General features: G+C 60.6%; 2 protein-coding genes across 2 annotated transcripts in view; one reads left to right on the top strand and one right to left on the bottom strand.

Annotated features, from left to right (window-relative positions):
- The first annotated feature begins 20,995 nt into the window (after positions 1 to 20,995).
- On the top strand, positions 20,996 to 58,224 carry SRCIN1 (SRC kinase signaling inhibitor 1). The gene is made up of 21 exons (XM_058820634.1): positions 20,996 to 21,200; positions 24,663 to 24,946; positions 33,837 to 33,860; positions 42,288 to 42,480; positions 42,910 to 43,108; positions 43,456 to 43,549; positions 43,903 to 44,711; positions 45,194 to 45,286; positions 45,400 to 45,443; positions 46,117 to 46,295; positions 46,802 to 46,977; positions 47,367 to 47,497; positions 47,915 to 48,062; positions 49,017 to 49,311; positions 49,936 to 50,185; positions 50,308 to 50,462; positions 50,598 to 50,750; positions 51,436 to 51,555; positions 52,484 to 53,587; positions 55,096 to 55,233; positions 57,889 to 58,224. The coding sequence occupies exons 1-21, from the start codon at positions 20,996 to 20,998 to the stop codon at positions 58,222 to 58,224; spliced, it is 5,130 nt and encodes a 1,709-aa protein (XP_058676617.1).
- A 3,790-nt stretch (positions 58,225 to 62,014) lies between these two features.
- The window catches only part of ARHGAP23 (Rho GTPase activating protein 23), a 12,416-nt gene continuing 6,271 nt past the window's right edge, over positions 62,015 to 68,159 (bottom strand). The window contains exons 11-21 of the mRNA XM_058820509.1: positions 67,910 to 68,037; positions 67,659 to 67,777; positions 67,423 to 67,578; positions 66,662 to 66,740; positions 66,309 to 66,382; positions 66,121 to 66,210; positions 65,903 to 66,028; positions 65,771 to 65,812; positions 65,567 to 65,660; positions 64,271 to 64,302; positions 62,015 to 64,156 (exon numbers count right to left, since the gene is read on the bottom strand). Coding sequence (XP_058676492.1) covers positions 63,167 to 64,156; positions 64,271 to 64,302; positions 65,567 to 65,660; positions 65,771 to 65,812; positions 65,903 to 66,028; positions 66,121 to 66,210; positions 66,309 to 66,382; positions 66,662 to 66,740; positions 67,423 to 67,578; positions 67,659 to 67,777; positions 67,910 to 68,037 — 1,930 coding nt within the window. The 3' untranslated portion in view covers positions 62,015 to 63,166. The remainder of the gene's footprint in view (positions 64,157 to 64,270; positions 64,303 to 65,566; positions 65,661 to 65,770; positions 65,813 to 65,902; positions 66,029 to 66,120; positions 66,211 to 66,308; positions 66,383 to 66,661; positions 66,741 to 67,422; positions 67,579 to 67,658; positions 67,778 to 67,909; positions 68,038 to 68,159) is intronic.

Below are 68,159 nucleotides of genomic sequence, written 5' to 3'. Positions count from 1 at the left end.
GGGATGGCCCCTGGCACCAGGAAGCCCCAAATTCCCTGGTGGCACCTCCAGGAGAGTAGGATTTGGGGTTAATGAGGGGTTTTTAAGGCGCGGGGTGGAACTTCATCTCCACACCAAGACAGGGGCACTGGGAGATGGTGGGGAGCACTGGGAGGCTGTGGGGTCACCCAGGATCACAGGAGGAGCCGCCCGTGCCCATCCCAGGGCAGGGACATGGGGACACGTTGTGGCGGGTGCTGTCCCCGTGCCAGATCCACCCCCTCCCCCCATGTCCCCCGTGTCCCCCCCCCGCTGGCTGTGGCTCCACGGGGACGAGCTGGGCCGGAAAAGGCCCCGGTTCCTGCACGATCCCATAATGGAGCCCTGGGGGCGGCTCTGCCGTTAATGCAGCCATGGGGGCGGGGGGGCTCCGAGGGGGACTCCTGACCCTGCCCTGACCCCGCTCCGCCCCCCCGGGCCCCCCCGACTCCTCTCTGAGCCCTTCTGAGCCCCCCTCTACACCCCCTGAGCCCCCTGAGCCCTCTGAGCCCCAGGGTTGGGTCCCCACTAGGTGGGTGGCACTGGGTGTGTCCCCAAGGCACGGCCAGGCACAGGCTGAGCCCCTGTCACTGTGTCCCCACCGCGGTGGCATCAAGGGCCGGGCCCCCCATGGCTGTGTCCTCACCGTGGTGACATCAAGGGCTGAGCTGTGTCCCCACGGTGGTGGGTGACACTGGGTGACACTGGGTGTGTCCCCAAGGTGGTGGGCGCCGCCAGGCAGAGCCCGAGCCTCCCTCAGGTTGTCCCCACGGCTCTCGGTCACCGCTGTCATGGCTGGCACCCGCTGTCCCCGGTGCCACCGTTGCCAGGACCCGCGGGCAGCCGGCCCAGCCCTGTCCCTGTCCCGCGCGCTGCCCCTCCCACTTGCCCAGGTGCGCTCGCACCACAAATCCGCCCTCTTTTCCCCCAAAAATCCACCCCTCAGCCTGTGCCACCTCCGGGGACATGCCCGAGCCCTGTCCCCACCCCACCAACAACATCCCCTTCCCCCCCTCACCCCCCTGACGACCCCAAACCTCCGGGGACGGCTCCTCCCTCCCTCCCTCCCCGTGCGCGCTCCCGCGGGTCCCGCTGTCACCCGGCGACAGCGACAGCGACGCGCGCGTGCCAGTGCTGCCGGCAAATCAGCGGAGAAAGGGAAAAAAAAAACCAAAACAGCAACACCAGGAAAAAAAAACCTTTTAAGAGGGAGAGAGAGGCCTTTAAGAGGCAGCGCGGGGCCGGGGGCAGCCGTGCCCCCCTCCCCGCGCGGATCCATCATGAGCTAATGTGTTTGTGCCGCTCGTTCGTTCGTTTGTTCGCTCCCTTTTGTACCTCGCGGGGCCGCGCGCTCTCCCACGCGCAGCCGGGCGCGCTCCCGGCGCGCTCCCCGCGCCCACTCCCCGCCGCCGCCGCCGCTCCTGCCGAGCCCGGCCTGGCCTGAAGCCCCTTCTCCCCGCAGGAAAGGAGAGGAGGAAAAATAAAAATAGAGGAAAAGCCGCCCCAAAAAACCCAAAAGCGCAGCAGCAGCCTCGGCGAGCAGCAATGGGGAATACACCCTCTCAAGGCATGTCACTCTCACTATGTGCATCCATTCTTAAGTAGCAGGTATTTTTTTTTTATTTGTGTGGTTTTTTTGCCTCCCTTTCCTCCCTCTTCCCCAGCCCTGCTTTTCTCGGTGATGCCCGGGGTGGGGTGAGGGGGGCACAAGATGCTGCCGGAGTTTTGGTGGCCGCCCAGCTGTGGCGGGGCTGTGGCGCTCCGGAGGGGCGTGTGGCAAGCGCCGGGACGCGGTGACCCCCCCGCCCCTCTGGGGACAGCAGGGCCGCGGGTGTGGGGTCGGTGCCGGCGGTGGGGCCGCGTTTTGGGGGCGATGTTGCCCCACCGGAGATGGGGAGGGCTGCGGGCTCTGGGGGTGCTCGGAGGGGGCGGGTTTGCGCCGATGGCCGCTCCAGCCGCCCTGGCCGGGGTTTAACCGGGATGTTTTGGTGGCCGAGCCGCGCTGGGAGAGGCCGGGCTCGGGATTTGTTCCCAGCTGGGCGCGGAGGGAGCCGCGGGCTCTCCCTCACCTGCTGCGTTCGCTTTTCCTCCTCGCTGCCTCTGCTGAGACACAAAGGCCAGCGCGAGCCACCGGGTGGCCCCCGGGGCGACATTTTCAGCATCCTCACAGCACGGGAAAAAAAAAATCATTAAAATATATATATATAAATAAATGAATCTGGCGCATCCCGGGCTGGGCTGGGGCGTGGGGGGAGGAGGCGCGGAGGGAAACTTAAAATAACTCCGGAGGTGGCCAGCCCTGAGCTGGCGGAGCCTCCGCGGGGTCCGGGTGCCGCCCTGCCCCGCGCCAGCCCCGCGAGGTGACAGCGACACAGGCGGGGGTCCCTTTGTCTGCGCTGGCCGCGGGCAGCTCCGCGCTCCCTCCGCTCTCTTTGTTCTCGCCGTGGCACCGGGGCTGGCGATGCCGCCGTGCCCACCCAGCCTGGCACCCCCCCGGCGGGCACCCAACTCCCCGGGAAGTTGGGCTGGGAGCCGGGAGCGCGGCCGGAACGGGCGGCGGGGCCCTCGGGAGCTGCGCCCCTTCCCGGCGCCCCCGGGGGTGACACGGGGGTCACAGCTCAGGGGAGGGGTCCCGCACCGGGAGGAGCGTTCAGCCCTTCCCGGGGACCCCAAAGCCGGACCCTGGGATCCCCAAAGCCCCAAGCCCGCGTTCTGGGGGTGCGGGTACTCCCCAGCCCCCCATCCTGGGGGTGCAGGTGCCCCCACGGCTTCCCCATCTTCGGGGTGCAGGTGCTCCCCAGCCCCTCTGGATGCCCCACGGATTTCCCAGCGCTGGCAAAATGGGAGGGGGGGGCCTTTAAGGCCCCTCCTGTCCCCCCCAAACCCACCCGGCGTTCAGGGCAGCGCAGCCCCGGGGCTGTTCCAGCCCCAGCGACGGCTGCTGCCGGGTTTTAATGAGGAATTAATTTCCAACGCGTTAATTATCTCCCACCAGGCTGCCCCCGGCAACGCTCGGCCGCCCCTGGGAAGGGCTCGGTGCCCCCGGCAGGAGCCCCCTCCCCACTGGGAGCTGCTGGGTGGGACTGGAACCCCCTCGGGAGGGCATTGAGGAGCCCCCGGCCGTGGCAGGGCGGTCACAGCGGGTTTTGGTGGCTTTGTGCAGAAGGAGCTGCGGGCTTTGTCCCCTCCCAGCAGGGTGGGATGGGCAGGGAGGGATGCCCACCCTCTTTTTTTGGAAATGTTGGTTTTTATGGAACGTCCTGGTCACATTCTGGGGGTGCTGGTGTCCCTCCTGTGATAGGGGAGGGTGGCGACAGCCCTGGCTGGGGACTGGCACTTACTGGGAGCTGTGGGCACTGGTGGGGTGTGGGTGTCGGTGACAGGCTCAGCTCTGCTCCCTCATTCAGGAAAACCGCGGATTTCCCCCCAAAATGTGGTTTTGCCTTTAGGAAAAAGGGAATAAAGGCACGTCCTTGCTGGGCTGGGGTTGAACTTGGGGCCCCATCCAATCTGGCTGGACACCCTGGTGAGGGTGACACCTCTGTCCCCTCACATTGTCCCTTCCCTTCCCTTCCCTTCCCTTCCCTTCCCTTCCCTTCCCTTCCCTTCCCTTCCCTTCCCCTCTCCAAAATTCCCCCAAAATTCCCCAAATTTCCCCAAAATCCCCATATTCCCACCCTTCCCATGGCAGCGGGGTGCCCTTGGCTCCGGAGTGTCACCCGCGGTCCCCAGGGGCCACCTCGGCGGGGCAGAGCCATAAGGGCAGGGTTTAATTAGAGCCATCGATTGTGGCCATCGATCCCGTGCGCCCTGGGGACAGCGGCGACACGTGGCAGCAGCACCCCATGGCAGGGGCTGGCGGGGAGGGGACAGGGCCAGGGTGGCGCCGTCCATGTCCCTGTCCCTGTGACAGGATGTGGGAGTGATCCTGGGAAGGGGCAGGAGCTCCTGAGGGAGAGGGAATGTTCATCTTGGAGGAAAGGGGGATCGGGAGGGACCTTCTGAGGTCCCTGACAGAAGGGGACAGGAGGGGATATCAGGCTCTGATCCCAAGGAACAGGGAAAGGTTTCGAGCCACTGAGGGAGCTGGGAATGTTGGTGCTGGAGAAAAGGGGGATCAGGAGGGACCTTCTGGATCTGCACAAGAGTCAGGAAAGAGTTTGGAGCTGCTGAGGGAGTAGGAATGTTGGTGTTGGAGAAAAGAGGGATCAGGAGGGACCTTCTGAGGTCCCTGACAGGAGGGGACAGCCAGAGGGGCTGGGCTGTGATCCCAAGGGACAGGAGGAGAGGGAATGGCCACAGTTGGGATGAGAGGATCCTGAATGGTTGGGATGAGAGGATCCCACAGGGTTGGGATGAGAGGATCCCACAGGGCTGGGATGAGAGGATCCTCCAGGTCCTTGCAGCGTGAATCGTTCCATGACCCCATGAAATTCCATAATCCCATGGTATTCCATGATTACACAAAACTCGAGCTCCCCAGGGTGAAGAGCTGAAGCTGCTTCCCCAGACTCTGTGGGATTGTCCCGTTCCAAACCCCCAAATCGGGGCTCTGACCCCCCGATCCCGCACTCCCATGCCCCCAGGCTTTAGCGACATCCCAAATCCATCCCCGGGAGGATTCTCAGCGTTCTGAGACCCCTCCCTCCCCTCCCTCCCCTCCCTCCCCGTGCCAGCTGCAGGTGCTGCGGGACTCGAGGGCTCTTCAGGCTGAGCCCTCCCCGATCACAGCTCGGGGACAATGAAACTTTGCTGTCAGCTGGTTTTATTTTATTTTTATTTTATCCCTCCCCCCGCTCCCTTTCCACTTTCAGAATCCATGCAAATGATGGGGTTTGGGTTTTTTCTCAATTTTTTAAAGATTTTTTTTTTTTTTGAGATTCATCTCCAGCAGATGATGGAGAGGGTGGGAGGAAAAGGAAGGGAAGGGAAAGGAGGGGGACAAAAAGAGTTTGGGGTTGTTTGTGTTGTTCTCTCACTGCTGAAATGTTCTGATTGCGGAGGCAGAGGAGGAGTTCAGTGATCTGGGAACAGCGAAAAGCTGAGAACTGTGGGAGCTGCATCCCAGCCCCAAACTGGGAAATGTGGGACATGAATTCCTGCTGTAAACTGGGAACTGTGGGAGCTGCAAACTGAAAACTGTGGGAGCTGCATCCCAGCTGTACACTGGGAACTGTGGGAGCTGCATCCCAGCCCCAAACTGGGAACTGTGGGAGCTGAATCCCAGCCCCAAACTGGGAAATGTGGGAGCTGAATCCCAGCCCCAAACTGGGAAATGTGGGAGCTGAATTCCCGCTGCAAACCGGTCCTGTCGGGGTGTGTCGCTGTCCCCAGGTCCTGTCAGGGTGTGGCGCTGTCCCCTCCTTCCTCCGCTCCTGCTCCGTCCCTCCCTCTCCCCGTCCCTCCCCGCGGTCCCTGCCATCAAATCCAGGAGCGCTCGGGGATTTTCAGCCCTTCCCGAGCCGCGAGAGCCTCCAAAGGACTCTCAAGGACAGCGCCATGGAGCCTTCCCTGCCTTCTCCTCCTCTTCCTCCTCCCCCCCTGCCAGGCCCCGCTCCTTCCCCCGGCATCTCCCAAATCCATCCCCGTCCCCGCAGGTGACACAGCTCCGTCCCCACACCCGAGGGTCTCAGGTGGGCTCTGGGCTCCTCCCCCCCCCCCCCCCCCCCCCCCCCCGTCCAAATCCCGTAAAATTCTCTGCAGAATCCCAGGAATTGGCGCTCACGGGGAGCTTGGGGCAGGATGGGTTCTCCATGGGGTCACATTCCTGGAATTTGAGGGAATTTTTGGCTGCCCCATCCCAGGAGAAATAACTCAGGGGAGTGAAAATTGGGAGATTTTCCCAGCTTTTATCTCTCTTCCATCCAAACTTTGGCAAACCTGGGTGTTCCCAGGGCAGGTCCCAGCCCTGAGGTCATGCAGGTGAGGCCAAGATCAAAGCTTGGGAATTCCCAGGCTTTGGAATTCCAGCTGGAAATTAATTATTCCAGTCAGGAATTCATTATTCCTGCTGGGAATTCAGGATCCCAGTTGGGAATTCATGGTTCCAGCTGGGAACCCAAGCTGGGAGCACCCCCGGCCTTCCCCCCAAAATCCCAAGGACAGGATTGGAGAGCTCGGTTCTCCCTGGAAAACCAAAGGAGCCACTTTTGGCCTCCCCCTTTCTCTTTTCCCCCTAAAATTCCCAAATTTTCACCTCTCAGGTGTCATGAGGGAGAGGAAGGAGATTCCCGCAGGTTTTCCTGGCAGGTTGCAAAACGCAGCATAAATAATTAATCCCCTCCTCAATTATCAAAACAAAGGAATGAAGCGAATTTCCGAAGGATTTTCCACTCACATTCCATGGTTTTTATTGGTTTTTTGTTTCCCTGCTTTTCTCACGCCTCGGAGATGATTTACTCACAGAGTGGCTGTGAAATTCCTTCCCAGTTTTCAGATCCATCGCCAGGAGCCTCCAAAATCTCTTTTTGGGGGTGAAACTGCCCCAAAAATCCAGGGGAAATGGGGATAAAAGGGCTTGGCCAGGTTTTTCATCCTCTGGGGGGTTTTGGGGTGTAGGAAAGGTAGTGGATCCCTTTCCCACCCTATTCCTGGCAGAAAAAGGGATTTTTCTGGAGTGTGTGTCCCCTCTCGCCCTGTCCTGGTCACCCCTTTCCCACCACTCTTTTATTTCGGATTTTTTTCTCTGTGTTTCGCTTGCTCTGATTAATTTCTTTCTTTCCCTCCATCTGAATTCCCGGGGGAAAAAAAAAAAAAAAAAAAAAAAACCCAACAATAATAAAAAATTCCCAGCTGGAATTTCCCAAATTCATGAATCTCCTCCTTTCCTGTCCCTACCCAGGGCTCCATGGAATTGCGGGCGGGAAGAAGCCAGGACTGTGTTCCCTTTGTTTAAAGTCTCCAGGTCAGTACCGGGGGCCAACAGCGTCCTCCCCTTTTCCCTGGATTTCCCTCACTTCCATGATTTTCACTCTTTCCCTGCCCCTCTCCCAGGAGCCGGGCCCGTGGTGGGTGAGGGCAGCACCCAGAGCCCCAATTTTGGGATGTTTTAAAGGGTCCCACTCATTTTTGGGATGTTTTAGAATGTCGTGCCCAGATTTTGGGATGTTTTTAGGAGGCTCCTGCCTGGATTTTGGTTGACATCCATGGTCGAGGCGTCGCTTCCCAAACTTTTGGTGGAGGACAGGATGGATTTGTGGAGTTTTATGGTCCTGGAGGATCCTTGGTGCTCCTGGAAGGATCCCTGGTGATCCTGGAGAGATTTTGGGTGTTGCTAAAGGGATTCCTGGTGTTCCTGGAGGGGTCCTGGTGATCCTAAAAGGATCCTTGGTGCTCTGCCTTTTTTTATTATTTTTGGGATTGTTTTTGGGATTCAGTGGCGATGGATTTTTGGAATTCAATGGTGATGACTTTTTGGGATTCAGTGGCTACTTTTTTTTGAGATTCAACAGTGATTTATTTTGGAATTCAGGGGTACTGCTTGTTTGGGATTCAGCTGTAGTGTTTTGGGGGATTCAATCATGATTTTTGGGGGGATTGCGTGATGATGGGTCTTTGGGATTCAGTGGTGACTTTTTGGGGGTTCAACTGCAATTTTCTCTTGGGATTCAATGGTGATGCTTCTTTGGGATTCAGTGGTGACTTTTTTGGGACTCGGTGGTGATTCTTTGGGATTCAGTGGCAATGAGTTTTTGGGATTCAGTGCAATCCTAAGGGATCCAGTGGTTGAATGGCTCAGGCAGCTCCTGGAGGTGCCAAACCCAGCACAAGGAACCACGGCAGAGAATTTGTAGGATCTGTGGGATTTGGGGAATCTTTTCCAACCAGGAAGGCCCCTCCCGACCCATCTTTCCCCACCAGCCCCGAACCAGGGCCCACAAACCTTTGGTGACACCTCCGGAGTCACGAGCGCCAGGGTGACATCCCGAAGGACGTTGATGTGGGATCAGGAGCGAGAATTATGGAAAAAAACACATTTTCCCGACCCTTTGGAACATTTCCCCTGCCTCCCGTCTGCTTTTCCGCCTCTGTCTGGGGGGATGAAAGCGCCGCCGCGTCCTGGCGGAGGTGACAGCGCCAGCGAGGCCACCGCTAATGGGGACATTAATGAGTTTTGTCTCCCGGCCCCAAAGCGCCTCCTGACCCTTCCCGAGGGTTGCGAACACCTGGAGGAAACCGGCGTCGCTTTCATCCAGCCCGGAAAAGCCCTGGAGCGGCCAGGGAGGGGGTGGAGGTGGCTTTTGTCCCCAAAAGTCCCCGGGTTTTGTCACCAAAGTCCTGCTGAAGGTGACAGGAGGCGGCTGGGGTGGGATGAGCTGGGAATCCTGTGTGGGAATGGTGGGAATGCTCATGGGGAGAAGGGGTGGTGGCCACAGGTGTCCCAGAGCAGGGGACAGGGGAAGGGACCCGTGGGACAGGGGAAAGTGTCCCCATCCCATAGAGACAGGCTGTCCCCAACCCTGTGGGACAGGGGAAGGGATTGTCCCCATCCCACTGGGAGAAAGTAAAATATTGTCCCCATCCCCTGGTCCCCACTGCCCTCCCCTGTTCCCGGCCACCGTTTGCCTTTTAATTACAATTATCCAATTATTGCTCCTCCCCCACGGGCTTCTTCCTCCCCTCCTTGTAAAATTGGGGCACAACCAGTGGCATCTTCATCCTCCTCGTCCTCCTCATCCTCATCCACCCTGTCCTCATCCTCCTTCTCCTCATCCTCCTCATTCTCATCCTCCTCATCCTGTGCATTCTCCTCATCCTCCTCCTTATCCTCACCATCCTCATCCTCCTTATCATCATTCTCCTCTTCCTCCTCCTTCTCCCCATCCTCCTCACCCTCCTCCTCCTCCTCCCTGGAGCTGTCTGAGCTCCCCGTTCCCTCGCTGGCTCCTGGCCCCGGTTGCCACCTGGCCACCCTCACTGCAGAAGCTCCAGACGCTTCCCCCTGGGAATTCCGGGGTGCATCCAAGGTGATCCGCCCCAGGAGAAGCTCGGGGTGCAGTAAAATCAATTCCCCGGTAAAAATCCCCCGGTGGAAATAATTCCCGGTGGAAATTCCCTGGGATCCGTGGCCTGGAGCTGCTTTTCCATCAGGGAGAGCGGGCCGGGGCCGGCGCTCGCCCTGGGGGATGAGCAGGTGTCCGGGGGCCGGGGCAGCGCCGAGAGCTCCCCAAAATAGAGCCAGGAGCGGGGGGAGAGGATGCGGCCCCGGCTCCCCGCGGCTGCTCCTGCCAGAGCCGCCTGACGGCTGCAGCGTCGTCAGAGCTGTACCTATAATTACTGCACCTATAATTACCGTCTGATGTGCCGCAATCAGAGCCCCCGCCGGCAGAGGAGTTGGAGCAGACAGGAGCGGCCTTGGCTGCCTGAGAGGGCTTCCAGCCCTTACTGGAGCCTTCCAGCCGTTCCCAGTTCCTTCCATCCTCTCCCGGAGCCTTCCAGCCTTCCCAGAGCCTTCCAGCCCTTCCCGGAGCCTTCCTGGAGCTTTCCAGCCCTTCCCGGAGCCTTCCAGCTGTTCCTGGTTCCATCCAACCCCTCCGGTTCCTTCCAGCCCTTCCCGGTTCCTTCCAGCCCTTCCCTGTCTCTTCTATCCCTTCCCGATGCTCTCCAGCCTCTCCTGGTGCCTCTTTCCAGTTCCTTCCAGCATTTCCCAGTCCCTTCCATCCCCTCCCTGTCCCTTCGATCCCCTCCAGGTGCCTCCACCTCTCCTGCCCTGCCGGGAGATGAATTTTGGGAAAGGTGCAAAACCAAAGGGCTCGGCCCCGTACCCGGGATCTGCGGTGTTGGTGGGGAATGAGATCTTTATGGGCTCTTTCTGGGATCTTTCTGGGGTCTTTGTGGGATCAGGGAATGGTTTAGGATGGGAGGACCTTCAATCCCACCAGGCACGGCCACCTCCCACCATCCCAGGTGCTCCAAGCCGCAGTGTCCAGCCTGGCCTTGGACACTGCCAGGGATCCAGGAGCACCCACAGCTGCTCTGGGAAGGCCATCCCCGCCCCTCGCCACCCAAAATCCCCTCCCGAGGCCATTTGTCCATCTATGACCCCTGGCTCTGTAAAGTTCTGCAGTCCCAGAAGGGTTTGGGCTGGAAGGGACCCCCAAGCCCACCCATTCCCACCCCTGCCATGGACAGGGCCGCCTCCCACCATCCCAGCCGCTCCAAGCCCTGTCCAAACTCCTGTTTCATCCCTCAAACCCCAAATCCCCACTCTCAGCAGGGATCCCTCATCCCAAACCACAGGACTGAGCCTCCCCTCCCTCCAAACACCCCAAATTTTATTTTTATCAGTGCAAAATCCTTACACACAGCCACAGAAATTCCCCAGGAGTGCTGTGAGCATCCCCCAACTCCCTCATTTCCTTCTTCCCTCTCCTATTTTCCCCCCAGTTCTCGTTTCCTCACCCCCATCTGCCCGTGTCCAGTTTAAACCACAACTCCCAGCCCAGTTTAAGCCACAACTCCCAGCCCTAGGCGAGGTTTTAAAGCTTTTATCGGAGCCCAGGGTCTGAAATTCACAATAAAACCCAACAAATAGCAATGATTCAGAACCTCTCCGCTGCAAAGAGCCAGACCAGGACCTCAATTAAGCCATTTGCAAATCGTTAATTTAAGAATTGCTCTCGGATGCCTTTAAACCGCTCCCTCCTGCAGCTTCCAAACGGGTAAAGAGCGCGGGGATATAAACGGAGAGGTCGGGAAATGCTGATTTAACGGCGGATTTTGGCACCGGCAGCAGCTCCGGACGCGACTGAAATCCCGGGGCTGCCTTGGGAGGAAAAGCAGAGGTCCCCAGGTGAGGTGAGAGCTGCTGGGGCGTCCCCAGGGGATGGAGCTGGAGAGCCAAACCTCACCTGCCTTGAAAACTTCAATTTATTTCCTCTGGATTTAACCATTTCCAAACCCCCAGCGATGCCAGGGCTTTTCCAGGTGTGTTGGGGCTTTGGAAATGGTTAAATCCAGAGGGAATAAATTGAATTTTTTAAGGCAGGTGAAGTTTGGCTCTCCAGCAGCATCCCTGGAGCGGGATGGTCCCAGAGTGACCCCCTGGATTTATCCCATCCTGCAGATTGTCCCCTGGGAGCAGGGACAGCCTGGCAGTGCCACAGCCAGGAGCTTTGACACCTCTCCTGTGGCATTTTGGGATCTTCCTGCACGAAAAGGGGAGAAAATCTGCGGCTGCCTCATCCCTGGGAGTGTCCAAGGCCAGGCTGGAGCAGCCTGGGATGGTGGGAGATGTCCCCAACCATGGCAGGAGGAGAACCTTAGGGTTCCCTCCATCCCAAACCCTCCTGGGATCCTTCCAACTACCCCAAAGCTCCGTGAGGAGAGGATTTGTGCCCCCAGACCTGTTGCTGGGGCTTTTCCCTCTGCCCTCTCCCCAAATCTGGGCTCTCCTGGCCCGGACCCTGCTCCCAGCGCTGCCGCAGCCGCTCCTGGCTCTTGTCCCTTCCCCTTCATCCTCCCACGGGTGGATTTTGGGATATTTTAAGGCAGAGCCGGGCACATCTCCCAATCCTGCGGCCGCTCCGAGCGAAGTGAGCAAAGGAAACGGGGAAGAGGTTCTGGAGCAGCGGGGCTTGGGGCCGTGCCAGGGCGCCGGGTGCAGGCGGTGGGCGCCGGGCGCAGGGCGCCAGCCGGGCCCCGGAGGTGTTGCTGCAGCCCCGGGAGGCCGTGCCAGGCTCCGCTCGGCTCCGGGGAACGAATTCTCGCTTCTCCAGGAGGGGCTGGGTTCTGCCACCAGCTGGGGAGCAAAACCCCAAATCCACAAATCCACGGGCTGATCCAGAGGGTGCCGCGGGAACAGCTTGGGATGAGAGGCCCGTGGGAGGCTGGAGGGGACCTGCGGGTGCCAAAATTCCCTCGGCTCCACCTGGCACCGCTTGGCAGCTCCCGCCTGGGAGCGGCGCCGGGCGCTGCCAGCGCCGAGGGCGATGCCAGGCTCGGCAGATGTTGCCCGCGGATCCGAGCAGGCTGAGCCATCCCCGCCACACCTCCGGCTGCTTCTGCTCGGGCTTTGAGGAGTTTTGGTGTGATTTGAGAACTCTGCAGCCGTCACTTGGCTGGGTTTGATCAGGAGCCGCATTTCCGGGCCCTTCAGCTGTGAAAGGCTCGGAGCTGCGCGGTGCCAAGAGGTCTTTAAGGGTTTTTTTCACTGCTTAACTCGGTTTCCTCACGATCCGATACCTCACTGGCACTCGCAGCCTCCTTTCTGAGTGGAAAAGGTTTTTCTGTCGGCCTGGAGAGGGGTTTTTGCTCATTCGAGACCTCCCGAGGGTTGGGCTTGGGTCTGGCATGTCCTGCCTGTGCTGCTGTCGCTGTTCCTGCGGCCTCCAGCGCTGCCACCCCTGCCTGGGGGCACAGCTCAGGGATTGGGGTTGCGGTGCGAGGAGTGGGAATTTGGGGATTTGGGGATTTAGAGATTTGGGGAAGTGCTTCCTGACCAGGCTCTGACATGGCACCGCCCAAAGGAATGGGCAAATCCATCCTCACTTGGAACCGGTACCCATGAAAGGGACACATCCATCCCTACCTGGCACTGCCATCCCAGAGGGAATGGGCACAGCCATCCCTACCTGGCACTGCCCAAGGGAATGGGCACATCCACCCCCACTGGCACTGCCCAAGGGAATGGGCACAGCCATCCCTACCTGGCATTGCCCAAGGGAATGGGCACAGCCATCACAACCTGGCACTGCCCAAGGGAATGGGCACATCCACCCCCACTGGCACTGCCCAAGGGAATGGGCACAGCCATCCCAACCTGGCACTGCCCAAGGGAATGGGCACATCCACCCCCACTGGCACATCCACCCCCACTGGCACTGCCCAAGGGAATGGGCACATCCATCCCTACCTGGCACTGCCCAAGGGAATGGGCACATCCATCCCACCTGACACCCCCAGCCTGCCCTAAGCCATGCTGGGCACAGGCTGATCCAGCCACGGGCCGATCTTTGTTGGCCTCCCAGTGTCCCTCCCTCCTGGGTAACCCCTCAGTCCCTCTGTGCCATCCCCGATCCTCCCCCTCCAGGGCTCCGTTTGTCCCCATCTCTGGTGGCCGTGCTGGTGACACAAAGGCCCCTCTGTGCCACTGTGAGGGCACCGCCTGTGTGAATATTGCTCTATAGACTGGGAGGGCACAAAGCCCCGCTGTCTGTGCCAGCTCTGGGAGGGGGCCTGCATTCCTGATCCGTGACTGTCCCACTGTTCCCACCCCAGCTCTGGTCTGTGACTGTCCCACTGAGTAAAGCAGCACAGAATCTGAAAAATATAAAAGCTAAAACTTAGGGCATGGTGAGGAGCTCCGGGATTCACGGAGGGATGGGCAAGGAGCGGGAACGGAGCGGGAACGGAGCGGGAACGGAGTGGGAATGGAATGAATGGAGCATCCAGCGGCTCTCCAGGAGCTGCTGAGAGCGAAATCGTGTCCTGGAGCGCAGGTGTGAATGCGGATGTCTCACCCCGACGTGTCGGAGCTGCTTTTAGCAGCTTTTTCCTGGGAATTGCCTCCTGGTCACGGTGCTGCTCCAGCGGTGTCACCAGCAGTGGGCGACACCTTTGTCACCACACTGCCAGCTCAGGATTGTGCCGCAGGGAAGTCACCGCCTTGGGAGAGCCCGAAGTGGGGGGAAAATGGGATTTTGGATTTAAATCCAGGCCTTTCCCTCCTTCCCAGGGGGTCTCAAGGTGCAGGGAATGGTGGCACTTCCCCTGGGAACAGCTGGACCCTGCTGGGGACTGTCCCTGTGCTGGCACAGCAGTGCCAGGCACGGGTGATGCTGGCTGGGATCTATCTCGGGATAAACCTGGGTGCTTGAGCTGCCCCTGGCTCCTTCCTCCATCCCGTGGCATTTGTATAATGCAATATTTTACAATTTTTATATTTCTGTCTATGTGTAAGTAAGAGGAAATGAATCGCAGTCTTGTTTTGTAACCTTGTTTTGATTGGAGCGTGGCAGCTCCCATCCCTGTGGAATGGAGGACCGCGGGGACAGTGGGTGACAGCGAGGTGGCAGCTCATTAACCCCTCATCAGCAGCGCCATCACAATTAAAAGGTCACCGCATCCTCCCAGCCGGGTTTTCAGGGATCAGCGGGAAGGACAATTAATCCTCGTCGCGTTTGTCTGCCAGATTTTCCCGGTAAAATCTCCGCTGTTCCGAGTGTTTCCAGGGACAGGGAGCGCCTTCCCTGGAGCTGCGGGTCCTGAGAAACGTCCTGGCCCTGGCCCTGGCCCTGGCCCCGTCTCTGCTACGTGTCCTTGGTCACCTCTCCTCGTCATTTGTGCATCCAACCTTTTTTTTTTTTTTTTTTTTTTTTTTGTGAGCAATTCCAGCCTCTCCTCCAGGCAGGAATCAACCTCACATGGATGATATTGGATATTAACAGGGGAATGATTCCCTCGGCCCTAAAGTGAGGGAGAGAAGGGGGAAAAAATCCCCCGCGGTGCGTGTGGGGTGCGGGAACCGGCCCGGAGCGCTCAGCTGCGAGGAGAAGGAATTTTTTGGGAAGGTTCCTGGCGTCGTGAGTGCCGCCTGTGCCAGCTGTGACTCACGGCTGCGGCTGCTGCGGAGCCTGGAGGGACTCCAGGAGGAGCTCAGGGCTCTGGAGTTTGTCCCTTCTTGCCCTGAGCTGGGAATGGGGAGCGCTCCTGGGCCTGCCCCGTCCGTGCCTTAGTTTCCCCCGTGTCAAAAATCGGGAAAATCCAAGGGGGGGTGTGAGCATTCTTGAATTCCCAGCTCTTCCCACCTGGAGCCACCTGAGCTGCCCAGGGACGCGTGGAGTCACCGTCCCTGCAAGGGGTTAAAGGTCACGTGCAGGTGGCACCTGGGGACACGGAGACACATCAGCCCTGGGGAATGCTTGGAGGGCTTTTCCAGCTATTGATCCCAAATTCCAAGACTTTTAATCCTGTGGCATCAGCATTTGGACTGAAAGAACCCTGGGGGGGGGGTGGTCACAGCCCTATAGGGTGGGCTGAGGTTGGGTTTGGGGTCCCTTTGGCTGGGGCAGCATCTCCCCGGAACCCTGGGGGTGACACAGAGTGAAACCCCCCCAAAATGTGGGGACAGGGATGGTTTTATGGGTTTGGGAGGAGCGGGAGGAGCAGGCTGTGTCCCTGAGGTGTTCACTGCTCCTCCTGCCTTCGGGATCATGCCCTCACCCTGGGAATTTTGCGAATGGTCAGTTCTGTCCGTGGAGGTTGTGGCCTGACCCTGCCCGCAGTGACCAGCGCCGTGTCCTGGGGACAAACCCGGAAAACCACTGGGGACAAACCCAGAAAACCGCTGGGGACAAACCCGTAAAAATGCTGGAATTCCTTCCCCGAGCTCCCCGGGGCATCAGCCACGGGCTGGCAGCGGGGACATTTCAGGGTGTCTGTGCCCAGGGGTGGGCAGCTCGGTGCCGTCAGGGACATCCTGGCTCGCGGGACCCTCGGGGCCGGCTCCTGGCGGTGGTGGCAGCTCGGGCAGAGCCCCGCGAGTGTCACCGGCGGGGACACGGGGAGAGCAGCGCGACAATCCGGGCGCTGATGGCCCTGCCCGGCAGCTAGCACTGCCCGGCCCATGTGATGCGTTTGAGGGGGCACGCTGACATTTCCAGGGGAAGGAGGGGGAGAAAAAAAATCCCGGGGGGACCCGCAGGGAGCTCCGGAGCGGCGGAAAACAGAGCGAGAACCGTCCGCGCCCAGCGGAGCGAGCGGAGGGACAAAAGCAGGGGGAAAGTTGCCAGGGCAGGGCCAGGATGTGAGGGGAAGCGATGGGAGCTGGCGGAGCAGCGGGAGCGGGGAACGCCGGCCGTGGAGGCGGCCCTGGGAGCCCCTCGGTAGCGCGGGGACCGGAGCGGGGAGCGCTCGGCAGCAGCGCGGCCTCGCTGCGGCTCCGCTCCCCGGCGCGGAGGACCCGGCGCTGGGTGTGAGCCGGCGGTGGCGGCGCTGGGTTTGAGGTGACGGTGGCGGCGCTGGATGCGAGGTGACAGCCGCCGCACGCCCGCGAGGTCAGAGCCGCGCGATCAGGTCGGTGCCATCACCCTCCCCTCGCTCGGTAACGAGCCCACCCCGCGTTTAATTCGCACCGGCAAGCCAGCGCCGCCCGATCCGGCTGCTCGGAGCCGACCCTGCCGGGCCCGGAGCGCGGCTTTAAATGCCAAAAATGCTCATGGAGCCCGTGCCCGGCCCGGGTTAAGCAGATGCGATGAGCTGCGTGTGTTTGTCGCGCAGATCGGCGAGCCGCGCTCCGAGCCGAGCCGCCTGCCGCTGCCCCCGCGATGCTGCCCCGCTGGGCAAAGCAGCCCCCTGGAGCCTCACCCCGAGCCGCGGCCAGGCTGCGGGAGCCGGGCAGAGCCAGCGAGCCCGGGGACTACCGGCTGCCAGCGCTGCTCGTGGGTATGGACCGGGGGGACGTGGGCATGGGGGAAGCGCGGGGTCCGCAGGATCCAGGGATGAGCTGTGCCCTGGGAGCGATGGATGGGGTGGGTGGGGTGGTCCCAGACCCTCACAGGGGGCTCTGGAGTGGCCTGGGGGTGGTCCTAGACCCTCACAGTGGCCTGGGGTGGTCCCACACCCTCAGAGGGGGCTCTGGAGTGGCCTGGGCAATGTCCCGGCCCCTCACAGGTGGACACTGCCCGGGGAAGGGATAGATGGTGGCCCCAGCCCCTCGCAGATGGGTCCTGCCCCAGGAAGGGACAGAAGGCCCAGCCTGGGGACAGTGACAGCCCCTCACAGGTGGGCTCTGGGTGGCCTGAGGATCCCAGTCCCACACAGGTGGGCTCTGCCCAGCAGCTGATGGATGGTGTGGGCTGGGGTATGCCCCAGCCCCTCACAGGTGGGCTCTGGGATGCCCTGGGGGTGGTCCCAGCCCCTCACAGGTGGGCACAGATGGCGTGGGCTGTGCCGTGCCCGCTCTGAAGGGAGAAGGAGGAGGAGGAGGCGCAGGGCTGCAGGCAGCTGCTGCTGCCCTCCTTTTGCTTGACTAAACCCCGCTGCCTGGCCAGCTCTGGCTGCCGCTGGTGGGAGGCGGCGGGCGGGGGGGACGCGGCTGCGCCCCCGATGTGCCCGGTGGGGCAGGAGGGGACAGCAGGGGACAGCAGGGTGCGCTCGGCGGGCCGAGGGGTGGCACGGCGCGCCGGCCTTGTCCTCGTGTCACCCGCAGCGTCTCGAGGCGGGCTGTGCCACCACCCTGCGAGGGACCGGCTCGGTGTCGCCGTGCCCTGCGGCCAGGGGGATGTGTCACATGTCCCCGCAGCGTCCCTGTCCCGTGGCCGCTCGGGCTGACAGCGAATCCTTGCAGGATTTCACCCCGTGTTTTCTATTCCTGAGCACGTTTTGCTGCCTCTCAGAGGCCTCAGCCGAGGCTCTGAGATATTTTTTTCCCAGCTTTTCTGATTTTTAACGAGCTGTGACTAACCGGGCTGGCACGGCAGGCGGTGACCAAGCACCAACGTGCTACCTGTGCGCCCAGAAATAGGGGCTGCTCTCCAGACCCCCGCCGGGAGCATTCCCGGCCTCCCCAGCGCCCCCGGGACACCCACCCAGCCTTTCCCACGCCTGGCAGTGCCCAGCTGCCAGCAGGAGTCACCCAAAGGGGCAGTGCCACCCAAATCCTGCCTGGAGGGTGCGGGATCGCGGCTTGGTGCTGTGGATGGAGCTGCTGAGCTCCGGGGTGGGCTCCGAGCCCATCGTGGGGGTGGCAGAGCCAAGATTTGGGCGAGTTGGGTCTCCTGTGCCAAGGATGGAGCTGGCTGTGGGATTGCCGTGGCCCCAAAGCCTCTGAGCCAGGAAAAATCCCCTCCCCGAGTGTTCCCTGGTGGAATTGAGCCCTCTGGAGATCCAGCCTGGTGGGCAAAGAGTGGGAAATGCCCTGGGCTTGGCTTGGGCCCCTCGCCTCCTGGCTTCCCTGCGAGGATTCATCCCTCATGGAGAGAGATTTGGGATGCCAAAGGCCGCGTGCCCGGCTCTGGGCTTTGCCCTGGCAGCTGCTGGTGGCCACAGGCCAGGCTGGAGGGTCACAGTCCCTTCTGCTGCTCCTTCCCATTCCTCCTGATATGGAGGTTTGGATGGGATTTTTGGGAAGGAATTCCTCCCTGGTAGAGCAGGGAGGGGATGGGGTGGAACTCCCAGAGCAGCTGTGGCTGCCTCTGGATCCCTGGGAGGATCCCAGGAGCAGCCTGGGGCAGGGGGAGTTGGCTCTGCTTCCCCAACAGAACTGACACGGCTGAGTCACGGCCCCACATCCTCGCCTGCCCCACATGGAGCCTGTCAGGACCCAAAATCCTGGGAAAATCCTTTCAATTCCGATGGTGTTTCCCCCTGCTCCCACCCCAGGGGGCTTTGACCCCCTCCCCTCTCATCAACCAGACTCGAGTCATTCCCTTCCGTGCCTCAGTTTCCCCGTGCCAAGGGAGGTCCCCGGGCCATTCCCATGGCAGCTGCCAGGCCCCGGCTGTGCCGCGGGGGTGGGGACGAGCCCACAAAGCTCCTTCTGTGGGAGCCGCCAGGAGCTGGCCAGCCTTGCCTCGCCTTTATTTTTATCCCGCGTCCCCAAGCTGCTGGCACGTCCCCAGCCCTGCCAGCCGAGGATGTCACCCTTGCCAGGGCACGCAGGGCTCCGTCCTCTTCCTCCTCGCGGCTCTGCCCCGGGCAGGGATGTTTTCCATCCTCCTGGAATGCCACTGGCTCTGTCTCCAGCCAGCGGCCGGACACGGAGCCGAGGGCAGCAGGAAGATTTTTCCCATCTCTCACAGCTGGATTTTCTCCTTCCCTCTGCCCCTTATCTTTCCTTGGCTTTCCAAGGGAAACAGGAAGATTTTTCCCGGCTTTCCCAGCTGGAATTTGCCCTTCTCTCTGCCCCTCATCTTTCCTTGCCTTTCTGAGGGCACTGGGAAGATTCTCCCAACTCTCCCAGCTGGAATTTGCCCTTCCCACCACCCTCTGCCCCTCATTTTCCCTTGGCTTGCTCCTTGCTGCACAGGTCCAAGGGAGCATCCAGGTGTGCCGGCCCTTCCCTTGGCACTGGATCCCCGGGATTTTGGGAGGTGAACTCGTCTCCCGTCTCCATGTGGGCGCGTGGGCGCGATCACACCCGGCGAGGTGGGAAAAAGTGGCGGCTGCTTTTTCCAGGGACGGCCAGATGGGATTTCTCCCTCCGCTCCGGGTTCTGACAAGTGACATGCAGGATCTATCCGCCTGGCAGGGCAGCGCCACGGGACGATGCCAGCTGAGCTCCGAGGAGCTGCAGCCTCGGGCCGAGCTCCGTGTCCCGCCGCAGCTCCGGGGTGGGAATTTGCGGGATGCAGGCGGCGCCCGGGGCTGGGAACGGGCACGATCCCAGGATTTCACGCGGAGAATCCGGACTGGCACCGTGAGCGGGCACGGTGCCCCTGCCCAAAGCCAAGCGGGATCGGTGGGGTCCCGTCTGGGAAGTTCCCAGTGGAACTCTGTGTTTGTGGAGGGGTTGGGGATGTTTAATTTTCCGCCGTTCCAGTGGAATTTGGGAGTGAAAGGCGCGGCGGGGAGCACGCTGAGCCCCGGCAGGGATCCTTGGGAAGGGGGAATGAGACGGGAGAACAATTCCTGCATCCCGGGAGATCAATTCCCGCATGCCGGGGGATATCACGGGAGGTTTGTCCCCTGCTGGGTGCTCACGCTCCCCTGCGGGTGGCCTTGGCGTCACCTGGCTCTTCCCAGGGGATTTGGTGGCTGCTCCATGACCCTGGCAGCGAGGGGAGGGTGGGGGATTTTCATCCCAGTCGCCGCCAGCTTTGGCTCCTGTGTCGCTGTGAGAGGGACAGGACACCCTGCAGTCCCCTCACTTCCATATTCCCGTCCTGGGATGGACGCTGGGTCCGCCCCGCTCCAAGGCTGGAATTCCCTGGGAATTGCCTTTAAGTGGCCAGACCTGGCCAGGGCTGGCCCTGTCGGGGACATGGCGGTGGCAGGAGAGGGCACACCGGTGTCCCCCAGTGTCACCTGCCGTGTCCCTGCTCCTGGGAATGGGTTTGCTCGGAGAACTTGAGCATCTGGGCAGCTCCCAGCACTTTTTGGGTGTGAGGAGGGGTCCTGGGGAAGACCCTTGACCATCCCAAAATGAGTGGACACCACAGTGGCCGAGCCAGAGACAGGGACAGCAAGGCTTGGACGGTGACTCTGAGCCACCTGGCGTGGTGGAATCTCCCTGGCCATGGCAGGGCTGGGATCTGGCTGGTTTTCCCACCTCAAACCACTCCATAATTCCCTGATCTCCCGAAGGCCCGACTCTGTCGGTGCGCGCATCTCCAGGGCCGGCTCTGCAGCACCGCACGAGTTAAACCGCGCGGCGCAGGAGCTCCCCCCGCTCTCCCCACGCCTCCTCCCACCCCCGGCAGCGCGGCACGGAAGGGGTTAGCACCGGGCAGGGCTCCGGGAGCCGGGCAGGCTCGCTGGGCGCCGGGCAGTGCGGCAGTGCAGCCTCCGGGAGGAAGCGGGAGCATCCCGCTCTTCCGGCCGCGCTAATGGCCGGGCGCGGGGGAGCCGCATCGCTCCGAGGGGCGGCCGCCCTCCCGGCTGCCTCTCTCCCCAAATGCACTCCCCGCGTCCCCTCCCCTCGCCCCTTTTTGTGCGAGCGCTTTCTCGGGCGATTTTGCACGCTCCGCTGATCGCTCGCCGCGACCCGCGCGAGGTTTCGCTGCCTCATGAAGATTTATGGGACTGCAGTAATAAACTGGGTTTGAGACGTTCCTCCGGATGATAAAACCCCGCCGAGCCGCTGCTAAAGGGGGGATCCCAGCCGGATCCCGCAGCCGCTCCGCTTTTTGGGGGCCTTCCCCTGCCCTGTCGCTCAGCACCTCCCGCCAGCGCCGTTCGTGAAGATTTCCACCCAAACCGGTCGCTCCGGTCTCGCTGTTTTCCCGGGAAGGACGCGATGGCCGTGCCCTGCTAGCAGCCCGGGGCTCCGGCCCCGGCACGGGTGACACCTCTGCTGGCAGGTGGGGACGATGGGTGGATGAATCGGCAAAGAGAACCGCGTTCCCTCAACCTCCCTCTGCTCGGAGAGGGGCTGGCCAGGATCTACCGCGGCATCCTGGCCGTGGTGGGAGCCCTGCGCCCGGCCAAGGAGCCGCCCGCAGCCCCAGCCGAGCGGAGCGCTGCCCCCTCCGTGCCCCCGGAGCCGCTGCCCGGCCGCCGTGGGAGCCGCGCTGCGCCCGCGGGTAAGCGAGGGGACGGTGCCGGTGGGGGGACGCGGCCCGCGGGGTGTCCCCATGGGCTGGGCTGGGCTGGGCAGCGCGGGCAGGCTCCGGACAGGCTCTGCCACCCCAGTGACCTACTTGGAAGCAGCCTCGGGAAGCACTTTCCAGGGATCTGCTGCGCCCGTGTGGGGACTGCTGCATTCCTGAACTGCTGCAGGAGGAGGGGAAAAACTTTGTGGGGGATTTGAGGTGGAATTTCCCCCAGGATGGAAGGATTAACAGCTGTTCCTTCAGCCTGGCCCTGAGGGTTTTCAGGTTCATTTCCCCGAACGGGCGCCCCAGGCAGTTTCCTTGCGGGACCATCCCTGCCCGCAGCGGGTGGCATCCCCTCTGGATGGGATCTCTGGTGGCATCTCTGGAGCGCTGACACGAGGCCAGCGCACGTGGCTGTGGCGACTTTTTCTCCCCTCGCCCCGGCTGGGCTCACGGATCAGAACCTTTGCGATGTTGCGGGGTCGGGGCCGCCTCATCCTCGCTGTTCCGCTCCTCCGTGCTCCTGTTCAGATCATCCCTCGGAGCGGGCGAGCGGGGCAGGCGCGTTCTGCTGCCGGAGGGTGTAATTGGGGAGCGGGGAGCTGCATGCTGATTGCGGGGCGGGAGGGGCCGGGAAGGAGCTGCGAACGCGGCCTCAGCCCGGCGCTGCTGCAGCGGGGCTGGAACAGGGACCGGGAGGTGGTGGGGGGAACAAACCCCCTCTGTCACCCCAAAAATCCCCGTCCCTGCTGCTCCCTCCGGCTCCGGGAGGGAGAGGAGCTGCAGCTCCTTCTGCTGCAGCTGCGGCTGGCGGCGTTTGCCTTCATCCCCATCCCCAGGCACAGAATTCCCGTGGGACGGGAGGAATCCGGGAGTTCTGCGGCGCTCGGGACCCGGCGTTCCCCAGGGATGGTTTTGGTGCGCTTGGAGCACAGCGGGGCCGGCCCCGGGTCCGATCCCCCGCCCCGAGCAGGCTCCTGGCTGCTCCCGAGGGTGCTCCAGAGCTTCCCAAGGGCTCCGAGGCTGTGGCTGCGCTGGGTGTCGGGTGCTGGGTGCAGCTCCTGCCCAAATTTCTGCCCTGGGGTCGCGGAGCCGGTGCTGGGGAGAGCGGCGGAGGCAGGGGAGGAGTTTTCCAGCTTGGATTTGCATTTCCTGGTCAGGACCGCGCGTTGTGGGGCTGTGACGGGAGCGGGGAGAGGGGCAGGCGGCTCCTGGGGGTCCCGGGGGGCTCAGGACGAGCTGCTCCAGCGGGATTGCCCAGCAGGGCTGGAACCGGGCAGCCGCTGGGAGCCCGGGGCGATGCCCTGCCCGCGTCCCCTCGGCCAGCACGGTCCCCTCGGGCCGCTCCCTCCGGGAGAGTTTGGGGTGTTTGGCGTGGTGGAGGTGCCGCCGTCACCTCCGTGGTGCCACCGTGACCTCCCCAGTGCCACCATGACCTCCCTGGTGTCGCTGTGACCTCCCCGGTGCCACCATGACCTCCCTGGTGTCACCATGACCTCCTCAGTGCCACTCTCACCTCCCCACTGCCACCGTGACCTCCGCAGTGCCACGGCGACCTCCCTGGTGCCACTTTGTCCTCCCTGGTGCCACCGTGACCTCCCCAGTGCCAGGGCGACCCTGTAGAGCGAGGGAGGGACAGGATCTTAAGCCCTTGCCACATTCCAGCTCCGTTTTCTGGGAAAAGGGGGGGACAGCCCGGCCAAGGTGACATTCGGTGACAGAGCTGGCAGGGATGGAGCTGCACCGGTGGATTTTGGAGTAGGGAAGGCTTTGGGATGTTCCCGCGGCGTTTGTGAGCGCGTGATGTCCCCGCTGGGCTGGTGGCAAAGCCGCTCGTGCGACCTTGAGTGGAGGAATCGCGGCCGTGGCCCCGCTGATAACACTTTCTTATCAGTTTGATATCAAACCGATCTGCCGGGCTGATAGATAATTGAGGGTAAAGGAAACAAAAAAAAAAAAAAAAAAAAAAAAACCAAACAAAAAACACAAAAAAAGGAAAAAGGAAAAAAACCCTCGCTGTGATTTGTTTACCGGGAGCTGGGGGGGAAAAGCAGGAGATGAATTAGATGAATTATGGATCAAGGTTAAAAGGGGAGCAGGAGGGGGAGGCTGAGCCCCGCGGAATGAGCTGCGGAATTCACCAGTGGTGGCAAAGCCAGCCCCGTGGCCTCGGGCCAGGCTGGCACTGCTGCAGACTTGGGGACAGCAGCTCCCAGATGGCGTGAGACCCCCCCCCAAAGTGGCTTTTTGGGGTGCTGGAGCCGCCCCGCAGCGGGCCCGGGGCTGGGCAGGGGCCGGGGGCTGCGGGGTGGCCTCGAGCTGCGGGCACCGAGCGGTGCCAGGCGCTGGCAGCGTGCGGGGACTTCCAGGCATCCATCGGCTCCGCAGCTTCCCTGGAAGGCAGATCCCAGCGTGCTCGGAATGAGTTATTAGCGAAAGGACGAGTCCCTGTCACCTCTCAGCGCCTGGGACCCTCTGTCTGTCCCTCGGTGCCCTCTCCTGCCTGCCCGGGCTGGGCTGAGCCCCGGGAAGGGTTTGGGATAGGGCAGAACATCCCAGGGATGCCGGGATTGGTGTTGCCGGGCACCGGAAAGGGGCTGGGATAAGGGAGAGCATCCCGGGAATCCCGGATTTGGTGCACAGGGCTGGGCTGAGCTCAGGGAAGGGCTGGGATGGGGCAGAACATCCCGGAGAACACAAATTTGGTACCCTCGGGCTCCGGGAAGGGCTGGGATGGGGCAGAGCATCCCAACAATCCCAGGATTGGTGCCCGCGGGCCGGGCTGGCCCCTGTGAGCAGTGGCTGCAGGATGGGCACTGAGCCCCCGCTGGGGTCTTTGGGGGGACATGAGGATCTTGTCCCCCCTCCCCAGTGCCCGCACACACAACCCTTCCCCCACCCTGCCTGATTTCATTTTCTTTTCGCTCTGTCCTGTGTCCGTGTGTCCGTGTGTCCGTGCTCCGGAGCTGTGTCCGTGTCCCCGTGTCCCCCGTGTGTCCGTGTCCCTGTCCCGCGTCCCGTCCGTGCTGTTTTCAGTCACCCAGCGCTGTTTCATTCCTGTTTTGCTCCGACCATCGCGGCTTTGGTGGGATCCCAGCCCCGCACCCCCCGGCCCCTCTGTCCCCGCTGTCCCCTCATCTCCCGCCGCGTGTCCGGGAGCGGGGACAGCGCTGCCACCGCAGGGGGATGGACCCGGCACCCACCCCCTTCCCCGGGCACCCCACTGATGGGTGATCCCACTGTGTGCACCCCATTGATCCCACTCTGGACATCCCACTGAGGGATGATCCCACTCCCAGCGAGGCTCTGCCATCTCTCCTCGCTGAAATCCCCCTCCCCAACTCCAAATCTCAACCTTCAACCTCTGCCCCATGGCCGGGGACTGTCCTCCCGTGTGTCCCACGGCCGGGTCCCTCCCTGACCCCGCTGTGCTCTCCCGGACCCGCACAGATCCCGACAGGACGAGCTCGCACATGATCTCCGCGGACGATGCCGAGTACCCGCGCGAGTACCGCACCCTGGGCAACGGCACCCGGCGCTTCTCCAACGTGGGGCTGGTGCACACCTCGGAGCGCCGGCACACCGTGATCGCCGCCCAGAGCCTGGAGGCGCTCACCGGCCTCCAGAAGACGGAGATGGAGCGCAAGCGGGACGCCTTCATGGACCACCTGAAGAGCAAATACCCGCAGCACGCCCTGGCGCTGCGCGGGCAGCAGGAGCGCCTGCGGGACCAGGTGAGAGCCATGGCCCGGAATTGGGGGTGGGAGCACTGGGAGGGGCTGGATGGAGGGGAAGGGAGCGAGGGGGCGGTGGGTGTGCGTGAAAAGGGGGTGGGTGCGGCAGTGATGGGGGAGAGTCCTCCGGGGGTGAGGAAGGGAATATTCCTGCTGCGAGAGAGGGAATATTGCAGGGGTGAGGGAGAGATTATTCCAGGGGTGAGGAAGGAAATCCTACAGGAATGAGGAAGGGAATCCTACAGGTGTGAGGAAGAGGATTCTCCAGGCGTGAGGGAGACAGTATTCCAGGTGTAAGAAGGAGAATATTCCAGGGGTGAGAAAGAGAATATTTCAGGGGTGTGGAAGAGAATCTTACAGGGGTGAGAAAAAGAAGTCTCCAGGTGTGAAGGAGAGAATTCCTCAACCCTGAGGGAAGAATCCCCCAGGTGTGACAGAGAGCGCTGAGTGTGGGGAGCAGAACCATCCGGGTGTGGGGAACCACCCGGTTTTCTTTTTAGAGCTGCTGCACCCCCCAAATGCCTCCAAACCCCCAAATTTTGGGGAGGGGACAATAATTGATGGTGGCTTTGCTGTCACAATCCATATTTGGGGCATGTCCAGGCACGGAGCGCTACTTCCCAGTAAATAAATGGGATTTTTCCCCTATTATTACAGGGATTTAAAGACTTTCCTTTTTTAAAATAAGCAGCAGCTCTAAAAAGAAAAAAAAAAAAAAGGGAAAAAATCCAGCTGGGGTTGGCTCAGGTCTGATAAGCTGCTAAGGATTTTTATAGGTGAAGGAATGATCTGGATTTGGGAATTATCTCCTTTATTCCCAAACCCAACCTGGATTTTTGGGCTTGGTTGCAGCTCATTCCCCACCCAAACACCCCAAAATCCTACCAAACTCTATTTTTTTTCCTTTTCCTCCCTTCTTTTCCTTCATTTCCCTGGCAGGCAGTAAATAATAATATGGATCCAGAAATCCTGGGAAGTTCAGGTGCCAACCTTTAAATGACATTGAGATCCAGCCCTGCCTGGAATGTTTGAAAATCACTTTGGTATTCCAGAGGAGCCTGGAAGGGATTTCAGAACCCCAGGCATTGCTGTTTTATTGGGATTAAAAAAAAAAAAAAAAAAAAGAGAGAGAGAGAAAAAGGAAAAAAAATTAAAATTAAGAAAAGGAAAAAAAAAAAGACATTTGAGGGAGTTTGGAACACCAGAGGTGAAAAGGGACATTCCATAAATGTCAACATTCCTTCCAGCCTGGCAAAAATCCGTTGCTCCTGGGAATCCTCTGCCTTTCCTGATGGCGCCGTCGGCTCTGGGCTGTGAGGGCTGTGCAGGGGGCACAGGTGGCACCAGGCACAGGTGGCAGCAGGGTCCCGCAGGGGGGTCCTGCAGAGCCCGGGCACAGGAGGAGCCCGCTGGGTCTGTGCTGGGGAGTGATGAAGTGTGGGAATCCAGCTGTGAATCCAGCTGTGTGCGAATCCCCGTGTACATCCATGTGCACATCCAAGTGTGCACATCCCTGCATGTGTCCATGTGTGTTTCCATGAGTGTATCCCTGTGTTATCCCTGTCCATATCCATGTCCACATCCCTCTATTTCCATGCCCATATCCATGGCCATATCCATGTCCATAAACATGGCCATATGCCTGTGTTATCCCTGTCCATATCCCTATCCCCATCCCTGTATTTCCCTGTCCATATCCATGTCCATATCCCTGTCTCCATCCCTGTCCCCATCCTTGTATTTCCCTGTCCCCATCCCAATCCCTGTCCCCATCCCTGTATTTCCCTGTCCATATCCATATCCTTGTCCCTGTCCCCGTCCCTGTCCCTGTCCCTGTCCCTGTCCCCATCTCCGGTATTCTCCCGTTATTCCCCCGTTATTCCCCCGTTATTCCCCCGTTATATTTCCCCGTTATTCCCTCACGTGCCCCCCCCGCAGGCCCCGCCCCCCGCGCTCTCAGCGCCCCCTGCCGGCGGCGCGGAGGGGGCGGGGCGCAGCCGCGGTTGCCATGGTGACGGTACCGCGGGCGGGGCGGGGCGGGCCCGGCGGCGGGAGGGGCGGCGGGAGCCGAGCGGGGCCGAGCGGGGCCGAGCGGGGCCGAGCGGGGCCGAGCGGCGCTGCGGATCCCGACCCGCAGCGCTCACCTGCCGCAGGTACCGGGCGGGAACGCGCGGGATGGCGCGGGATGGAGCGGGCGCATCCCTCCGGGCGGTGACGGAACCGGTGTCCGCCACCCACTGCTGCGGTCCCCCAGCCGATCTCCCCTGCCCCAGCTGTCCTGCTGTCGCTCCTGCCCACCGCAGTGCCCCCCTCCCCAGAATTCCCAGCCCGAGCTCCTGGTTCCCTGCGGCAGCCGGGGGTATCCGTACCCCGGCCCCAGACCGGGGGCAGCCCCTCCAGCGTCCCCTTTCCTTTAGCCCCCCTCTTCCCCAGCCCCCTTTCCCTTCAGCCTCTCCCCCATTCCGGGGGTCCCCCCCGTCCCCGGTGTCGCGGGGGGAGGGGGTGGCACTTTGTGGCTGCCATCGTCCCTGCGCTGCCCTTCGGTGCTGCAGCCGGGGGGGCTCCCTGTGTCCCCTCGGGGTGCACGGGGGGGGTCGTGCAAAGCCCTGGCGGTGCCCGTGCCACCCCCCTGCGCACCCCGCGCTGTCCCACGGCCGCTCCGCGTTGTCACCCGTGCCCCGGGAGGGGACACCGGTTCCCTGTGCCCCCCTCGGGCAGCGGAGCGGGCAGATGGCGGCCGGGGCACGGAGCTCCTGCCGCCCGCAGCTCACCTGGCCCAGCGTCCTTCCCGCGGGCTGCGCCCAAAGCGGAGCCCTGCGGCGGCAGGAATGGTTTGACCTCACCTCCAAACCCCTCCGAGAGGCGGCACACGGCCCTGGCACCTCAGGGTGCCCGCCTGGGCTGGGTTTGGGGACGGGCAGGTTTGGGGGTACCGGGGCGCTCGGTGGGGACGGGGAGCGCCGGCTGAGGTGACGCGGGAGGCGGCAGCGTGGTGGCGGAGGGGACGCGGTGTCCCTCGGGGCTCTCCCCGCGGTGTCATCTTGGTCTCCAGAGGTGGAGAGTGACGGGAGGCGCTGGGAAGCACTGAAATGGAGGAGCGCGGCTGCCGGGAGTAACACGAGCGCTGTGTGCGTGTCCCTGGGACTGCACTGGAGCCGGCCCTATCGATTCCCTCATTCTACCCCCCCGCCAGCGATTCCCGGCTCGTTCCAGCAGGGCTGGCTGGGAATGGGGGCTCTGGAATCAGGCGGAACTCCGCGGGGCACCCCACTTCTCCTTGTTTGGGGTTTTTATGGAAGTGGTCTTTTTATCCGGGAAGTGGGTGAAAACCAGGTTGGGGACAATGATGACAGCTCGGGGGGGCCAGAATGGGTTCGTGGGAGTCGGGCAGGGAGGTGCCCACCAGGAATTGGAGGGGGGATGCTCCCCTTGGCACGGCGGTGCTCCCCCTGGAAGGGCTGTGAGCATTCCTGTTCTCCCCGGCGCACTGGGGCAGTGTGAATGTGCCCATGCCTCCATCCATCCATCCATCCATCCATCCATCCATCCATCCATCCATCCATCCATCCATCCATCCCTCTCTCTCTCCCTCCCTCCCTCCCTCCCTGCCCTGAAGTTTCCCGCCGTTCCCAGCCCGAATTTCTCTCCTTCCCCCGTGATCCCGGGGCCGGTGCCGAGCCGGTGCCGCCGTGTCGGGGGTGGCTTTTCGGGGAGGGGACGCCCGAGCCCTGCAGCAGCCGGAGCGGCGGCTCCGCTGTCCCTGCGGCTCCGCGAGGGGACGGAGGAAGGGCAGGGCGGGCTCCGGCGGCGGCTGCGTGCCGGAGTCTTCCTCACCCCCGTCTCTGCCGGGAACGGGGGTGCTCAGCCCCCTCCGCGCTGCCGCGACCCCCTCGGGGACCCCCCCTCCAGGCTGCTGTGACTCCCCCCCCCCAGGGGACCCCATCCCTTGTCCTTGGCGTTTCTCAAGGATTTATCCGTCTTTGCGGGTTTGGGGGTGCGGGATGGGCCGGGGGGGTCCCCCCGGAGCTGCCGGGGTCGGACGCGGTGCGGAGCGCGGCGGGAGCGGAGCCGCTTTACCTTGCGCGTCCCTATTGTGTTTGGTCCACCTACGCCGTGCCGTTGCCATGGCCACCGTGCCATCTGATCTGCCCAGCTCCTGCCAGCTCCCCCTGCCCTGCCCTGCCCCGAAAGCTCCGCGGTGCCGCCCCAGGGCCGCTCTGACCCCGCCGCGGGGCTCGGGCAGCGATGGATCCGAGCCCCCGTTCCGCTGGTGAGGGTGCGCGGAGAGCGGAATGCGGCCCCGGGGCACCTGCGGCGGGCACGGGGCTGACCTTGGCCGGGGCTGCTGCAGGAGGGAGATTTTGGAGCCCCAGCATGGCTGCTCCTCGGCACAGCACGTCCTGATGCACTGCTCCGAGCCGGCGCTGCGGATTCGCGGCCTCGCACCGGCGGAGGAGGGGGCTGGAGCCGGGGCCGGGGGGGAAAGGCGCCCCTCGGGCTCCGGTGTCACCTGCGCTGTCCCCAGGGGCCGCGGAGGAGGTCAGGGCTGTGATTAACGCTGATGGGCTCGGGCAGGAGGAGGTGCGGGGGCAGGTGGAGGGGCCTGGAGGGGAAAATTGGAGCTGAGGGGTCTGTGGGGGAATTCTGATGTTGAGTCGCCGCGACAGGCGGCGGTGGCATCTCTGATGTCGCCTCGATGGCCGTCAGAGCCCTCTCTGGGTGGAGGGGCAGCAGAGCCCAAGGCTCTGCCTGAAAGGGGAGAGCAGAACCTCGTGGTGGGCTCTGGGTGGTGCCCAGGTGTGACGGGGATGAGCCCCAGCCCTCCCGCATCCCCTCCTGTCCCCGCTGTCCCCTCCCCGGTCACGTTTGAGAGGTCCCTGCAATAATTGTGACACCTCAGGTGACAAAATCTGCAGCCCCCGCTCTGTCTGGTCACTGTTTGCATTCTTCTCCCTGTCTTGTCATGCTGCTATTTCCACTTTAGTTCACTTTCGCTGGCGCTGAAAAGCATTTAAAAAAAAAAACAAAAAAAAAAAAAAAAAAAAAAACAAAACACCAAAACCCAAACAAAACCAAAAAAAACCAACAACCAAAAAACTTTAATAAGCAGAAACAGATTAAATTCACTCGGCTGTTATTTTTCAAGGAGATTTTTGTTTGTCAAGACGCGGTGCCTGAGGGTGGGGGACTCGATCGGAAGCTGGAACTCCTGGAAATGAGTTAATTAAAAAGCCGATGAAGCTGCCTCTGTCCTCCCTGGGAGTGCAGCGTGCCGGGGCGGCGGCTGCCGCTGCTGCCCTTTCGAGAGGGGCACGGTCGTGCCTCGTTAATCACCAGCAGATTTGTGATTTAATTGCCATTCAGGGGAAGTCCCCCTCGGTCAAGGCGCTGATTCACTTGGATTTCATTTCATTTACCTCCCGTCTCCTCCTGGGACAGCCGCAACCATTTAATTTATTTTATTTTTTCAAACTTTAATCCCAAAATATTCCTGATTACATCACTCCAGCCCTGCTTTCCTGCCTGTCTGTGTGTCCATCCCTCCGAGGGCTCGCGGCGGCATCTCCGCCCTCCTCCCGGCGCTTTGGGGACCCTGAGCTCCTCGTTATTCCCTCGTTTGGCAGCACCGCGGACATGACTCTCATTGTAATTATAATTCACAGCCTCTGTAATTCCCCGCACCTTTTGCAGGGTTGCTGCTGCAAGGAGCCGCCTGCTTTATGGCTCGGAACGCCGCTGTCGCTTCCAATCCTCTCCTGGCCCATTATCTCCCTTTGATGCTTTTGAAGAGCCAGCGAAATGTTAATTCCAGCTCGGCCCTCTCCTCTCCTCCCCCCTCTTTGGGCAAATCCAGCCTGGAAGGGGCTGGCAGGTGATGCCTCAGTTTCAGTTTTTGTATTTTTTGGGTTCTGTGCTGCTTTAGTCTGTGGGTCTGGGCCCCATGTTATGGGATGGAGAGCTCTGTGCACAGAGCAGGGAGACAAAACAATTCCTGTTCCAGCTGGGCAGCAAGGACAAATGATCCAAATCTCAGCCCAAGAGCACAAACACCGTGGGCTGGAGAGGAAAACAAGGATGGGACTGCATGGGCTAAAGCAGGAATTGGGCAATGAACTGCAAGATGCCAATGGAGCAGAACTTGTGAGAGACCTGTCATGCATTTTGGGACCATTTTGTTCATTTTCGGTTCATTTTGTGACCATTTTGGTCCATTGTGGTGTAGCCCTGTCTGGGCTCTTGTGCTGCCCAAGGTGGATCCATGGAGGAGATCCTTTTCATAAATCCCTGCTTTATTCTGTAACTCCATCCAGCCTCTGCTCCAGCTCAGCCTTCCCAAGGCATCACAGGGACCTGGACACTGCCCTGGGGTTGTCCCCGCTCTGTCCCCAGGTTTTGGAGGGCTGGGGTGAGGCCTTATCCAGCCTGACCTAGAGCAGAGGCCAGAGTTACAGAATAAAGCAGGGGTTTGTTAAAAGGATCTCCTCAATGGATCCACCTTGGGCAGTGCAAGAGCCCAGCCAGGGCTGCACCAAGGTGAACGAAAACGGTCACAAAATGGTCACAAAATGAACACAAATGGTCACAGGGTCTGTCACTTTGATAAGTTCTGCTCCATTTGCATCTTGCAGTTCATTGTCCAATTCCAGCTTTAACCCATCCAGTCCCATCCTTCTTGTTTTTCTCCCTCCAGCCCATGTTGTTTGTGCTCTTGGGCTCAGATTTGGATCATTCGTCCGTGGTCCCCAGCTAGAGAAGGAATTTTGTGTCCCTGATCTGTGCAGAGCTCACCACCCCATAATATGGGGCTCAAAACTCCGCACTAAAGCGCACAGATTCTAAAAATTATAAAAACTAAAACCTGAGCGATGTGGCTGTGCTGACCCTCCCAGGGCTTCACCCTCTGTGGTTTTGGACATTTGGGGTGGGCAAAGGACGGGCAGGGCGGGCGCTGGGGTGGCAGCAGTGCCAGCGGGGACAGATGGAGCCACAAAGTGCCACGAGGTGCTGGGCACAGCCCGCCTGGCGCTGCCACCAGCGCCAGATTGTCAGCCCTGGATGGCCCTGGAGCCCAGCAGGGGATGGGCAGCGTGTCCCTGTCCCCCTGGGCAGTGCCACATCCCCAGGGCTGCCAGGGAAAGGTATAGATACGCATTATAATATTATACATACTGTGTTATAGTACATGTTATAATATTGGCTTTCCACAAATATTAAATTATTTTAAAATATTAATTTTTTTAAAATACTCTAAAACATTTAAAAATATAAAAATATTTAAACATCTAAATTTTAAAAAATACTTAAAATATTTAAAATATTTAAAAATATAAAATACAATAAATATATAACATATAAACATATATGTTATAAATATATTATTTATTATATATTATTTTATACATAAAATTATATGTAATAAATATGCAACAAGGTAATACAATAGAAATAAATATATTAAAAGTGTTTTAAAATATATATATATAAAATGTTTCCAAAATAGCAAATGTGCTCTTGGCTGAATGCCAATCTTTGCTTTATTGTCTTTATCTCTTATTGTCTTTTATTAAACTTTTAAATTGTTACAAGAGGGTTAAAAAACAGGGTTAAACCCCTGTTTTTCCCAGTTGGATCGTCTGAGCTGGGATAGGGATGGGTGCTGTGCCACCCTGTGCCCACAGGTCACGGTGCCCACTCCAAATGGTGCCAGAACATTCTGGATTTGGCTGTGATTTATGGGCTCGGTGAGGAGCTTGTCCAGTCATCCTGAAATAATAAATAAAATCCACACTGTCATCCCAAAATAATAAATAAAACTCACAGCCGGCGCTGGTAGCAGATAGCATCAGCAATATCAGGAGAGGGAAAATTACTGAGGGTCCTCGAGAGAAAAATGAGGAGAGAGAGGGAGAGAGGGAAAAGTTGGGGAAGGGAAAAAGGGAAAAGCTGGGGAGGGAAAAAGAGAAAAGTTGGGGAAGGGAAGTCAGGAGACCCATCATTTTCACGGTGATTTCTCCTTCCAGACAGGTGGATCCCACCCCTTGTCCCTGGATCCCATTCCTTCTCCCTAAATCCCATTACTTGTCCCTAAATCTAATTCCTTGTCCCTGGATCCCACCCCTTGATCCCATCCCTTGTCCCTAAATCCCATTCCTTGTCCCTTGATCCCATCCCTTGTTCCTGGATCCCACCTTCCCTAAATCCCATTCCTTGTACCTAAATCCCACTCCTCACCCCTGGACCCACCTTCCCTCCTGCAGGGGGTTGGATGGCGCTGGGAACAGCCTGGAATATCGGGATCCCTTTGGAATAAAAACACTTTTCAATCCCTTCCCACCCGAACTCTTCCAGAACTCCGCAGTCCCCCTGCCCCTGGCACCCTCCAGGACCCCAGGCTCCCATCCCACCCCATCCCATGGATCCCACCCCATCCCAGCCCGGGAAGGGGAGCTCGGGAGCGGTGCCAGCTCCTGTCACCGGCGGTGCCACATCGCTGTGACAGCGGCGACACCAGCACAGGGAGGGGGCGGGCACAGCCGGGCAGGGCTGGAAAATCCCGTGGAAAATGAACATTGTTGTGACTTCCAGCACCGCGGCAGTGCCAGGAGGGGCTGGGCGCACCAGTGACACCAGTAGCCATGCTGAGCTACTGTGCCAACCCCTTTTCCCTCCTTTCTCACCCCAATTTGCTTCAATCCTCACCCCCTGCTTGCTCCCTGAAACTCCAGCCACCCTTTGGGAGGGGCAGGAACCAGAGCAGGTTTAAATCCGAGCTCAGAGATTCTCAAAGGGAAAAACCAAAAGTCAAACCAAGAATCTTAATGGTATTTTTTTGTTTGTGTGTGTGTGTGTGTGTGTGTTTTCTTCTGTTTTATCTTCTTTTTGTTGTTAGCAACCCAACTACTGGAGCTTTAAGGTCAGTATTTCGGATTTTTCCTGCTTTCTCTCTGAAATGCATGTGCTTGGCTGTGGGTCTGGAGAGGGGTGGGAGCCTGGGGGGGGGATTTTTTTGGATGAGGATTCCTGAGCTGAAGTTGTTTGGTCTCAGCTGAGCTGAAGCTGAAGGTGGTGAGGGGGAATTTTGGGGTTTGGGGCGAGCAGTGAGTTGTTCTGTGAGGCCTCGTTCTGGGCGCTCACCCCACGGCCAAATCCTGCTGCTCTGGAGTAATTTCTGAGACAGAGTTCTGGGAAAAGGATGGGAAAAGGCCAGTTCTGGATGGGATTGGAAACTCAGAGTGGCTGCTCCCAGCAGGGATACAGGGATTGCTCTGGTTTCCATCCTCCTCTTCCTCCTCCTCTTCCTCATCCTCCTCCTCCTCGCCCAGGGACTCCCTGGCTGCCCTTCAAGGTCGCCGCCTTGGCGGGTGACCTTGGCGCGTTGTCCCCGGTGGATTCGCTCTTCCCGTGGAAAAAAAACCAAAAAACCCAGGGAATGTGGGGCCGGGAAATGCGGGACACGAAAATTTGTCCCGAGTTTTCATTCCCGGAGTGAAACGGGGGTGGAGCCGCGGCTCCGGGAGGTTCAGCCGGCCCCTGCTCCATCCCACGGGGCATTCCCTGCACTGCCAGGGGAGGGAAGGCGCGAAATCCTCATTTTTTAAATATTTTTGCCGGATTTTTTATCTTTTACCACGATTTTTTTGCGACTAAGAAATAAGAATATAAGAAATAAAACAGGGCTGAACTTTAGGACCTTCCTGGCGCTTTGAGGGGAGGGAAGGCAAAAAATCCTCACTTTTAAAATATTTTCCCGATTTTTTGCGCCCTTCTCCCGGGATGTGCCCTCGATCTGCCACCCCCGTGCCACTGTCACCTCTGTGCCACTGTCACGCTGCTGCCAGCCCAGGCTCCAGGCAGATTCCCGATTCTCCAGGACACCCCAGTCTGTCTCCAGGACATCCCCGTCTGTCTCCAATACATCCGAATCCTCCCCGCACTTTTCCATCCCCTCATTCCCGCCCTCCCTGCCCGAAAATCCCGGCCGGGGCCATCCCAAAGGCTCGCGGTGTTTTTGGGACATCCAGGGCCACATCCAAGGGGGAAAATCCCGCTGGGAAGTTCAGTGGAGAGGGCCGGGGGCTCCCGCCGCGCTGATGCGAGGGGTGGGGTGGAATTTGGATTCCCGGAGGAACGGGAAGATCCAAAGGCTTGGTAGAGCTCCTTTGGAGCCGGGACTTTAAAGGAACATCAAAGGCAGCCGAGTAAAAGATGCAGAAGGGCAAAAACCGGCGGGGGACACACAAAGGACGCGTTTGTCTTTAAAACAAGAGTCAGGAGCGGCTTTATGCGCACCGCGCTCCCGCTCCGGCCTCGGGGCCGCGGCCGCGGCTTCCCGGGAGCCCCGCGCCTCCTGCGGGAAGCCATTTCCACCTCGGCGGCGCTCGGCCAGCCGCAGTGAGAGGCAGGAGATGAGTATTTACTCGCAGGAGATGAGCAAATAGCAGGCAGCGAGTCCTGGGCTGCTCTAATCCCGCTGCTCCCTCCGGCCCCGGCTCGGCCGCGTTCCCGGGGGCCGCGGGTGGGTTGTTCCCGGTGGTTGTTCCCGGTGGGTTGTTCCCGGTGGTTGTTCCCGGTGGGTTGTTCCCGGTGGTTGCTCCCGGGGGTTGTTCCCGGTGGTTGTTCCCAGTGGTTGTTCCCGGTGGGTTGTTCCCGGTGGTTGTTCCCGGGGGTTGTTCCCGGGGGTTGTTCCCAATGGTTGTCCCCAGTGGTTGTCCCCAGTGGTTGTTCCCGGGGGTTGTTCCCAATGGTTGTTCCCGGGGCTTGTTCCCGGTGGTTGTTCCCAATGGTTGTCCCCAGTGGTTGTTCCCGGGGGTTGTTCCCGGTGGTTGTTCCCAATGGTTGTTCCCGGGGGTTCTTCCCAATGGTTGTTCCCGGGGGTTGTTCCCGGTGGGAAGGGGTATTTGGGGTGGGTAATCAGTGGATTTGAGGCTGCTCCGACCTCCTCGCTGTGGTTTTTGGGGTCCTCGCTGTGGTTTTTGGGGTCCTCGCTGGTTTTGCGGCATCGCCGGGAGATGCTGCCCGTTGTTGTCCATCGATCCCGGGGCTGTCGATATTTATGGATGGGTTGGGTTGGAAAAGCGATTAAAGCTCTCCTGATCCCACCCTCTGCCACCGGCGGGGGTGGCGCCCACCCCACCAGGGTGCTGGGAATGGGAGAGGCATCCTCAGCGCAGGAACGGGGGAACTGAGGCACGGCGGGAATGGACGGGGTTGGGGAAGGTGTGGGGCGAGCAGCAGCGTCAATATTCATGAGGCTGCAGAGGATCCAGGCTTTTAAATATTCATCAGCACGCGGAGCCTCTGCTGCCAGCAGGAAAATCGGGGAGAGGGGACGAGCAGCCCCCCTTCTTCCTTTCCTTTTTATTTTCCTTTTTCCTTTCATTTTCTTTTCTTTTTTTTCCTTTCCTTTTTCTTTTTCCTCTTTCCCTTTCCCTTTTCCTTTTCCTTTTCCCTTTTCCCTTTTCCCTTTTCCCTTTTCCCTTTTCCTTTTTCCCTTTTCCCTTTTCCCTTTTCCCTTTTCCTTTCCCTTTTCCCTTTTCCCTTTTCCCTCTCCCCGTTCCCCTTTCCCTTTTCCCTTTTCCCTTTTCCCTTTTCCCTTTTCCCTCTCCCGGTTCCCCTTTTCCCTTTCCCCTTTCCCCTTTTCCCTTTCCCCTCTCTCCTTTCCCCTCTCTCCCTCTCCCTCTTGCAGGGACAGAGGGGTGGCTTTACCTCAGGGACATCCAGGTGCTATCACCCGCAGAGTGCCCGGGGTTTCTGGGGTCGGGGTCAGGGATTGGGAATGGCCCATCCCGGAGCCCATCCCAGGGCAGGGAGTCCCGCTCACTCCGGAGGGGGCGTCCCCTTCCTTTAGTCGAGGGGTCCGGTTTAAAAACCCTAATCCGATTTGAACGCTAATCCTGTTAACATTGAGATCGGGATTAATTTTGCCTTAATCGGGATAATCCTGACAAAATGTTCAGCATTAGACGTGGGATGAGTTATTGCTGCCGGCAGCGGCAACGATTTTAATTTGGGGGCGGGGGGAGAGGTCGGGGGCTGGGAGGGCGCCGCTGGAGAGGCCACAACCCCTTGGATGGGGGAGACTCCTGAAAAAACCCTTTGGATGGTGCCCGAAGCACCCTGGGCCTCTCATTCCTTCCACTTCTGCCCAAATTTCCTCCGGTTTTCCCCATTTTTCCTCCCAGCTGGGCATCTCCCGGCTCCTCCGCCTCCAGCGGCAGGAGCTGGGATGTTGGAATTCCTTCCCGAGCGGAATCCATCGCTCCTGGCTGGTGCAGCTGAGCGAAAAGGCGGAGCGGAGGGGTTGGGTTTCACCGGCCGGGATCAGGTGTCCGAGCGGGGCGGCACCACAGTCGGGAATGTCGGGCACTGGGGGAGGATAGCCAGGCTCGGGATGCTGGATTCCCCTTGGGAATGCTGGGTTCTGCTCAAGGATGGCATATTCCAGCTGGGAATGCTGAGTTCTGCTCAGGGATGCTCCATTCCAATTGGGAATTATAGTTTCTCATCAGGGATGCTGGTTTTTGGTCAGGGATCTTCAATTCCACCTGCGAATGCTGATTTTTGTTCAGGGATGCCAGTGTTTGTTTGAGGACACTGCATCCCAGTTGGGAAAGCCGGATTCTGGTCAGGGATGTTCTATTCCAGTTGGGAATGCTGGGTTCTGGTCATGGATGCTCTATTTGAATTGGGAATGATGGTTTTTCATCAGGGATGCTGGTTTGTGGTCAGGGATGTTCTATTCCAATCGGGTATGCCCACCCCATGGATCCCACACCATGGATCCCTTCCCTTCCCATCCCATCCCACGGATCCCACCCCACGGATCCCACCCCACCCCACAGATCCATCCCAGGGCTCAGCACCAGATGGGGTCTGGGCGGGACTCCAGGATTAAGGATGAGAGGGGGATCAGCAGGGATTAATCCCGATCCGTGTCCAGCCAGGGGCTGGAGCCTCGGTAAATAACCGTGCCCAGGGTGGTGCCAGCTGTGCCAGCTGTTTTCCAGGGATTTCAGGGCTCCCTCGCCTTTATCCCCATCCTGCCGAGGAGCTGCAGAGGGCAAGGAGCTGCCAGGACCTGCCAGGACCCGCCAGAACCTGCCAGGACCCGCCAGAACCCGCCAGGGCCATGCCCGGCCGCGCTCCGGAGCACCCTCGGAGCCCATGGGGCGCGATCTGGGGGGCTCTGGGGGCTCCTGGAGGGCGCGGCCCCCACCCCGGAGCTGCCCAGCCCAGCCCGGGAGGCTCCTCCCGGTGACGGGAGGGGAGGCTGAGCCCGGGGACAGGCGCCGCCGGTGGCACTGGGACAGGGAGGGTTTCTCCATCCCAGGTCGGTTTTGGGGCTGGTCTCGGCGGCTTTGGGGTGCGAGGGGGTGCGGAGCTCGGGATGGGGTGGGAATTGCAGCTCTGAGTGTCCCGGGGGCGTCAGACGGGGACGGAGCCGCTTCTCCTCCTGCTGTCCCAGTCATGACCTGGAGGCCCCTCGGGTGTGGGATGGACGGAGGCGTCGGGCAGGACCCGTTTTTCCCTCGGGAGGCGTCGGGCACGGCCCTGGGAGCCTGTGGGGCTGGGACAAACCCGGGGTCCTCTCCCCGAGGCCTCTGGCAGGGCCGCAGGGTGGAAATCTGCAGCTGTGGGGTCGCTCCGGGTGCTGTTGGGAGCAGCTGCTCCATCCCGGGGTAGGATTCCTTCCCCACGCATTTTTCCCTTGGTTTTTCGTTTTTTTTTTTTTTTTTTTTTTTTTTTGTTTTTTTTTTTTTTTTTTTTTTTTTTTTTTTTTTTTTTTTTTCCCTCCTACCTGCTTTGAAGTGACCTGCGGAAGGTCCAGGGCTGCTCCTGTCAGCTCTGTCCCCCTCCTGATCCCTCTCCCCCTCTCCATCCAAGCAGCTCCACCGCTTTTCCCCATCCCAAGGGGTGACCCCGCTCCTTTCACGGATTCCCAAAAATCCGCCGGGTCCTTTGATCCTTCCCTGATCCTCTCCGAGCATTCCGCCCTCCCAGCTGGGCCGGGGAATGTGGAGGAGGAGGATGAGGATGAGGCAGGAATGAGGAGCACCCTTATCTCCAGGCAGAGATAATGGAGCTGCTTCCGCAGGGATGATCGGGGCTTTTTAGGAGTTCAAAGAATCCCTTAATTGTGGCTTTTTTTAGCTCTGGGGAGACAAAAGATAGAAAAAAAAAAAAAATCCGACATTAAAAAACTCCCTCCATTTCCCATCCCACCGTTTTTATATAAAACTCCCGGGGACGGGGGAGGGGATGGGGACATTCCTGGCCCTGCTGGAATTGGGGATTTTTCCCATTTCCTTCTCCAGAGGCTCTGGGGGTGCCCCTGGCCCTGCTGGAATTGGGGATTTTTCCCATTTCCTCCTCCAGAGGGGTTTTTTGGGGTCGGTTTTCCCCGGGACCATCACCACGAGGGCACTGCCAGGGGTCCAAGCTTTGCTCCATCGGGATTCCCTCGGCTCGGGAGGCTCCCGGCGGGTTTCATCCGAGCAGGTTTAACCCCGGGGGGAAGTTCTGGGCATCCCGAGCTCGGTGCCCTTTGGCCAGCCCCCTCTGCCCCGAAATTCCTCATTTTTCCCGGCGCAGCCTCCCCGTGGCCTTGAGCCGCTTTTGTTGCGGCTGCGCTCCCTCGCTGCCGTTCCGAGCGTTCCCCGCGGAATTCCCGCAGGGACCAGCCGGGAATTCCAGGATGCAGCTCCAGGATCGCCGCTCTGGGGCTGGCTCGGCAGGAAATGGGTCATTTCCCAGCTGGGGACAGGAGCAGGGGGCGATGTCCCCTTCCTCCCTCCCTTCCCCGCCACCCGCCGGGTGGGCTCGGATCCCGCAGGGAATTTTCTCAGGGAATTTGGGGCTGCAGAAGCCCCTGGGGAGGGGTTTGGGTGTGGACAAAAGGGTCACATGTGGGGCAAGACAGAGAAATGGGGGGGAGAATAAGGTTTTTATGGCCACTCTGGGTGTTTTAGGGTGGTCTTTGGGGTTTATCCTGAGCCTTTCCCAGCTGGGAGATGCCCCCTGCATGCCCTGGTGGGCCAGGGGTGGCGGGGGACATCCAAACTGGCACACCTGGCACCCTGAGGGAAGGGTCAGGACCTCCCAAAACATCTGGAATTCCATAGGGCTGGGCAAAGCTGCACCGAGGTGCCACCCTTGGGGTGACCATGGGCAGGTACCCCCTGGCCTGGGGGGTTTCTGTTCCCATCTCGGGGGTTTCTGTGCCCATTTGGGACGGTCCCGTGCCTACAGGGGTGCCCTGAGTTTAGGGAAGGGGGGCAGGAGTGGCTCTGCCCTGGTGCTGGTGACAGTTTTGGGGGTTGGGGACAGCACATTGTGCAGAGCATCAGGGCAGAACGGTCCCTTCCGGGCTAAAAACCCATTAACTCCCATCTCGCCTGGCTTGGTTGGGTTTTTTTTGTGGTTTGACTGATTCCATGAATTATCCACAGCGGGGAGGCTTCGGTGCCCGGGGGCAGCTGCAGGGCCGGGAGGGGGCTGGGCTCACCTGGGACAGGGAAATGTCCCTGTCACCCCCGGGGGTGGATGGATGGATGGATGGATGGATGGATGGATGGATGGATCGATGGATGCAGGGATGGATTTAGGTGAGATCCCAGAGAACGGGAAAAGGGCAGGGATGGGGGGTGTTTGGCTCACCTGGGACAGGGAAGGTGTCTCTGACACCCCCGGGGGTGGGGATGGGGGGCATTTGGGGTGGGGAGTGGAAAGGATGGATGCAGGCATGGATTTAGAGCAGGGTGAGATCCCAGAGAACAGGAACAGGACAGGGGAAGGATCCAGGAAGGCAGAGCCAGGCAGAGCTGCAACCCTGGCTCGCATCCCCACCAGGAGCTTCCCTGAGGATCCATCCCGGGCTGGGATCTGTGTCAGCAACACCCCAAACCCCAAGCAGGGTACCCAGAAACCACAACCTTGAGGGCGGGGAGCCCCAAAATCCCCCTTTTCCACCCCAAAACCACCCCCATGAGGGGTCAGAGCTGCGTCCCACGGCCCCGGGGATGGGAGCAAGGAATGTTTCCCTCCATCCCTGCATCCCTTCCTGGCTGTGAGGCTCTGCCAGGGCTCTTTGTGCTCCAACAACAACAACCCAGCCCAGCAGTCAATTTTCCAGCAATTAACTACGGGCTAGAACATTTCAAGTCCTCCCAAACCCCGCCTCGTAGGATTAATTAAATCTTCCAATTAATGTCTCATTTAAATGGCGATGATGGCTGTTATCATTTCATATTGATTTCTTTCTTTTTTTTTTTCTGTTTTTCCCCATCTTAAAATAGAGCTGTTGTCCCTTTCCAGCGCCGCCTTTTCCAAAACCTGGGAGCTGTTTGTTCCCTCTGTTGGCTTTGCCAACCTTCAACAAGTGTCTGGAAAATCCAGGGTTGGGTTTTTGGGGTTGTTAACACACAGCAGTGCTGGGAATGGCCACAGTTTTGGGGCTATTTGTGGACATTTGTGGGTATTTGTGGATATTTGGGATATTTCTGGATATTTGTAGATATTTGTGGATATTTGGAGATATTGGGGATATTTGGGATATTGGAAAATCCACATTTTCCATATCCTTGGTGGGAACGTTCTGGCAGCAGGCTCCTGTGAAATGGGGATCCTGGAAAATGAAATCCTCCCGGCTCCCAGAGCCATAAACCTTCCCCGTGCTTTGCTTCCAGAAGGATCTGGGCATTTAGGATTCCCAGGAGTGGAGTAATGGATGTGTAACCTCCGGGAGCAGCCAAGGTTATTCCAGCGCTCGGCTCTGGCAGCCTCGGCTCCTTCCTGCAGGGTTAAATCCCGGGCTTTAATTCCAGGGTTAAATTCCAGGGGTTTGCCGGTGTGGGAGCCCAGAGGCACCGGGATGGAGCTGGGAAGGTTTATCCTGGAGCGGGGGGGATTGGGAATGGGGTCTGTGCTGGGAGCAGGACGTGGAGCTGGGGTGGGACACGTCAGAGCCTGAGCTGGGGAGGGAATGTGGGACGGAGTATCCCTGGATGAGGATGGATCATGCTTGGATACGGGATGGAACATCTCTGGATGTGGATGGAGGATCCCTGGATTCGGGATGGAGCCCCCTGGGTTTGGGATGGAGCCCCCTGGATGTGGCCCAGCCCCACCCTCAGGCACAGGGAGGGATTTTTGGGGGTGTCCCAGGGGTTGCACTCGCCGACCTTCGTGTCCCCCTCCCATCCCAGGACATTCCATGTTCCCATCACCAGCTTCTCCATCCCGGCACCCCATTCCCGAGGAAAAGCAGGACCAGCCTCACCAGGGCTGCTGGGCCACCCATCCCTGTCCCCCCTGACCTGTCCCTGTCCCTGTCCCGTTGCAGACCAGGAGCTCCCGGCACTCCCAGGGCTCCCAGCCTGGCCTGGCCGACCAAGCCAAGCTCTCCTTCGCCTCGGCCGAGTCCCTGGAGACCATGTCGGAGGCGGAGCTGCCGCTGGCCTTCAACAGGATGAACCGGTTCCGGCAGAGCCTGCCCCTGTCCCGCTCAGCCAGCCAGACCAAGCTGCGCTCCCCAGGTACCCCTGGAGGCCCCAAAACCCCCGTGGTGGAGGGTGGGGCTGGTCTCCATCTTCCCAAAATTCCAGACCAAGCTGCGCTCCCCAGGTACCCCTAGAGGCCCCAAAACCTCAGTGGTGGAGGGTTGGGTTGGTCTCCATCTGCCCAAAATTCCAGACCAAGCTGCTCTTGGCCAGAAGTTCCCCATGTCATTTTTTTGGGTGTCCCAGAGCTCTCTAGGAACACCTTCCTTCACCAGGGCGAGGCTGGGTGGCCAAACATTCCCCAACCCATTTTTTTGGTTGCCCTGGACCCTTTCACCTTCACCAGGGCACTGTTGGGTGTCCAGAGCTCCCCCAACCCCTTTTTATTGGCTGGGAAGACCCTGTGAGCTCTGTGGAGAAGGAGCGTGGTCAGAGCTGACTCCGGCGTGCCCCCTGTGCTCCCAGGGGTGCTGTTCCTGCAGTTTGGGGACGAGACGAGGCGTGTGCACATCACGCACGAGATCAGCAGCATGGACACCCTGCACGCCCTCATCGTGCACATGTTCCCGCAGAAGCTCACCATGGGCATGCTCAAGTCCCCCAACACCGCCATCCTCATCAAGGACGAGTCCCGCAACGTCTTCTACGAGCTGGAGGATGTTCGGTGAGCAGGGAGGGATCAGATCCCACCCCGGGCTGGCTTCCTGTCCTTTAAATCCATCACAAACTGGGAAATCTGTGGGATTGTCCTGGTTTGAAAAGCCAGGTGTCCGCTAAGGAAGGCAGGAGTTTCCCTTAAAATGGAAAATGTCAACCCCCCCCCCCCCCCCCAGATTGTTATAATTTTAGAATTAAAACGTTCTGAGGCAAACTGCCCCACCTCTAAGAGATAATAGAACACACTCTTATCTTAAAACCCAGGAGAGGGATGAAGGAAAAAGGGGGTGGTGGGCGCAGTGCTGGGGTTTTGAGGGGTCTTTCCAGGTGTTCAGGCTCTGCCTCTGCTTCCAGAGACATCCAGGACAGAAGCATCATTAAAATCTACCGGAAAGAGCCGCTCTACGCCTCGTTCCCAGCCTCACACATCACCAACGGCGACCTGAGGGTGAGAGGGGACACGGGGACAGCCCGGGGGGTGGCAGGGCCTGGTGAAGTGGGAGCAGTTGGGAGAGAAAGCAGCAGAGATTGGGAATTGGGATCTGTGTGTGGTTGGGATCCATCCTGCCTGCTGCCAGCGCTGGGTGGGAGCTGACAGCGAGGTGGTAAATATGGTTTGTAGGGAATTAAATCATGGGGATAATTCATTAGGACAAATCATCAGGATAAATCAGCCCGCTGCTGGCTGGGAATCACAGAATCACAGAATCACAGAATCACAGAATCACCAGTCCTTGGTGGGGTGGAGGGCCCAGCAGGATGGGGCTCACTCTGTGCTGACCCCCACACCCCATTCCACAGCGGGACATGGTCTACACCTCCCGGGAATCCTCCCCCACCCGCCGGCTCAACAACATCTCCCCAGCCTCCCACCTGGCTTCGGGCTCCCCGCCGCCCGTGCTGCAGTCCTCGTCGCCGTCGCGCTCCCGCATGTCCTACAGCGGCGGCCGCCCGCCCTCGTACGCCGGCAGCCCCGTGCACCACGGCGAGCGCCTGTCCAGCCTGCCCCCCGCCCAGGGCGTGTCCCCCAGCCCTAGTGCCATCCTGGAGCGCCGCGACGTCAAACCCGACGAGGACCTGGCGGGCAAGAACGTGGTGCTGGTGAAGAACGAGGGGCTCTACGCGGACCCCTATGGGATGGTGCACGAGGGCCGGCTCAGCATCACCTCCACGCAGTCGCTGGCGGGCATGGGGGACCCCTTTGGCTACTCGGGGGGGCTCTACAAGCGGGGCTCGGTGCGGTCACTCAGCACCTACTCGGCGGCCGCACTGCAGACAGAGCTGGAGGACAGTTTGTACAAGCCCAATGCGCCCATCTACAGCGACACGTACGGCCCCGGGCTGGGCTTCCGCATGCCGCCCTCGTCCCCGCAGAAGATGGTGGAGCCCGGGCAGAGCCCGCACAGCCCCTACTCGGGCCCGCCCAGCCGCTCCTCGCCCGTCCGTCAGTCCTTCCGCAAGGATTCCTGCTCCTCCGTCTTCATGGACAGCCCCGTGGGCAAAACGCGCAACCCCAGCTCGTCTGGGCCCCCCGAGCTGTTCCCTGGCCCTGCAGAGCGGCCGCTCTCGGGCTTCGGATCGTCCGGACCGGCCAAGGACACGGAGACCAGGTGAGAGAAGGTGTGGCGTGCTTGCACCTGGGGTGCTCCAGCTTTTCCTGGATTTGTGTTTGCACCTGGGATATTCCAGGATCTCCTGGATTGGGGTATTGGCACCTGGGATGCTCCCGGTTTCTTTGGACTTGTGTTTGTACCTGGGATGTTCCAGGTTTTCCGTTGCCTTTGGATTTGGGATCCCCGGTGGGTTTGAGCTTTGCTACAGGGGGATTTTGTATTGACCAGAGGGGGAGGAGGAGTGGATGGGAAGGAGGAGGAGGAGCAGAGGAAGGTGCTGCCCTGTCCCCACTGCGGTGTCGGGATGGGGAATCGGGCAGCACAGACAGGGAATGAGGAGCGTGGCTGCAGCTGGTGACAGCCGTGTCCCCAGCTCCCGGGTGGCACAGACGGGCTGTGAGCAGGGCCAGGAGCAAACGGGGGGTGGCTGTGGTGGCAGACACAGCCCATGACCCATCTCCGTCCCTTTCCCGGCGCAGGGAGCGGATGGAGGCCATGGAGAAGCAGATCGCCAGCCTGACGGGGCTGGTGCAGAGTGCGCTGCTCCGCGGCTCCGAGGCCGAGACCCCCAGGTGAGGGCAGCTCTGGGATCCCGGGGCCAGGATGTCCCTCCTGGGGGGTTTGTCCCCCTCCCAGGGGACACCAAACCCACCCACACCCAGCCCCCTCCTCTCTTTGGTTTCAGTGAGAAGACAGAAGCCACCAACGGCGGGACCCCCCCATCAGCGTGTGAGTGACCCCCAGCCCTGCAGGACCCCCGTGGGTGTCCCAGAGTGGGCTCTGCAGCTCCTCATGTGCTGGTGATGCCTTTTTCAGGCTTACCTAAAACCAGAGTTAAGAGAATTAAAGTTAATCTATTTAATGAAGGGCCTCCAGGTACGTTAAGGGCAGACAAAGCCTCCCCAAGGGGCTGCACCCAAAATGGAAGATGGTCACGAGTTTTTCAGACAGTTATAAGTTTGGTCCACCTATGTATCAATTAATTGATGTAATTTGGGTTAATCCTCCAATTACAGATTCAGATAATGAAGCAATTTACTCCCAGTTTGGTTCCTCCCTGCAATTCACTTTTTAAATATTTTTTGGGGGCTGAGGTAGTGAGGTGTCCTTGAGTTACAGGCCTGGAGAGGAATTGTTTTGTCTGAATAAAACAGGAGAGCAGCAGCTGACTGGAATTTCAGACTTATTTCCCTAAAGCAGTATGGGATTTGAAAAATATAAAAGCTAAAATGCTATGGAATCACTGGCAACCAGTGGGTCCCCCCATTCTGCTCTGGGGTGGCCTCAGGGTGGGCTTAGCATGGATGGGGAAATTATGGAGACCACCAGAGATGAAGGATTGGGTGGGGAAAGAAAAGAACCGGGCACCAAAACCCCTCAGCAGCCTCTGCTTTCCCCCCAGCCACCAGCCGCAGTGGCATGGGCACCCCGGTGCCCGCGCCGCCGCCGCCCTCGGCCACCAGCACCCCGGCGGGGCAGCCCACGGCCATCACCCGCCTGCACATGCAGCTGCACCTGCACGACCTGCAGCAGAACGCCAGCGACCTCCGCAACCAGCTGCAGCAGCTCAAGAAGCTGCAGGTGGGCACCTGGGGAGGGGGGACCCCGGATCTGAGCCAGCTCTTACTGGGTTGGGACGGGAAAATCCCCTTTGTGCGCTGGGGTTGGTGTGGGAGAGCTCGGGGATCTGTCCTGGAGATGAGCTCGGGGAACGTCCCCAAAGCCAAGCTCAGGGATCCCTTCCAAATCTGAGCTCAGGAATCCCCTCATATTCCAGCCCTAGGGATCCAAACCCAAGCTCAGGGATTCCTCTCCACTCCAACCTCAGGGATCCTTCCTGCATCCAGCTCCAGGGATCTTTTCCAAATTCAACCCCAGAGATCTTTTCCAAATCTAATCCCAGGGATCCTTCCCCACTCCAACCCCAGGGATCCCTCCCCATGCCCAGCTCAGGGATCTTTCCCAATTTCAGGCTTAGGGATCCCTCTCCTCGCCCATCTCAGGGCTGCTCCCTCATCAGGACCTGTTTCCCCTCCTGAGGGGGTCTCTCTCAGCCTGACCCCTCCTCCTCCTGCTCCTCCCCACAGCTGCAGAACCAGGAGACGGTGAAGTCGCTGCTGCGGCGGACGGAGACGGAGCTGAGCGTGCGGGTGACGGACACGATGCGCAAGCACGAGGACCCTCTGCAGCGCCAGCGCAGCTTGGTGGAGGAGGAGCGGCTGCGCTACCTCAACGAGGAGGAGCTCATCACCCAGCAGCTCAAGTGAGCCCGCATGGGAGAGACAGACAGGGGGCACAGAGCAGCTCTGCACTGCCCAGGGCGTGGCACCAAGATGGGGGTCCCTATGCAATGACCATGTCCCCAAATCAGGGGGTCCCCATGCAGTGACCATGTCCCTGAGTGAGGAGGGGTCCCCATGCAGTGACCACATCCCTACAAGAGGAGGGGTCCCCAGGCAGTGACCATGTCCCCAGATGAGGGGGTCCCTATGCAGTAACCATGTCCCTACATGAGGATGGGTCCCCAGCCCAGCCTGAGGAGGGGTCCCCATCCCAGTGTTCCCCTCTCCCGCTGCCACCCTCGGGGCTCTCCACCCTCCTGACCCAGCAGTGGCCCCCCCAGTGACCCCCTGCCCTCCCCTGTCCTCCCAGTGACCTGGAGAAGTCCGTGGAGAAGATCCAGAAGGATCTGGCGCACAACCACCGGCTGATCCCGGCGCAGGAGCTGGAGGAGAAGGCCGTGGTGCTCAAGCAGCTGGGGGAGACCCTGACGGACCTGAAGGGTGAGGAGGGGCTGGGGAGCAAACAGAGCCTTCCGGAGTTTCCCTGCTCCATCCCTGGATATTCCAGATTTTCCTTGGCCTGGAATTTGGGTGTTTGCACCTGAGATTCTCCTGGATTTCCCAGATTTGTGTTTTCTCTTGGGATTCTCCAGGTTCTCCCTGCCCTGGATCTAGGGGTTTGTCCCTGCCAGGGTGGTCCCCTGCCCTCCCAGGTGCCCATCACTGCCACACCCTGTGCCACAGCTGTAGAGGGGACACCTCCACCCTAAAATCGGGCTGGACCCATCAATCCAGACTTTCCCTGGATCCATCCTGCCCCACCTGGCAGGACACCCATGGCATGGGGTCCTGGCGGCCCTGGCAGTGCCAGCTGGGCAGTAGGAGGGTCACAGGGGTGACAGCGGTGTCCCCTGGCAGCCCAGTTCCCCAGCCTGCAGAGCAAGATGCGCGTGGTGCTGCGGGTGGAGGTGGAGGCCGTCAAGTTCCTCAAGGAGGAGCCCAACCGCCTGGACGGGCTCCTCAAGCGCTGCAAGACCGTCACCGACACGCTGGCGCAGATCCGCAGGTGAGCCCCGAGGGCACAGCCACGCCCTCGGTGTCCCTTTGTCCCCACTGTGCCGCCTCTGTCCCCTTTGTGCCACCTCTGTCCCCTTTGTGCCGCCTCTGTCCCCACTGTGCCACGTCTGTCCCCTTTGTGCCACCTCCTCTCTGTGCATCCCAAACTCTCAGGGCGGGAGAGCATCCAAGGGGTGTGCACAAAATGATCATTTTTCTGCTGAAGCACCCCAAAAAGAGGGCCCTAAAAATACCCTCAGTCCTTTCCAGGCCCCCCCTCTTTCCATAAAAGCCTCCTTTTTCTGCTAAGGCACCCCAAAAACACCCTCACGGTCCTCTCCAGGAGTGGATGGGAACCCTTTTTGGTAAAAGCCTCTTTTTTCTGCTAAAGCACCCCAAAAATACCCTCAGCCCTTTCCAGGTGTGTGTAGGACCCCCTCTTTTGATACAAACCTCATTTTTCCTTGGGAATAAAGCAGGATTTTACATCAGGACAGACACACAGCCCTTGGCGTGAGCAGAAGCCTCTTTCCCGAGGAGCAGGGAGCTGTTCTGTGGTGGAAAAATCCTCAGCCAGAGAAAAATCCTCTCCCGGAGCCGCTGCGGGGTGGATTTCACCTGCCTGATCCCATTAGGATCCCATTAAGATCCCATTAGGATCCCATTAGGGACGGCTCTCTGCCCGGCCGCCCTCTGGGATGGCCCCGGGCTCTGCTCTAGCCCTGTTTCCCAGGGAAACGAGCCTGTAGGAACCCGCAGCGCCCTCATCCCGAATAAATCCTCGATCCCAAGGGCAGCTCCAGCCGGGTCTGGAGCAGGGGAAGCGTTTGGAGGGATCCCCATTCCGGACAGGCCCCCCCAAACCAGCACCGAGCCCAGCCCAGAGCACCTCAGCCTTGAGGAAATGAGGATTTTGTGCCCTCCCCGTGCCCCCCGGCCCTTCAGTGCCTCCGCTCTGCCCTAGACAAGTGGAGGAGGGCGTGTGGAGCTCGCCCAGCAGCCTGAGCCAGTCGCCCAAGAAGGTGGCCCCGGAGACGGATTTCAGCAAAGGGCTGGAGCTGGAGATGCCCACCAGCCCTCCCGTGAGCCTGCACCACCTGACGGGCACCCCCGAGCCCCTGGGCTTCACCCCACAGCCCCAGAGCCACCCCGGCAAGAGCAATAACCCCTCACGGGCCCCGGAGATGGTGCCCGCCAAGACGCAGACGGGGCCTGAGACCCCCAGCAAGAAGAGCGCGGACAAAGCCGTGTCTGTGGAGGTGAGAGCCTGATCTGGGGGGCTCAGCTCGGGGGGGCTCCTCAGGAGGGTCTGGGAAGGTGAAAATGGGAGTGGGAGCAGTGCCCACCCTTCTGCTCCTTGATGGAGGAGCGCTGGCAGCGCCTTTGCTGCAGAGGGGTTGGATGAGAGCTGGGGGTGCCCACCTGGAGAAAAGGAGACTCAGGGGTGCCCTCATCACCCTGCACAGCTCCTGAAAGGTGCCTGTGCTCAGGTGAGGCTGGGCTCTTTCTCCAGGAACTGACAGAACCAGAGGACACAGGTGCACCGAGGGAAATTTGGGTTGAATATTGGGAAAATGTTTTTTACAGAAAGGTGATAAAGTTCTGGAATGTTCTGCCCAGGGAGGTGGTGGAGTCACCATCCCTGGGTGTGCTTAACAAAGCCTGGATGTGGCACTGGGTGCCAGGGTTGAGTTGAGGTGCTGGGGCTGGATGGGACTCGATAATCTTGGAGGTCTCTTCCAACCTGGTGATTCTGTGAAATTTGAGGACAGGGGTAAAAATCCGCCCCCCAGCTCCTCGCAGCGGGTCTGGGGGAGTCACGGGGCTCTGGGGTCACGTCCTTCCTGCCAGGGACGGGGCTGGAGCAGGCTCTGTGTCCGCAGGCGGCCGAGCGGGACTGGGAGGAGAAGCGGGCGGCGCTCACCCAGTACAGCGCCAAGGACATCAACCGGCTCCTGGAGGAGACGCAGGCCGAGCTCATGAAGGCCATCCCCGACCTGGAATTCGCAGCCAAGCACAAACAAACCCCGGGCAGCGGCAGCGCCGCCTCCACACCCGAGCACAAACCCTCCAAGCCACAGCACACCCCCAAATCGGGGGGCAAAGGGGACCCCAACGGCCGCCGGGGCTCAGGTATGGGGTGGGGAGGGATGGGGTCGCCTCCAGAGGCGAGGCTGGAGGTGCGCGGTGCTGTCCCCAAGGTGCGGGGGTTGGATGAGAGGGGCAGGGTCCCTTAGAGCCCCCTTTGTGCCCAGACGAGCTGACGGTGCCGCGGTACCGCACCGAGAAACCCTCCAAGTCGCCGCCGCCTCCCCCGCCCCGCCGGAGCTTCCCCTCGTCGCACGGGCTGACCACGACCCGCAGCGGAGAGGTCATCGTCACCAGCAAGAAGGAGCCCGGCTTTATGAAGGTGAGGGTGGTGGCTGGGCTGGGATGGGCAGGGCGGGTGTCCCCCGGTGTCCCTCCGTGTCCCCCGGTGCCCCCCGGTGCCTCCCGGTGCCTCCCGGTGCCTCCCGGTGCCCTCACGGCGCGCTCCCCCCGGCAGAAGGCAGAGTCGGAGGAGCTGGAGACGCCGAAGCCGCAGGTGAAGCTGAGGCGGGCGGTGTCCGAGGTGGTCCGGCCCGCATCCACCCCGCCCATCATCGCCTCGGCCGTCAAGGACGACGACGACGAGGACCGGATCATCGCCGAGCTGGAGGTGAGCGCGGGAGGGGGGCGGGACCCCGGGACCCCGCCCGCAGGTGGCACCGCCCGCAGGTGACACCGCCCCGCCCTTCTGCTCGGGGGACAGCTCGGGGGAGTGGTTCGGGGTGACATCCCCAGCACCGGAACCGCACCGGGGTCCCTGCTCTGCCCAGGGCCGCGAGGACAGAGCAGTGGCACTGCTGGGGACAGGTGTGTCACACCTGGCTGCTGCACAGCTGGGTGCTGCACAGCTGGATGTTCCTTCTGCACTTCCCTCCCACCCTGAGATTTAAGCCGGACTCACCTGGGTTTGAGCACGGCACAGGTGCCGCAGTGGGGAGGGGGTGGTATTTTCTTGGATGGTTTTTCCTTGGATGGTTTTCCTCCAGGAGGGAGGAGAACTGGGCATGGTGCAGGTGTGGGACAGGTGATGATGCTGCAGGCAGGGGAACCAGTGATGCTGCCAGACTGGACCAGTGACCCTCCTGGCCAGAGGACCAGTGACACTGCTGGCCAGGGCTCTGATGGCACAGCTGGCCAGGTGACAGGTGGCCCTGCCAGCAGCACAGGGGAAAATGCTGCCTCTGTCCTTGCCAGCCGTCACCACCCCTCCTGCTGCGAGCCCCGCTCGGGCCGTGACCCCGCTGCAGACCCAGGTCGCCCCTCCCTCGCTCCAACAGCCGTGTTTGACTCCCCAGGTGTTTCAGCGGAGCTCAGCCTCCCCTTTTCTCCCCGTGCCCTGCTGTGAGCCCCTCGAGGCCGTGTCCCCGGGCCACTCCGAGCCGTGGGGAACCACGGTGGCAGCAGAAGGATGGAAGGTAACGGCTCCACGGGCTGCGCTCTCACCTTCCTCCTCTGCCTCCTCTCAGCTCACTTCTGCTGCTTTTCTCTGATTTAACCGACTAATCACCACCTTCTGTCCTCACCGCCTCGCTCCCGGCACTCACACGGCACCGGAGCCAGCACTAACCCACGGCCGCGGCTCGGGGAGGCTCCCGGGCCGCCCCGCACGGCACCGGGCACGGCACGGGCACCGCCCGCCGCTCTCACGGCACCGGGGGCGGGCGGTGCAGGGGAGACCCCGCCCCGAGCGCGCGGAAAGGGAAGGGTTGGAGCAGAGCCCGGTGTTTGGGTTTTGATTTGAAGCTTTTTGCTCCAATGGGATGTCAGGGCTGGACAGGAGGGAACTGAGCTTCCCCTCCATTCCCTGTCTGTGCTCTGGGTCCTGGTGGATCTGTGGGAATTGTACATCCTTTTCCAGCTCGTGCCCATGCTGTGGGTCCCACTGGGACATCAGGGCTAGAGAAGGGAGCTGAACATCCCCTTCCATTTCCTGTCCATGCTCTGGGTCCCTGTGGGGTGTCAGGCCTGGGCAGGAGGGAACTGAACATCCCTTTCCAGCCCTGTCCATGCTCTGGGTCCGATGGGATGTAGGGCTGGGCAGGAGGGAACTGAACATCCCTTTCCAGCCCTGTCCATGCTGTGGATCCCTGTGGGATGTCAGGGCTGGAGGAGGGAGCTGAGCAATACCCTCCAGCCCCTGACCATGCCGTGAATCCCGCTGGGATATATGGGACGGGCCGGAGGGAGCTGAGCCTCCCTTCCTTCCCAAACTCCCACCAGGAGCTCTGCCATGCCCAGAGGTGCCAGCGTGGGGGACCCCAATAATTTGTGGCGCCCCGTGGTGCCTCCCCAGGCAAACCCCGCTGCCTCCTGGCGCCTAACCTGTCTGAATTCTCTACCTAGGAGCCGCTGGCGCCGGCAGCCCCGGCCAGCCGGGCGTTCTCCCTGCCCCAGATCGTGCTCACCGAGTGGGTGTCGGAGCCGCCGAGCCCCGAAGCCGAGCCGGAGCTGTGGGTGGCACCGGGCAGAGCAGCACCGGCAGGGCAGCTGCCACCCGAGGGGACCAGGAGAGGCCGAGTGGCGGCTCCTGGCAGCTCCCCAAAGTCCCCGCTGGCACAGGAGCCCCCTCCAGCCCCGCAGCCCCCCGGCAGCGCATCCCGGGCGTTTCCCTTGGCAGCCCCGCCTTTCCCGAGGGATAAAATGGGGGAACAAAGAGGGGACGCGGCTCTGGACGCTGCCGGCAGGCCAGGAGGCGGTGACAAGGCTTGTCCCCAAAATACCGAGGCTGTGCAGCCTCCTCGGAGCCGCGGGGAAGGTTCTGGAGCTGCGGAGGCCGCACTCCCCTCCGTGGGTGCCGGGATCATTCCCCAAATTCCCGCTGGCCATGGGGACTCCCAAAGAGGAGCCAGGCTCGCTCCTGGACACTCACCTGGGGCGCCCAAAGCCGCATGGAGGGAGCAGAGCCCTCCGGCCCATCCAGGGGCACATCCCGGGGTGCCCGCGGGCAGGGACCCCGCCCCGAGGGCAGCGGGACTTTCCCGGGCGGAGCAGCCGCCCCCGGAGCGGAGCCCGGCCCGGTGCAGCCCCGCCGCGGCACCGCCGGGATGGGACGGAGGGGCTGCGGCCCCCGGGGGCGGCCCCGGAGGGGCGGGGAAAGCGTCAGAGGGGCTCTGCAGAGGCCACCTGAACCCCGCGGGCCCGGGGAAAAAGGAGATTTACGAGGACACCTACCAGAGACTGGACAGCCTGGAGGAAACCATCCGCGAGCTAGAGATGACCATCAGCGAGATCAGCAGCCATCCCGCCGTGGAATTCGCGTTCCCCAGGGACGCGCCGGGACCCGAGGAGGCCGGGAGGAGCCTGGGGGACCTCGGGCACGGAGGCTGCGACGGTGACACCGCGCTGGACCTCAGCCAGGCCAAGGACGGCGCTGCCGAGAGTCCCTTTGCGAGCAGGACCAAGCCAGCGCTGCTCCCCAAGCCGCAGCTGCCCCCCAGCACGCCCCAGGTTCATTTTCTCTTCTCCCCCGTGCCCTGCTCTGCCCTGGATTCGCTCTGATGTCTCTTCCTCTGCCTGCTCCCTCTCTGTGACTCCACCTCCAGGCAGAGCCGAGCTGGAGAACGAATCTTCCTCTTCTCCCTGACTCTTGGAGGGGTTTGGGAAGGGCAGGAGTGAGCCAGGCAGGAGCTGGAAGGGACACAGTGCCGGGTGGTGCTGGCTGATCCTGTACTGGAATTAGACCCTGGATGAGGGGGATTCTTCTGCTCTGGCAGGATTTTGGATCACCAGGTCCAAGATGGGCATCCCACGGGATCCAAGAGCATCCCACAGGGTCCATGGGCATCCCACGGGGTCCAAGAGCATCCCACAGGGTCGGCCAGGGCTGGTGCCGAAGCACCGCTCTCAGTTTCACCATTTTCCATAAAATCCCTCTCCTAACGAGCGGCAGCCGGAGCCTGGCAGATGTTTCTCCTAATTAAAGCACAGCACGAGCTCCCTGAAGCCATCCCAAATTGCTTTCTGGTGGAATCCAGCTGAATATCTGAGAAAAACAGGGAGGGGAAAAATGCCCTGAGCTCCGCTGCGACGACAACCTGCTCCTTTATTAACAGCCAGCGCTGGGGAATAAATCTCCTTTTCCATTTGGAGCCGTTCGCTCCCTCCTCGGGGGCTCTCGCTGGGTGAACGGGGCTGTAGCTGCAATTTTTCCCAGTTTTTTTTCCCGGGAAACAGGAAGCGGAGCTGCGGGATGGATTTACTGCTGGGGCTGGGGCAAATCCAGGCTCAGGGTTAGGCTGAGATGGGAGAGGCTGTGATGGGTCATTCCTAAAGCAGGGCAGGGCAGGGCAGGCTGGTGTCACATTCAGGGAAGATTCCCAGCGCTGGAATGCCGGGGATGGTGTGGCACAGGCGCTTGTGGGGCTCTCCAGGGCTGGCATTTGCACTCTGATCCTCGAGGGTCCCTTCCAGCTGAGGATATTCCATCCTTTGGTGATTTCCTCGTGCTGGAGCTGCGGGAATCCCCCGTGTCCCCCCCGGAAGGATCCCAGGGCTTCACCTGAGCCAGGGATTCCCCAGCCTGGGCTGGAGCAGGACAGGCAGGAGGGGACCTTGGCACGGGAGGGGACACGGGGTGTGTGTGGCACTGCCGTCTGTGTATCCTCACCTGTGCACAGCAAATAAACTCCTCTGTACTCCCACTGCCGCCGTTCCCACCTGGAATCTGCTTCTGCCTGCCGCCGCCTCTTTCCCTCTCTCTCGGCCCCGCGGGCTGTCCCGTCCCGCCCTCGGTGTCCCGGTGTTTGCCGTGTGTCCCTAAACTCCCTCTCGGGTGCCTCCCGGTAAGTCCTGGCGGGGTTTGGAGCTCGGGGCGAGCCGGTGACCCGGTCCCGGCCCGGCCTTGTCCCCTCGGGCAGCGCTGGCAGGGGTGGCGCAGCTCCGGGCACCCAGCGGTGCCGGCCAGGGCTCCACCGGCCGATTTTAACCCTTTCTCCCCGGATTTTGTGTCCCGGCAGAGCGGCGGCGTCTCCATCCCGGCCATGAAGGTGGTGAATCCGGCGTCACGGCTGAAGCAGGGCCAGCAGGGCAGCCCCGACAAGGGCAAGCACATCAAGCAGCGCATGGAGTACATGCGGATCCAGGGCCAGCAGCAGGTACTCCACCCCTAGAGCCGCCCCGGGGCTGCCCGCAGCCCTGGCACCACCCAGGGCACGGCCCGAGCCGGGCACACCCGAGCCGGGCACACCTGAGCCGGGCACACCTGAGCTGGACATGGCCCGAGCCGGGCACACCCGAGCCGGGGATGAGTTCTGGGACTGCATCCTCCCTTCCTTGGTGCCTTCTTGGCTTCGGCTGAGCCCGGCGGGGTTGGGGACAGAGGGACGCGGTGGTGGCGGCGCGGGAGGGGCTCTCGTCACACTCTGTGCCTGCCCTGGGGCTGGGGACAGGGACACGAGAGAGTCACGAACTCATCCTCGCTGTGGGATGAGGCTGAAGGGTTTGTCCCCAGTGCTGGGTGTCACCCTGAGGGGGTGGCTGAGCCCTGACGTTGTCCCCTCACCCCGGGGGACAGTGCCACCTCCTTGATGAGCATGGCAGAGCCACGTGGGGATGGGGATTCCCTGCCTGGGGAGGTTTTGGGGAGCCGGGCCCCCCCGTGCCCCCACAGAAGCAGCTTGGGGTGTCCCAGGTGGGGTGGTGGCACTGTGGGGACAGGGCAAGTGGGCCACAGCAGCTGGAAGAGAAGCGTTTTGGGGTGCCATGGAGTATCCCCAGCAGCCAGCAGCCAGCACTGACCCCTCCCCACCCACCCGGGGGCAGCTCCGGGGCTCCCCCCTCTGTCCCTGCTGTCACCCCAGTGCTGGCCGTGCATTCCCAGCTGGCCGGGGGATCACGGCCACTTGGGCGGCATCCCTCTGTCCCTCCCTGCTGGCCTGTCCCCCCTCCCAGCGCCCCTTCACCCCTGCTGGGCAGCAGCACCACGGGCGGGTTCACCCGGAGCCCAGCTCTGCCCCTGCTCTGTGTCTTGGCCCCTTTTCCACCCCCAAACCGTGCAATAAACCCAATTCTGCTCATCCTCGTGCATCCGTCAGCCCCGCCGGACAATCCAAAGGATTTCCCAGCTCCTCACATCAGGGTTTGGGGGGAAAAATGTGGAATGAGCAAAACGGGCACCTGTTGGCAAACAGGGCGAAACCCCCCTCGGCTGCTCCATTCCCAGTAGAAAAACCTCCCCATGGAGGTTTTTTGAGGTTTTTGGAGGGTTTTTGGGGTCTTTTTGAGGTCCTCAAGCTCAGGGTGTCCCTGAGTGTCCCCTCTGGCGTGTGGGGTTGTCCCACCCCATGGAATCAGGGAGGGGCAGGGATTCCCTCTGGATTCCTCCTGCACTGGACACCGGACAAACCTGAGGGGCCGGGAAGCATCTCCCCACCCCTTGAGGCCACCAGGTCCCCTCCCCTGGAGGCCACCCAGCAGCACAGCCCCGCCTGTTCGGTGTCACCACCTTGGTGACGCCTCTGTCCCACGTGGCCCTCGCTGGGGTGGCCTCAACAGGACTTTCTGTGTCACTTCTATCCCCATGCAGGATTTGGGGGTGTCCCCCCGCAGCCCAGCCCCTTCACTGGGGGCGAGGTGGGGCTGGAGGATCCCAAATCCCTCTCCCCATCCCTGGGGGTTCTCGGTGTCACTCCCGAGCCGGGTCGGGCCGTGCCCGTGCCCCCCTGGCACGGCGGGGACAGGGACAGGGACAGGAACAGGAACAGGGACAGGGTGGGCACGGCCGCCCTCGGGCGCTGCCCCGGGGACTGTGCCCGCTCTAACGCTGCCCTTCTTGTCCCCCCTGTGCCTCCCCCGTGTCCCCTGTGCCCCCCCGGCTGTGTGTGCCTGTGTGTCCGTGTGCCCGTCTGTCCGTCCGTCCGTCCTTTCCCCTCGGGGCCGTCCCCTGCCCGTGCAGTGACACGTGGGACCCGCTCTTGTCGTGCTCTTTGTGGTGGCCCTTTTCCAGCTGCTTGACCTCAGGCCTGACTCAGTGCTGCTTCTGAACCAACTCCCTTCGCTTCTCGGTTGTTTCTGGGTTTTTCCTGTCTTTGTTTTTGTTGGTTTTTTCCCTCTTTTTTATTCCTTTCTTTTGTCTTCTTTTTTTTTTTTTTTAAGCTTTTTCTTTATTTTTCTTCAAACTTTCCACCCCTTTCTCCTCGTCCTCGTCCTCCTTGAATCTTGCTTTTCTTTCCAGGCCACTAGACCATCTAAAGAGGCCAGTGAGACCTCCCCCACGGTCTCAGAAAAACCCGCAGCTGGCAGAACATCCATCCCCGTATTGACTTCCTTTGGGGCCAGGAACTCCTCCATCTCATTCTGAGCGCCCCTGCCAGCTCCGCCCGGCCGCTCTCCTGCTCCGGGGGGCTCCTCCTCTCTTCCTCGGGCTCCTCTTCCTCCCTGGGACTTGGCTTCTCCCTGAGGCGCTCTGGAGGGAATCCGCCACCTGTGTCCCCTCCTCTTTCTGTTTGATCCATGTTCTTGTCGCCTCCGCTCCGCCAAACGAACTTATGTTGTCTCGCCTGTGCCGCGCCTCGGCCCGACCTCTGTGTCCCCTCCCGCTCCGCCATGGCCAACCAGCCACTTTCTGTTTCTCTCTCTCTCTTTTTTTGGTTTTTCCTCCTTTTCTCCTTTTTTCCCCTCCCCTTTGGATCGCTGTTGGTTTGGTCCCCCCCTCTCTTTTCCCCCCTTTCCCGTCCCCTCCTTTTTTGGTTTTTTTTTTTTTTTTTTTTTTTTTTTTTTTTTTTGTTTTTTTTTTTTTCTGTTTATTTAAGAGCTCTCAGAGCTTCCCCCCACCAGCGTCCAGCCAGGAGCAGCTTCCAGCTCCCACCGGGCGGAAAACCGGGAAGCAGCGGCGGCCGAGGACACCCCCGGAGCGAGCCCCGGAGCGGCCCCCGAGCGCGCCGGGAGCGGCGGCCGTGTCCCCGCAGGAGGAGAGCGCAGCTCCGGCCAGGGCTCGCCGGTGGGTGGCCGGCGGGGCCGAGGGCTCGGGGACACCGCGGGGCTCGGGGACATCGCGCGCCGCTGTCGCCGCCGCCGCCGCCGCGTCCCCTCGAGGGGGGCCGGGGGGTCCCCGGGAGTGCCGGAGGGGCCGCAGGGCGCGGGTGTGAATTGGGGAGGGGTCCGGGATCCAGCGGGGCGCGGTGATGCCGGGGTGGGGGGCACCCGGCCGCGGCTCCGTCCCCTCCCGGTGGGGACGGGCGGGCGGGACGGGGGCCCGGAGCCCCGGGGGAGCAGCCCCGGCCCGGCCCGGCCTGGGGGAGAGCGGGCGGGGGGCCCGTGGGCACCTCCCTGCAGCGGGGCTGGGCCAGGTGTGCCCAGGTGGGCCTCAGGTGTGCCACAGGTGGGCCCAGGTAGGCCCCAGGTACACCCCAGGTGTGCCCAGGTGGGCTCCAGGTGTGCCGAGGTACACCCCAGGTGTGCTCAGGTACGCTCCAGGTATGCCCCAGGTGCGCCCTAGCTGTACCCACCTGTGCCCAGGTGGGCTCCAGGTGCAGCCAGCTGTGGCCAGATGTGCTCCAGGTGGGCCCATGTGGGCACAGGTGTACTCCAGGTGGGCCCAGGTGCTCCACAGGTTGTGCCAGGTGCACTGGGTGGTGCCGAGGTACTCCCAGGTGCTCCCAGGTGTACCCCAGGTGCACCCAGGTGTGCCCAGGTGTGTGTGTGCGTGTGCTCTGTGTGTGCAGCACAAGATCCAATCACTCCTTCCGTTCTCTGTTTCGTCCTTGGGTTGATTATTTTCGGTTTTTTTTAAATTTCAATTCCTTTTTTCTTCCTTTTCCCCCTCCTCTGGTTTTTTGTTTTGTTTTGTTTTTTTAATTTGTTTTTTTTGTATCTCGATCATTTTTGTACAGAAGAAATGAGAGCCTTTTTTTGAATAACAAAGAGAAAACACACACAAAAAAGAACAAAAAACCAAAAAAAAAAAAGACCAAAAAAAGAAAGGAAAAAAAATGAAAAAAAAAATCATGATGCAATTTCTTTGGATTGCAAAAAAAGCAACTCTTTACATTTAAGTGAAGTGTCTTAACATTTTATATTGTTTTAAAAAATATATTTACATATTATATATATATAATATACGTAATATAAATCTATATATAAATATTTAAAGAGGGGAAAAAAAACTTAAAAAAAAAACTTTAAAAAAAAAGGAAAAAGAAGAGAAATAAATAAATCACGTCACGGTATTATTTAGGGGGTGGATTTAAAATCCCTGCTTAGGTTTAGAGCTCCTCGTGGTTCCCAGAGCGGCTTCATCGCCCTCGCGCTGAGTCCCCGCCCTCTCTCCTTGTCCCCAGGTGTCCCCAGGTGTCCCCTGGTGGCCCTGGGGACCCCCGCCCACCCCCAGTGCCAGCAGCAATAGCAGTCACTGACACGTTTGGAATTAATTTTGTTTTTAATTAATTTCTGTTCTCGGTACCAAAGTGAATTCTCTGTAGCAAAGCCGCAGCTCCCGGGGCTGGGCCGGTGGTGGCACCTGGCGCTGTCCCCTCCCATGCCCCGCGGTGTCACCTCCCGTCACCTTGTGTCACCCCAGGGAGGGCGCAGCGACAGATCCCGAGCTCTGCTGGCTGGAGGTGACAATGCCATCCCCTTGGGGACACCAAAATGGGGGGAGGTGACAATGCCACCCCTGTGGGGACACCCAGATGGAGGTGACAATGCCATCCCCCATGGGTGACAATGCCACCCACTTGGGGACACCAACATAGGAGGTGACAATGCCACCCCCTCGGGGACACCCAGATGGAGGTGATGAGGGTGACAATGCCATCCTCCACGGGTGACAATGTCACCCCTTTTTGGGACACCCACGTGGAGGTGACAATGCCACTCCCTTGGGGACACCAAAATGGAGAGGTGGCAGTGCCAGCCCCTTGGGGACGCCCAGATGGGAGGTGACAATGCCATCCTCTATGGGTGACAATGCCACCCCTGTGGGGACACCAAAATGGAGGGCTGACAATGACTCACATATGGAGAGGTGGCAGTGCCATCCCCGTGGGGACGCCCAGATGGCAGGTGACAATGACATCCTCCTTTATGACGCCCTCAAAAATGTCATGGGGGTGACAATTGCCACCCTTGTGGTGACACGCGCAGAAATGACATGAGGCGGTGACAAGTGTCGCCCCCTTGTGGACACTCTCAAAAATGTCATGGGGGTGACAAGTGCCACCTCCATTGGGACACAGACATGAGGAGGTGACAATTGCCACCCTCCATGGGGACACCCCCAAAAACGACATGGGGGTGACAATTGACACCTCTTTGGGGACACATGCATGGGGTGGGTGACAAGTGCCACCCCAAAATGCCACCCTCAAAACCTGATGGGGAGGGGTGAAAAGTGTCGCCCCCTTGTGGACACGCTGAAAAATGTCATGGGAGGGTGACAAGTACCACCTCCATTGGGACATCTACATGAGGAGGTGACAATTGCCACCCTCCATGGGCACACCCCCAAAAATGACACTGGAGGGGGCTGTCCTCAGTGTCCCCACCTTGGTGTCCCCACCTTGGTGTCCCCAAGCTATCACCAATTTTGGGGAGCATTGTCCCGTTTCCCACCCGCACTTTGTCCCCAAGCCATGCCTCCCAGCTCGGTGTTACTGGCTCAGAGTAGGGAGGTGACAGTGACAAAGCAAGGGGTGACAGCGCCAGGTGAGGGGGTGGCAGGTCCCAAGCTGTCCCCAAACCCCCCCCAGTGTCCCCTTTTCCCGGCTGGTGTCCCCGTGAGTGTGATGTCCCCGCGTGCGTGTGCGTCCGTCCCCTTCATGGCATCGTGCAAATCCCTCGCTGAAGCAAGAAGACAACAATAACAAAAAAAATCAAAATTAACAACAAAACAACTCAATTCTGGTTCAGACCAGGAAAAGCATAATTTAAAAATTATTTAAAAAAAGAGGAAAATGTGTAAAAATGACAAAAAAAGCCCAAACCCAAGCGCTGCCTGCATCGTGCATGTGTCGGAGGCGCCCACTGCATGCGCTCCCCGCTTTACTCGTCTGGATGTTGTTTCAAAACAAACAAACAAAAAAAGGCTACGACTCTGAAAAGGACAAAAAAAAAAGGACAAACTGAGAAGAAAAAGTAAAAAAACGCCAAAAAAAAAAAAAGGAAAAACAAGGAATTTCTGGTTCTCCTTAGAGGCTGTTTTGGGGTTTCTACGCCGTCGTGTGTCTCTCTCTCTCTCTCTCTCTTCCGCATGAATTTTCTCGTGAACTGTTTTAAAAAGGAAATAAAAGGAACAAAAAGTACAAAAAATAGTAGAAAATGGAGGAAAAAAAAAAGGAAAAAACCGAAGAAAAATGTAAAAAAAAAAAGCCTCGCACAGGGGAAAAGCAAGGGAGGGGAGGGAGGGGACCCCCCCACCCTGTGCCACCCCCCCGCTGTTTCCCCCGTGTCACCGTGGATGCCATGGGTAGTTGTGTGTGACCGTTGTAATTCCCGTGACAAAAGGGTTGCTTTTTATTATTTTCCTTTTTCCCTTTATAATTTTTCTTTTCTATCAGAGTGTCTGGCTTTAATAAAATTACCTTTTTTTTTTTTTTTGCCTCTTTTTCTGTCTTTTTCTGGCAATTGTCCCCCTCATTTTTACCCCCTCTCCCCAAATTTTGAGAAATAGAGAAATTTGATAAATTGAAAACTGAGAATTTTGATGGGGATGGGGCATCCCCAATTCTGTTATTTCCTTCCAACAGGCTCAGAGGTAAATGAGATTTATCCTCTCATGGATAAACTCTGGAATAAAAATTCCCAGCACCAGGAATTTGAGGTCCCTGCCCACCAAAAAAATGGGAATTACCACCAACAAAACCTTGAATAACCAGTTTATTTCAAATATATAGACTGGAGGTGGAGGGGCCAAAGCAGGGGGGATTTTTTTGGGTTGGTTTGGGGTTTTTTTGCAGTTTTGCAGATCCCGACGGGGCCGGGAACGGGGGTGGGAAGGGGTTTGGGTGGGACATGCAGGAGGGTTTTAAAAAGTCACTACTGGTCCAGCACGTCCCCTGCCTGGGGCTGGCCTTTCCGCTGAGCAAAACTTCTTAAAAAATCCTTATAAATCCTTTGGGATATGTTACACGGGCAGGGCCGGTATTTACAGGGGGAAATGAACAACAAAACCCCAAAAAAATCAAAAAGAAAAGAAAAACCAACGACTTTACAGCAAATATTTGCATAACGTACGAGAACGACACGGAGAGACGGTGACAGGGTGTGACACCAGGCCGCCAAGGTGGTGGCACTTGTGTCCCTGCGTGGCCAGGCCGGGGGTCCCCAAACTCCCTTCCTAAAGTGCTTCTGGCCTGGGGGGCAGGAAGGGGACAGCGATGGGAGGGGACAGGGACATCCCAGGACATGGGGGGTAAAGGGTGGCAGTGTCCCCCCTGCTGCCTGGTGTCCCCCTCAGTGCCACCCCCTCCCCGGCTCCCCCCACTCAGCAGAGCCCCCCAGGTGAGGGTGACAGCGCTGAGGTCCCCAAGGGACCCCAGCACGGGGGGGGGTCTCTGGGATGGGACCCCCAAGGTCCTCAGGGCATGGAGAGTCCCCAGGGTCCCCAGGGCAGGGGTCTCTGACCCTGATGTCCCCAAGGTTCCCCCAGAGCAAGGGTCTGTGACATCGAGATCCCCAGGAGGTTTCTGACAAGGTTCCCAGGTCCCTCAACACAGGAGTCTATGACACTGAGGTCTCCAGTGTCCCCAGTGTCCCCAGTGTCCTCAGTGTCCCCATCCCAGGCAGGCCCCGGCCGGAGCAGCCGCAGCAGCGCCCAGGGAAGTGCCCGCACTCCACTCTGCCACAGCTGGGGACAGCAGTGCCACCTCTGGGGACAGTCCCTGTGAGCCCCACGCCCCTCCTGGCACCGCCTGGGGGCTGGGGCACCGAGCGGTGGCACCGCTGCTGGTCCCCAAAAGAGGGGGATGAGGTGGCTTTGTCCCCCCATGGCGCGGGGCCACCGGGACCTGTTAAATAACACCAGCGGGTCGTCCGGAGCACAATTAAATACGGGGACAAGGGACAGTCCTTAAATTAAACACTCCTGGGGAGTCACAGACACTGCGGGAAGCGCAGGGGCGCCGGGGGGCCGGGGCTGCCCGGGGGGCTCCTGGTGGCCGTGCCCGGGCCAGCAGTGCCAGGCGGGGCCGGGGCCGGAGCCACGGACCGGGCTTTGGTGGACTCCAGGCTGCTGAGCCCCGAGTCCTTGTCGCGACAGGGTCCCGGCGTCCCCTCGAGTCCCCGCGGCTCCTTCCACTCGTTGAAGTTGAGGTCCTTGAGGCCACCGGGCACCACCACCGTGTGCCGGCGCCAGCTGCTCTTCTTGCGGCGGGTCTCGGGGGAGTGCGCCCGGCGCAGCCGCACGCCCATGTCATCGGCGGAGCCCCGCAGGCGCTGCCGGAGCTGCGACGCCCGCCCGGGGGCCGCCCAGCCCTGCTCGTCACCGCCGGCCGCCGCCGCGGCGTCCCGCGGCCTGCCCAGCCTCCTGCGGGCCAGCGTGTCGCACTGCATCAGGCGGTGCGAGTTGAAGGACGGGCGGCCCGGGGGCGACTTGTCCTCGTCGCCCGTCCCCAGCCCGGCCTGGCCCGGCCGCGGCCGCGCTCCCTCGCGGCTCTCCGTGTCCGTCTCCATGTGGCTGAGCTCGCTGCGCTCGTCATCCGCCTCCTCCCCGCGGCTGCCGGCCACCGAGTGCACCTCGGAGCACAGGCTGCGGTCCATGGTGGACAGCGTGGAGTAGCCGGACACGATGGAGCGGGCGTCCGGGGCGGGCTCGGAGCCGCTGCCCGCGGGCTCGGCGGAGCATTCCCGCTCCGCCCCGGCCGGCTCGGTGCTGGTGCCGCGGGGCGCTTTGCCCGGTGTCACCGCGGGGCCCTCCTGCTCCTGCTGCCGGCCCGGGCTGTCCCTGCGCTCCGCGTCGTCGTCGGTGCTGCTCCCAACGCCTTCGGCCTCTCTCCTCTTCTTCCTCTTGCGGGCGGCGGCCGAGACGAAGGGGATGGCGAGGAGCTCCCGGTGCGGCGGCGCTTTGCGCGACGGCCACGTGCCCTGGGAGTGCGGGGACAGCGGGGTCAGGGGTGGTGGCGACACAGACAGGGACGGGCTGAGCGTCCCCATCCCCGCGTGCCCACCCTGCCAGCCCCAGCCCAGGATCCCGCTCACCTTCTGTTTGGCGGAGCCGCTGCGGGTGGAGCCTGGAAAGCAGAGGGGAGAGGGGGGTTAGAGGGGTCCCGGCAGGGGGAATGTGCTGGGGAGGGGTCTGGGGTCTCTTTGGGGACGCTGCTCCATGCCCCCAAACCAGGACAGGGACATGCTGGGGCTGTCACACCGGCTGGACGTGCCACGAGGGGCTCCGGTGGTCATGGGGGGTCCCTGGCATTGCTCACCTCACCCAGGGTGAGGAGTGGGGACAAGGGGGACACACGCAGGCACACACAGCCAGGACACACAGCCGGGACCCCCACAGTGGGACCCCAACCCTCCCACGGCCATGGGGCACAGAGGGGATGGGGACAGGGTTCTGCCACCGCCGCGTCACCGCGACAGAGGGCAGGGAGGTGGCTCCGTGCCACAGCCAGCTCAGAGAGGGGCTGGCACAGGCCGGGGGGTTATGGGGTAAGGAGGGGACACAGAGGGGACACAAAGAGGACAGGCAGCCCTGGCCCTGCTGCCGCCGTGTGAAGGACAAGGACAGGACACAGACCCCTCTCCCGCCCCACATGCCTGGGACGGGGTTAGCAGTGCTGACAACGAGAGAGGGGGAGGCAGAAAGGGGGTGCTGACCCTCCCCGGGCTTTGAGACCCCCACACCCCACAATCTGAGGGCTCTGGGACACCCCACACCCATCCCTGCAGCGGGGTGCCACCACAGGCACCGGCCAGGGAGAAGCAGAGTGAGAAGGATTTGGGGCTCCCCTGCCCGTGCTGGGGACCCTGGGGACAGTGCCAGGCAGGACAGCGTCCCCTCCCCTCCCAGTGTCCCCCTGCTCCCCCTCTCTCGTGTCCCCCCAAGGGTTAGTGCGTGAGCAATGCACCCGGGATCAGACTGTACCCGCTCTAGCTCTCGAGGAGATCCGCTGGAGGAGGAAGAGGAGGAGGAGGAGGAAGAGGACAGCACAGAGAAGTTCAAGGAAAGAACGTAAGAAATCAGTCCAACGTCAAAGGCTCCCATCTCCAGGTGTGGCAGCGTGGGCAGGGGCGGGGGTCCCGCGGGGTGGGCACTGCCCTGAGGGACAAGGAGTGGCCACCGGAGAGAAGGGGGGAGGGACAGGGCGGGCAGGGGGCTCCTCGGGCATCCCAGGGCTGTTCCCAGTTTTGGAGAGGAGAGAGATGGGATGTCCCATCCAGCACACACAGATGGGCCATGGCCGTGCCCACAGATGTGGGCACAGAGAGTCGGGAGGGGCACTCTGGGGTGCCAGGAGTGCAGGGGACAATGTCCCAGGTGCCACCCCTCACCTGCGGCATCGCCGGGCGCCGCTGTCCTGCCGATGTTGGGCAGCAGGTACTCGATGTTGGGCACAGACTGAGCCTCCTTCTCATCCACGGGGGTCTGCAGGGGCAAAACAGGGATCAGGGCACTGCCAAGAGCCCCCCAGCTTCCACCTGGGGGTCTGCACCCCCTGAGCCACCTGAGACCCCCCGAGCGGGGACAGGACTCACCTTCTCACCCTTGTCCTCCTTGTCACTGAAGAACCAGTCTGACTGTGGGGAGACAGGAGAGGGGTCAGGAGCTCTGTCCCCATTTTCGGGGTGCAGATCCCGCCCCCCTGCCCAGCCAGGGGTGCCACTCACGTGCTGGATGAGGGTCTCCACGATCTTGTAGCGGTCGGGCATGTGTGTTACCATGTCGGTCATGTTGTCCTCGGACGTTCTCACCAGCGTGGGGCCGAACACCAGCGCCAGGTTCCGGGGCTCCATCTGCGCCCAGAGCCAGCTCAGAGCTGCAGCCCAGCCCGGGCCGGGGGGCTCCAGGTGGGGCAGGAGATTCCCAGGGAGGGAGGGGTCTGTACCTTGTTCTTCTCCGAGTGATCAGCGATGGTCTTCAGGTGACCCACCAGGAATTTGAGGGTCTCGTAGTAGTGGCCCGGCAGGTCCCGGATCTGTGGGGATGCATTGGGTCACCCCTCTGCCCACTGTCCCCACCCAAGGAGGGCTCCAGGGCAGTGTCCCCACCCCAGCCCCTGTGCCATGTCCCTACCAGCTTCCGCAGCGTCCTCATCCTCTCGCTGGCATCTTCGATCCGGTTGGCTTCAATAAAGTCATTGTATTTATCTGAAAGTGGCACATGAGGGTGTCAGAGCAGGGTGGAGGGGACAGGCCACCACCCCCCCAGAGTCAGGGACGCCTGGATGAACCCTCTGGAGATACTGGGGAAGGGTCTCAATGTTGGTCCCACTGCAGGGCAAGGAGGGACAAGGACAAGTGGCCTTGGTGACAGGGGGCCTGCATTGTCTCCTGCCATGGCTGGCTGTGTCGCTGGGTGTGGGAACCTGTCCCCAACACAGGGGATGGGGTTGGGGACTCTGGTGGCTCCTGGGGACAGGGACTCACCGTCGGTGAACAGGGGCTCAGGCAGCTTTCGGAAGAAGGATTTCAGGAGGCTGCTGATGACGTTCAGGTCCTGCCACCGCTGCGGGGGACAGAAAAGGCTGCTCAGAGTGGCAGCCAGGGACACCGAGGGGACAGCGGGATGAAGTCCCCAAGCCAGGCACAAACCCGGCGACAGAAGCGTCCCCAGGATGTCACCGGCAGTGCTCGCAGCGACCGCTAGGCGGCGCCACCACTCCAGGGGATGGAAACGGGAATGGAGGGGACTGGGACAGGGGACAGGGATAACGGGGACAGGGACAATGGGGACAGGGACAGTGGGGACAGGGATGGTGGGACAAGGACAATGGGACAGGGATAACGGGAACAGGGATGGTGGGATTGGGATAATCATACAGGAATGATGGGGACAGGGATAATGGAGACAAGGATGATGATGGGGACAGGGATGACACTGACAAGAGTGGGATAATGGGGACAAGGATGATGACAGAAAGAATGATAATGATGGGGATAAGGATGATACCAGAGACAGGGATGATGGGACAGGATGATGACGGGGACAAGGATGTTGATGGGGACAGGGGTGATGACAGGAACATGGATGATAACAAGGACAGGGATGATGATGGGGACAGGCATGATGAGGACAGGGATGGTGGGGACAAGGATGTTGACAGACCAGGAGAGCATTCCAGAGGCATGATAGGGATGGGGAGAGGGATGGGGCCACGCACGGGGACAGTCACCTGCCCTGCCCTCACCTCGTCCTGCAGGTTGATCTCGGTGGCTCCCTTGTTGAGCTGCTCCTGCAGGCTGGACACCACCGCGTTGTTGCCGGGCACGCGGTAGATGCCCATGTACTCCAGCCCCCGGTCCTCCACCACCTTGCAGCATGCTTCCACGATCAGGGGCACATTCTGCAGGGACAGGGATGGGCTCAGGGCGTGCCAGGCCTGTGCAGAGTCCCCGAGGGCTGGCAATGGTGGCACAGCCCTACCTTGTTGTCCGGGGCAGGCTGACAATCCTCCAGCCTCACACCAAAGGCGCGTGGGGCAGATTTCTTGTTCTTCTTCATGATGTTGATGCCCCACGGGGCTTTTTGGGAGCTGCTTTCATCTGGGGTGGGGGGAAAAACCCACAGGATCACTTGGGGTAAATGGGAAGAGCAGCCCGGTGGGGATAAGCACCACAGCAGCCCTGGGCGACACAAAGCACCCCAGGTTTGTCATTTTGGGGTGTCCCACGTACCTTTAGTGACAGCCGCGTCCTGCCGGGGGGACCGGGGCGCACTGGTTCCCGTCTGCTTCAGGAACTCGGCTCGGATCCCCAGCCCACGAGGGCCCTTGGGTGACGAGTCGGGCTTGGCACCCGCAGGGCTGCAGAGAGAGCGGGGAGGGCTCAGGTGGGGCATGGCCAGGGGCACCAGCCCAGCACAAAACCTCCCTGTGAGCATTGCCAGCACCACTCCCAGGCTCCCCAGCATCCTACAGAGAGCCTG

The sequence above is a fragment of the Ammospiza caudacuta genome, chromosome 27 (genome assembly GCF_027887145.1).
Source record: "Ammospiza caudacuta isolate bAmmCau1 chromosome 27, bAmmCau1.pri, whole genome shotgun sequence".
NCBI lineage: Eukaryota > Metazoa > Chordata > Aves > Passeriformes > Passerellidae > Ammospiza > Ammospiza caudacuta.
This window is presented reverse-complemented; position numbering and strand designations above follow the sequence as displayed.

Bases quoted from the DNA above. Each gene is read 5' to 3' on its own strand.
- SRCIN1 (XM_058820634.1), top strand. From the start codon at position 20,996: ATGAATCGGCAAAGAGAACCGCGTTCCCTCAACCTCCCTCTGCTCGGA. The intron at 24,947-33,836 runs GTGAGAGCCATG...TTTTGTTGTTAG, and splicing joins AGGAGCGCCTGCGGGACCAG to CAACCCAACTACTGGAGCTT. The intron at 49,312-49,935 runs GTGAGAGCCTGA...CTGTGTCCGCAG, and splicing joins ACAAAGCCGTGTCTGTGGAG to GCGGCCGAGCGGGACTGGGA.